Source organism: Jatropha curcas, chromosome 5, assembly GCF_041381405.1.
Source record: "Jatropha curcas cultivar XTBG-Jc1 chromosome 5, XTBG_Jcur_1.0, whole genome shotgun sequence".
In the NCBI taxonomy this organism is placed as follows: domain Eukaryota; kingdom Viridiplantae; phylum Streptophyta; class Magnoliopsida; order Malpighiales; family Euphorbiaceae; genus Jatropha; species Jatropha curcas.
Window position 1 is genome coordinate 7,692,961 of NC_143155.1, and position 72,089 is coordinate 7,765,049.

A 72,089-nucleotide genomic window follows, 5' to 3' on the forward strand; every position below is an offset into this window, starting at 1 on the left:
GGAATCGCAACCCCCTTATATCTCCCTTTTCTTTCGGGTATAAATTCGCTACAAGTGATTGCATTATATTATTCAAAACGAATTTGAGGTCCAGTCTCAAAATCAAGGTCAAACGTCCATACCGGACATTAGCTCTTATTAATGCATGGCTGAAAAGAAAAATGTTACGTGGTGCATGAATGTCACAACATATGTATAGTTTATAACATACAGGGGAACGGGAGTTGGGAAATGCATGCCTTCCAACCTTATTTCTCCCACACACGAATTCCATTGGTATAAATTCCGACATCTGATTCCTAGGATTTGGTCTAATCTCGACAACCAACAGGGGGTTTTGAGATTGGCGATACAAACTCTCGGAAATGAATGCGGCATAACAACAGCAAACAGAATCGGGTGTTCCTTAGGGGAAGTAACTAAGGTTTTTGACTATATGCATTGGCTTTAGTCTTATTAGGCTTACAAAGTCTGGGTTCCGCAAACAGGATTCGAGCTTTGTTGGGCCTACTCCTTTTGACGCACCTTTAAGGTACTAGGCTTGCAGTTGGTAGTATTGTTAATTCTCGGATAGATGCACCTAAAATGCGAGGTTTAGGCTAGATCCACCATCAAAGTTAACAACAGTACCGAAGGGTAATATGGGTAGAAAGTGGTGAGAAGAGAGAAATGCGGTATGAATGCAAAAAACCCTAGAAAGAAAAGGAAAGCGAATAAACATATACGGACGATTAATGAATTTTCCAACGGCTTTTCTAATCAATTTTATTTAGAAAAGTAGGCTTTTAGAGTCAATTCCTAATTGCAACCACTTAATTATTAGAAATAACCGGGGATTAGTGGATGCAGAATCTCCCCAGTGAAGTTGCCAATCTGTTTTCGCCCCAAGTGAGATCCCAAAACCCCGGAAGGACCTCGGAAAACTTATTGCTTTTAATTTGAATGTGGAAATGTGATTTTTATTTAATAAATGGTGACAAAACCCCCCTTTTTTTGGGAATGCGGTGCCGATAAATCGGTCTTATAAAACTTTTGAGTCGCCACCCATTATTTCGGCAATGACCGTTTTCAATTTTATTTTATAAAAGTGACTTCATTTAACCCAATTTTATTTAAGGCCAATTATTTGAAAAACTGGTCAGGCGCACCGTGTGCAGTTCTAGGTAAGGGAATTGGGTACGTCGGCTCGTTGGAAGCCGACGCACGGAAAATCGGCCTCTTTTAACCTACAATTTCTAATTTATTTTAATTTAGAAAAGCCAATTTATTTAATTAAACCCAACCCGAATAAATCGAACCGAGTTCCTATGTGGAAAATTAATTAATCGTCCCAAATAGATCCATTCATTGCATTCATAACCATTCATGATCACATCCATCATCCACCCATAGCAAGAATAATTAAAAGACCCGCTCTTGCCTTATGGTTAAAGGTGGGCCACAAACCGAATTTGCAAAATATTATATTTAATTAAAACATAATAAACCCTAAAATCCTTTAAACATGCATAATAAAATAATAACCTAATTGATATGATTAAATCATAATCTGCCCATTATTGGTTATTTCTTGAATTAAAAATAAAACTTTTATTTAATTACACGAAATTAGATAAAAAAGTAAAACTATTCTGGAACCCTAGAACAGCTGCGTCACGCAGCTGTTATATGAAGAACAGTTGCATCACGGAACTCCTAGCTGCGTGACACATTTGTTCGTGACTTTATCAATATTCCTAGATTCATTAATCATTTATTTAAAACATAATATTAAATAACAAAACATAAACGAAATAAATTTATTGATTACGAACAGTTCTGTCACGCAGGTGGTCCGGACAAGGTCAACTTCTTTTGGACATGAACAGTTGTGTCACGCAGGTAGTAGCTGCGTGACACAGCTGCTCTGGTCCGTAACTACCTTTCAAACTACCCTTTTTACGTGTTCGTTTTATCAACAGTGGTTTAATATTACTCAGAAACACTCAATAACGGGCAGAATACTACTTAATCAATACCAAACTAACCAAACACTAATAAAACAAAATATTTAAAAGATTAACAACTAAAAATAACAAAGAGGGTTTAGATGATTACCTAACCCTCAGATTTGAGGATTGCACGAGTTTTGGAACGTTGTTTCAGGATCACAGAAAGCCCTTTTTGTAAAGTTTCAATCGAAAAACTCTTTTTCTTTTTCTTTTCTCTCCTCTTTTTTCTCTTTTTGTCCCTTTTGTTTTGTGTTTTCAATCTATTTTATCTCTAATGGCTTGATTTTCTTCAAGACAACTTAGTGGAGTCCTTGCAGAAAACCCTAGCCGCGGCTTCAAATTTTCTCTAAGTCCAAAAGTGCCAAAAGTCCCGTTTAAAGCATAAAAATGTTGTATTTATATGGGTAGGGCAACAGAACAGAGCTGCGTCATGCAGGTAGTAGCTGCGTGACGGACCCGAGAGCTACGTGACGCAGCTCACTTTTCGTACAGTTTCTGCGTATCCACACAAAAAGCAAAAACAGTTACACGGGCTTGTCCAAGTGATGTCATCCTGGTTAGAGTTGCGTGACGCAACTACTAGTGCCGTCACGCAACTTATAGCTGCGTGCGCAACCCTAGCACAGGTCAGACTCCTTGAACCGGTTTGAATCAATTTTTGGTTTAAAGGCTTCTGTTTGACCCTGATTCCTTATTCCATATCCTTATATCCTCATTGAGTTAGGCGGGGGGCATAAAAACACGCGTCAACACATGCGAAAGCTTCCTTTTTGTCCATGAGCAGACTTTGAAATTTTGTATTTAACTCTAGCATTAGGTTTGGCCCAATTAATAAAATTCGTGGATTATCTTTTGTGCCAATATTAAATTCAAGTATGCATGATGAATTAATGTCAAATATGCACATGTGCTTATCTACTCGATGAATGGAACCGTCAGGAAAAACATCAAACAAGTAAGCAAAATTAAAGTTCATTTCATTAAATAGAATAGACAGTTCATCACAATTAGATTCGTCCTTAACAGAAATTGACACATCAGTAGAGGCTTCAGCTTCCTCGAAGCTTTCCTCGATATAGGCCCTTATTTCTTTCAACACTTGCTCAGCAAGTCCTCTTCTTCTTTGTTGGTGCTTGCTTTCTCTTTATTATCTTCCTCTTTCTTAACTTGGGCAGCTTGTCCCCCCTTTTGTTCTGCCTTTTTCTTCTCTTCCTCCTAGGCCACTCGTGGCCCTTCAACCCCCTCTTGCTCGAGTTCTTTTTCTTCTTCTTTCTACTCTCTCTCTAACTCAGACTTTAGTTCCTTGGGCTCAACCGCCAAGATGTCAATAACATCCACAAAGATCTCAAGACTGGGGTATGTCTTTCCCTTATTCTCAAAAGGCTCAATCGGCAGACATGGAGAGGAATGCTCACTCGAACAGACAAATTGTTCATCCACGTCTAACCAGCCGTATGTGTTCGATGTTATGCTCCCAATTTTGTACCCCAGTCCCATGCGATTTCTCTGAGTGTGGATCTCAGGTAGCTCTATTATGCCTTGCTGATTCTTTCCAAGCCCTTTTCCCTCTTCATATTTCATTATTTTCATGATGGAGAAGTAGACTTCATCTCTATGCTCAAAACGGCAATCTGATAACCGATTCAAGGGAGGATTACTTGCTTGTCCACATTGAGCATAGCTACACTCCTTTCACTACTAGTAGGAATGGAGATAACTTCACCGTTGAAAGGAAGTTTAATCTTCTAGTGTAGTGTAGATGGTACTCCTCCCAAGAAATGGTAACATGGGCGTCCTAAGAGTAGGGCAAATGTTGGGGGAATATCAATTACAATGAACTCGGTCTCCTTTTCTATCGGCCCCACCTTGACCACAGTCTTGAAAATTCCCTCAACTTGTCTCTTTGAGTCATTGTAGGCTCTAATCACAACATCAAAAGGCTCCAAATCAGATAGTTCCATTTTGAACTTAAAAAGCAACTTCAAAGGACACACATTCAGGACTCGTCATCTATCATCACATTTCCAGTAACTCTCCCTCTTACCTAAGCTTTAATGAACAATGCCTTGGTGTGATTCCTTCCTTCAGGAGGGAGTTCATCATCAGAAAAAGTGATAGTGAGGGGATTATATTGGATATCCCCATAAAATCATCCGGGGAAATGGATGATAAAATCAGAATCTCCACCACTACTTTTAGCAAAGCTTCTCAGTGTTGCTTTGACGATACTAGTAGGTACCACATGCTTACATTTGCATCGATTCTCTTCATTTGTTTAATCAGAGCATCATCTTCTATCTCAGTTTTTGGTACACCTAATGAGCTTGCCTTTTCTTTTTCTCCCCGAGGCTTGATCATATCTGGCTGATAGATTTAACCACTTCAGGTCATATGGCTTACAGTTCTTGCTTCTTCTTTATCCTCGCTACTCCGTACGTCCAGAATAACGGGATTTACCACTACCTCATCATCACTTCTAACCTAGACTTGCTCACTTTGCTTTGACCATTTCCCATCACTGTCCCAAACATTTAGCACCATAACATAAATATGTTCTAACAACATCTTCCTCTCGCTTTCCTCCTGTTCTTCTTCAAATTCAGCCAACACCTCCTCGAGAGTCTTGAGAGGTGGATTAGTCTTTATGCTCAGCCTTGATTTTTTAGGATCCGTAACTTTGCCATTGTAAATTAGGTCTTGGATCTCATGCCTTGATCGCAAGCAATTGTCATTAGTGTGACCCTTGCTTTGGTGGAAGTGGCAATATGCACTCTGATCAAAATTCTTTAGCAAAATTGTTGGAGAGGGTCTCAGTGCAAGTGGTTGTGATAGATCCGCTGCTTTTACTTTCTCAAACACTCTGGAGAGGGGAGTGCCAAAGTTGGAGAATATACTTTATGGCACATCAATAGCTCTCAGATCTAGAGTGGCAGCTGTTGTGTTCTTGTTATTGCTTAGGGTCTTGGCTGACTGACTGGACGCTTGGAACTCGAACTTGCTGAAATTTTCGGCACTATTCCCATACTTCTTGTCCTCTCTAATATTGTCCTCAATGGTGGTCCCTACCTCATATACTTGAGAAAACTAAGTCGGTGGCATATAATACGACTTCTCACAGAAAATCGCTAGAGTTCCCTTTATAAAGATCTTGATTTGCTCCTTGGTATCCGGACGGCTCCTCATTTGCGTGACCTTAGCTCTCCATCTAGCCATGTAGTCAGTGAATGTCTCGTCTTGTTTTTGCACAGTTGCTTCCAAGTCTCTAAAATTAACACTCATTTGAAGGTTATAGGCATATTCCTTCCAATCCCTCCTTACCCTCTTCTCGAGATTGTAATACCAAGTTTGAGCAGACCCAGTTAAGGACATCGAGAACATTTTTAGGATTTCTAAGGACGGCAAACCTGCCAACTCCATAATTGACTTGTATTGCATGAGATGCACCTTTGATCACCATTACCATTATACTTTGCCATTTTTTGCATCTTGTAGGTCATAGGGATAACTTGTTTCAATTCTAACTCATCATCATCGTTGTTGAAGTCGACATATTAGTCCATCCCTTTGGACTTCATGAACACGTGCAGCTTCTCAAGCTTCTTATCTAACTTTTTAAATTTTTCTGAAACGACCGGCTCAGACTCAACCTTCTTGGAAGAAATCTTCTTAAAGAATTCGTCGTCTTGCCAAGTGTCATCTACATGTTCCTTCCTTTCTGACTCGCCCTTGGCTTCATCGTCTTCAATCACCACTTGCTCTTTGCCCTTATCAATCCGTAAGAGCTTCTTGAAGCTAATGCCACTATTTTCTCAATCATCTTTCAATTTCAGAAACGGGAATGCTTGGCTCAGTCATCTTATCGGCAAAAGTAGAGGCTAGAATTGACAAATCTATTTGAACTGGAGAATACCCAAACTCGAAGCAAGAGCCCGAAGAACTAATCAATGTGAAATTAGGCAAATTAGAGGGGGTTAAAGGTTTTTCAATTCTAATCAACCGGTTGTCTGCTCTTAACCAACTGACTGCTTTGCGTGCTTTTTCTCTATGCGGTGCTATCTTGACTACAGAAAATGAATGTTAGAAAACACAATATGAGGCATGTATGCATGGATGCTTGAAATGAAATGACATACAACAATGCGACCATACAATCACAACATCATGATGTGCAACTAATGTTATATTCCATCGTGGCTTTATTACAACGGCTCAAATCCAAAGTTAGAAGAAAAGGTCCTTGAGAATTGTTAGGAGCAAAACGTGCCCTATTTTGTAGCCAAATACTTATAATGACTTTTATTTTGTATCCCTTTCTTCTTACCTTAAGCATGGCAATACTTAAGCAGGGTTCTTTATATACAATTGAGATTTTTTTTTCTTTTGGCATTAATAAGATTTGGCTCTAAATATTTTCATTTCATTACTTTTCCAAAAGTGAACTTTTTACGTTCTTTATTCTTTTGAGGCCCTGACTAAATATTTACAATATTTGAACCTCAAAGCTGTGAACCCTCCCCCAGATATCAAAGCATACAGATGCATGTGATGCAGGAAGAAATGCACGTGATGTGTAAGTCGCCACCTTGTTTAATTATTTTAGGGTAAACTAGAAAAAAACCCTAAGTGACTCCAATTTTAATTAACCTAATTACTAGATTAATTATCCCAATGTTTAAGTCATGGTCTTCGAACCCGAGGTGGATCCCGAGACTATGTCATGCTGATGAACTAACCAAAATGAATGCTTTGCAGAGTGATTAATGTAATTGGACCAATGAAATGTTTAAGTGATTTTGACTTGCCACCCGGGGTTAAATCCCGAACGTGCCTACGTACTTCCGTTTGAATGGAAGATCAAAGTCAACGTAGTTCGATAGGCCTTCTTTGAAGGGCTTTGAATGGGGATGCTTTATGCATGAGTGTGTGTATGCTTTGTGCATTTTGTTTAGGCATTTTGCCAAAGAGTTGATTTTTAGGCATTTGATGCCAAAAGTGTTGATCTTAATGGCTTTTAGCCAAAAAGATTGATTTAGGCAATTGTTGCCAAAAATTGATGTGATTTAGGCGATTATCGCCAAAATTGAATGATTTAAGGCTTTTAGCCAAAAAAAGAGTTGATTTAGGCAATTTATTGCCTGAAAATTGATTGATTGGGCGTTTGTCGCCAAAATTGATTGACTTAAGGCAATTTATTTGCCAAAAGCAATTGTTTGAAGGCTTTTAGCCAAAACTTGTGATCTAAGCGATTGGTCGCTAAAAAGTGGTTAATCTAATTTATAGGCAATTTGTTTGCCAAAAATTGATTGAACCGTGAGCAATTTGTTGCTAAGAAAACGTGTTTAATTGAAGCTTTTTAGTCACAATTATTAATTAATTGGACCTAAGCTAGGACTGTTCGAAATAAAGGCGATTATACCATAGCTATTAATTAACTAGGTATTTTAAGCCAATATTATCGGATCTAGGCTTAATACCACGATTATTAATTAACCGGGCATTTAGTCTAAATTTATTTAATTGAGGCAGTTTATTTGCCTAATGATGAAGTGAATGCATTTATGCAGTTATAGAATTATTAGGAGTAGAAGAAGAAGCATGCATGAAGTGCTAAAATTAAATAGGCAGAGTTTTGATTTACATACCTGATTTAATCGACGGCCACTTCTTAACTCCAGGTTAAGCTCCTCGTTAAGGGAATATTAATTAATTAATTTTAGTGACCAATTAACAAGGCAAGAAAGCGATAAAATCTAAAATTAAAAATGCAGAAAAGCAGTAAAGAATCGCAAGGAGCGTAGGGGAGAAGGAGCGTCCGTCAACACAGACTAAGTGAGTCAAAACGGAGGCCCGAGGCCCAAATTTATAGGAAACGGAGACCCAAGGGCGGGCGTGCCCGCCTCAGCTGGGCGGGCATGCTCGCCTGGCATGGGCGGGCGTGCCCGCCCAGCCTGGGCGGTCCTGCCCGCCTTGGAAGGCGGGCGTGCCCGCCTCACTGGGCGGGCATGCTCGCCTGGCTTGGGCGGGCGTGCCCGCCTGGCTGGGCGGGCGCGCCTGCCCCGGCTGGGCGGTCAGGCCCGCCCCTCGAGGGCGGGTGTGCCCGTGTGCTTTTTTTTCACTCCAGAGGCTTTTTCGGGAGTTCCGGACCTCCAAAAAATATTCCGGGACCAGTTTCGCTATCCTCATAATTTTCCGGACATTTCAAGTACCATATTGGCATACTTTCGGTGAACTTCCAAAATGGCCTTTGGTCCGGCCGGGCTGTTTGCAGTCCGGGAAAATAGGCTTTTCGAGCCTAAAAATTTGAGTATTCACAGTCGACCGCAGCCGCTGTCGCCGGCGGCTGCCACCGCCACGGCCGACAGACTTTCTAGTTTTTCTTCGTTCCGGAGGCTTCTCCGACCGGACTGTTTGCAGTCCGGGAAAACTGGCCTTTTGAGCCTCAAAATTTGAGTATTCACAAAAGCCTAAGAGGTTTCATATGGCTTTGCATCCTCTAAAGTGAAGTGGCCAATTTCAACAAGACGGTTGGCGATATTGCACGTAAGAGTGAATCGTGCATCCACACCTTGGAAGAGGGTCATAGCTTCAAGTTATGCTTGCTTTATTTCAAGCAAGAGTTGATGAGCCTTTTCTAATTGGTCTTCTTTTGTCGGAGTCGAGATCGGAGGAGCTTCCCTCTTTGGCACTTGGGCTTCGGCCTTGTAGTCACCATGGGAAAGAGCTCTTTTAGCTCATTTTGCTTCCAATATCTCTATTAAGTCTTTCGCCCTTTGACATTTTGATCCTCGAGATCGAGCCATGATAGAATATACCCTATATGGATACCATAAACATGTTAATGATGCATGAATGAAGCAAAACCTAACCATAGCAATTATATACAAACAAAGGGGATGAGAGTTGGAAAGTGCATGATCTCCACTCTTATACCTCCCACACATGATTCAATGCAAGGTCTTTTAGACATTTAGGTTGGGCCCATAAAACCATCATGGGGTTTTGGATCGACGTCTCTCGGATTTATTGCATGAACGCTAAAATCAAATATTATTAAGGTGGACCTAGAGGAAGGAACTAGGTTCGACTACATGAGCTTAGGTCGGGCTTATTAAGTCTTGGGTTCCATAAGCGAGAATTGGTTGTTTCCTCCCTTTTGCTTTTGGTCTAAACAAAAGGTGATAATGGATTGTGCCAATCCTTTTGATATACCAAAGGGTGTTTGACTTATGGGTGGTGTATATTAGTGACAGGTCCAAACAGTCGAGTAGAGTGAAAGGACCATAACTCCCAATATCACCTTTAGGGTTTAGGATAGAAAGGAGATAAAGAAGAGATAAATGCATGAATGACATTTATAAGTACAAAAAGTAAACTCAATTTTAAAATTAATAACATTATTCAAGATTGTGAATAATTGGACAACTTTCAGAGTTAACTCGCTATTCAAACCCAAAACTGAAAACTAGGGATTCTGGATTCAATCCTTAGCGGAGTCGCCAGGCTGAGGATGTGTGGTTTTTCCCAAAGCTTAGAAAGAACCGAATGAACAGGCTTGATTTTCATTTTATTTTTGGAGTCGCCACCCTTATTAGAGAAAATTCTCGAATTAGTCGATTCTTTAGAATCGAGTAATCCGATTTTAAACTAGAGATAGGGTCCAGGAGTTGGGTACAAAATGGGAAGGTATTAGACACCCATTTCGCCTGGTTAAATCGGCCTACTCATTGTCTATCAATTCACAATGATTAATAATAAGATTAACTCTTAATTGACATGTAAAACGGTTTTAATGCAATTTTTAAAAAACATGTCATTCAAGCAAATAATATTACATATAGAACATAAAGTAAATCATCCAAAGAATGGGGAGAGGAGAAAAGAGTTATAACCCATCTCATAAAATACAATTTACCCTCATCCCTCCAAATTTTCCAAAATCCAAATTAATTATTACATTTAAGCACTTATTGAATCCATTAAGATCTCTTTACACTTTGCAATGATAAAACACTAAAGCACTATATGGAAGATAAATCATAGAAACACAAAGCAAACATTATTCACAGAATAATAAAACATACATTCCCAACAACCATCATTCATTCATTCCCAAAATGAAGATATGATGCATGTTCTTAATACAAGATTAATGAATAAAAGAGTTAGCACAATAATAAACATTAGGCATTAAATTAAAAAGCATAAATTAAAAGGGCAGAATAATAAAGCACTTATAAATTATAGAACAATAATTAAAATGCGGAAATTTAAAGGGTTAGGAAAGATTTAATCTCATGGTATTGATGTTCATTGTAAATGATAAACAAATGCAACAATTATTGCTCTCAATCTCATTTTTATTGTTTATTCAATCTATATGTGACTTAATACACATTATGAACCATTTAAGGTCAGAGTTTGGCCACAGGATCTCCGAATCGGGACATTTATCAGGTTTTTATGCAATCAGAGCATCCAAATTTGAAGGACCTTACGCCACAAGGAACTATGGCGTGTGCCTTATGCTTATAGCACACGCCACACGTAGTGGCGCAGGGCCTTTTCCAGATCAAGGAGGCTTCTGGGTTTAACAGAGCAAAATAGAGGAATCTAGACATTTGTGGCATGAGCCACAGGCATACACCGCACGCCACACGTAGTGGCATATGCCACTAGCTTTGGTTGTGTGCCACAATGGCACAGAAACTCCTTAGTGGTCGATCCTAGGCTTCCCTCATAACCAGACCAAAACAGGTGTTTAACACACCGAAAAAGAAAAGAAAAAGACGAAAAAAAAGGTTTAAGGTTCTCAGAAACTATCTTTTGAACATTAGATGAAAATGGATGAAGAAACCCAACTCCTAGGTCCTTGATTCAATAATCCGAGATCGAAGATTAAAAATGTATTTTTTTAAGATTCTTTGATTGATTTTGGGGGTGTTTGTGATTAAATAAACAAAAATCTCAACTTAAGATCCAAGGGTAACACTTGTTGCCTTTGATCTTTTGCTTGAGTTTTGAAAACGCAACAGTTTTCCCTCTAATCTAAAAAATCTTCGTCCTTTAGCACACCCCCCAATGCCTATTTATAGGCAAATGAGTGTGGGTGGCCCCATTTAGGGCTGATGTGGCAAAAATGCCAATGTCGGTCCCGCAACAGGACCAAAGCCACTTTTACAAAATCAGATCGGGTGGCACGTAAAATGAGGCAGAGCACGGAAAGTGCGCAAAGTGGATCCAATATGCTTCTCGGGCCCAGTTTGGTTGCAAAATATCCGATAATCTAAAAAAGTAAAAATGGTTAAACACGTAGATAATCTCAGCCACGACCCATTAGTCTGAAAACCAAGGCGATCTAGAATCCGAATTTAATTTTATGCGAAAAACAGTATATCATCACCGAACTTTTTAGGAACAAAATTTAAGCTTGTACAATTTGATCACTTATGAACATGGTGATGCTTTGATAAAATGCACGGCACCGTTTTACAAAAAAGAATACACGTTTCAGTATGGAGTAGCATTTGTGTCGCTCTCCCCCTTGCCAAGTCTGGGTCTATGAATTTTCAAAATAAGAGATGCTCATGATGGACGGAAGTGTCTCTCTCTAGGATTTTAGAACACTGTTCATTCATTGTTCTAATCCGATTTCCATCTCCAATCTTTTCTGATTTGAGTTACTGGATTGAGTTTGGTGTGTGTTCTTGTTGTGCGACTTGAGTTACCTTCTTTGTATCCATGATTGGATATCATTCTATTTGTGTTCGTTTGGAGGAATTTGAAATTTTTGGTTTGAAGATTTTACTGTTCATGTGCGATTGCAGCACCCCTTCGATTCATCCACTTTTTGGTGACTTGGGTTTCGATCTGGAAATTTAACGCCGGGGTGTTTTAGCTTACTGACATGGCGAAGAAAGGTAAGTCTAATTCTCCCACCTCCAGAAAAAAAAAGAAGAAATCGAAGCATCGTACTGTAGATGTAGGTGCGTCAAATGCAAAGCTAATTGAAGAAGGAGATACGAATGAAAACAGTGGCTCTCAGGAGGTAGAGTCTTCTGTGGGTAAGTCTTGTATGCTTGGTGATAGGGATACGCAAGAAAACCCGGAGGATATAACCAATGAAACTCAGGATGAAGAGGAGGCTCATTCAGACCACCAGGTGCTCGCTAAAATGCCTGTGAGAGAAGGTGACACAGAAAAGGCTCCAATGGACAAACCGTTGTTTGCTCGACTGTTCAAGGACAATCGCGACCTAAACCAAGGGTTCAAATTACAGAAAGTTGATGTGGGCGATGAGGTTGTTCTTGATGAAGGGGACTTGGTGAATGTTGAGAAGACATGGGGTTGGTGTGCTGTGCGTAGCTTCACGGGGAGGTTCCCAGGGATGTGGGCTGTCCAAAGTCTTGTGGATTCATGGGGTGTTCCGTGTAAGATTTTACCCCACCACCGGGGTTGGATTGTGTTTTGCTTCGAAACTGAAGAAGAGCGTACATTGGTTTTTGATTCGAGACCTTATACTTTGTATGGAAAATCCCTCTTTCTTTGTGAGCTACCATATGGTTTCACTTTCAAACATGATGAATTTATGATGGTTCCAATTTGGGTACAACTTCTTAACTTGCCTATAAATTATTGGGGACCGGAGGCAATAAGCAAAATTGCGTCTCGAATTGGTGTGCCTTGTGTTACGGATAAAATAACGAAGTCGCTTGACAAAATAGCATTTGCAAGGGTCCTTATGAATGTGGATGCCTCCCAACCACCGACTACTTCATTTAATGTTCGTTTGCCAAGGGGAGTCAACTATGTCCAAGAAGTGCACTTTGAGACTTATCCTAATTACTATTGGTTTTGTAAGAAATATGGCCATCATTGTTTTAACTGTAAGAGCTTGGAGAACCATTGTAAGAAGAAAGAAAAGGAAGACCTAGTTGCTGCAAAACCAAAGGAATTAGCGGGAAATGAACCCCCCTATGTTCCTGCCCATGATGCTGAATCTGCACCTATGGGTGTTGGTGTTATTGAGGATGGATGTACCATAGCACTTAATGGCCAGTTTCCCAACAGTGTACAACCCTTCTCAGGCCAAGTCCCTGATAGTACTCAACAGCAGCCCCCCCCAGGATCCTTGCAGAAAACAGCCCCTAGAAGCAACAGCTAGCAGTGGAGGTTTGAAGCAGCCTTTGGTTGGTTCTGGCAGGCCTAACCGCAAGCAACAGCCACAAGCAGTTTTAGGCGGCATGCAGTCCACGCCAATAGAAATTTCCCATTTACCTTGGCGTACAAAGGTAAATGGGAAAGTTGTAGTTACTAATGATGATGTTATACAATATGGCAAGAATATTACTGTTCCTTCTAGAGTTGCAAAGGGCGAAAATAACGGAGATGGAGGCACCAAGGCCTCACGTTCTAAATGAAGATGCTTAGTTGGAATGTCCGGGGGCTGAACTCCTCCCCTAGACAAAGAGGTGTTCAGCGCCTCATTCGAAGTCATGGAATTTCTTTTTGTGCTTTACTTGAAACCAAGCTAAATCATGAAAATCTTGATTTCTTTTTACTTAATAAACTCCCTGGGTGGAATCATACACATAACTTTGATGTCCATCGGGGGGGTCGTATTGTTGTTGCCTGGGACCCGGGTGCTGTTACCTGTCAGGTGGTGTTCATTGGTGAGCAATATATCCAGTGTTGGGTGACTTGTTGTGTTACTAATATCTCCTTTCAGGTTATTGTGGTGTATGCATTGTATAGTGTGGTGAAGAGGCGTGAGCTGTGGGACCACCTTATTGCCATGCAGGATGGGTTTGATATTCCGTGGATTGTGTTAGGGGACTTCAATTGTGTTGCGTCTGTAGATGAAAGAATGGGATCCAACAACCCCACACCATATGCTCTTAATGATTTTGTTAATTTCAGGGTGGGACTTGGGCTGGAGGATGTTGCTTCTACGGGACTGTTCTTTACATGGCACAAGGCACAAATGTGGGCGAAACTTGATAGGGTCATGGTAAATGCAGCATGGAGATCTATGGCCTACCCTTATTTTGCTCAGTTTCTTCCGATGGAGCCGGGATCAGACCACACCCCGATTATCACCTCTCTGGTTTCGACAGTTGGTACAGGGTATAAACCATTTAGGTTTTTCAATATGTGGATTAAGCACACGGATTTTCGTAACATTGTTGCAGATTGTTGGAGTCAACATGTTCATGGCACGGCACAGTACATCATTTGCTCCAAACTCAAATTTCTTAAGTCCCCTTTCAAAAGGCTTAATAAAAATGAGTTTGGAAATATTTCCGAAAGAACAAGGCGTGCAGTGGATGATTTCAAAAGTACGTATGAGTCTCTTCAGCTGGATCCCACGAATGTTGCTCTGTTGGAGTTGGTGAAAGAGAAGAGAAGGAAGGCGAGCTTTCTTGAAAATGCAGAGTGCCTATTTTATAAGCAGAAAGCTAAGTGTGACCATATTATGAAGGCAGACAAATCCACCAGGTATTTTCATTCCATTTTTAAGAAGAGGGGTGCTAAGAATTTTATTGCAAATCTTATGAGAGCAGATGGGTCTCCTACTACTTCGTTGGACGAGATGGCGCAACTCTTTATGGATTACTATAAGGGGCTTCTGGGCACTAATCCTTCTGTTAAACCCGTTGACTCCAAAGTCTGGTCATCTGGGCCATGTGTGCCTAGCGAGGAACACTCATACCTCGTTAGGCCGGTTACAGTTGATGAGATTCGGCAAGCACTTTTTAATATTGGGAGTGATAAAGCACCGGGACCGAATGACTATTCCTCGGGATTCTTTAAGAGTCAGTGGTCTTTGATTGGTGGCGACATTGTGGCAGCTGTTCAGGAATTCTTCATCTCTGGTTCACTCCTAAAACAGATAAACCATACAAGTATTTCTCTTATCCCAAAGAAGACCCATAACCAGGGGGTTTCGGACTTCAAACCCATCTCATGTACCAATGTCCTATATAAGATTATTACCAAAATCCCGAATGATAGGATGTTGCCCCTCCTGGATGGGATTATCGATCAAGCACAGGTGGCTTTCATCCCTGGCAGGGGTATGGTGGAGAATATTTTCTTGGCGCAGGAGTTGGCCCGTGGATATGCTAGGAAGCGTATTTCTCCCAGGTGTATGATCAAGTTGGATATCTCCAAGGCATATGACACAGTGTCCTGGTCCTTTCTTAATGCGGCTTTACTGGGGGATTGGTTTCCCGACCCCTTTTGTGGCTTGGATCATGGAGTGTGTCACCACGTCATCATTCTCAGTGATGGTAAATGGTTCCTTACATGGTCACTTTAAGGGTGCAAGGGGCCTTCGTCAGGGTGATCCTATGTCCCCTTCTCTTTTCATTATTTGTATGGAGTATTTATCACGGATGCTTAGCTTGAGAACAAGGAATGAAGCTTTCAACTTCCATCCGAAGTGTGCAAAGCTTTGCATTTCTCATTTCGCATTTGCAGATGATCTGATGCTTTTCTCTAGAGGTGATCAGTGGTTGGTAAGTACTCTTGCGCAGACTCTAAGGGACTTCGAGAAGGCCTCTGGACTTGTGGTGAGTCCAACGAAGTCTAACATCTTTTTGGGAGGGCTGGTTGGAGCTGAGAAGGATTTGATTCTCCACATTGTTTCTTATCCGGAAGGGACTTTCCCGGTTCGCTATCTGGGGGTTCCTCTTTCCCCTCAGACAGTGAAGATAATGGAATTTGACCCCCTCGTTCGTACTATTGAGGACTTTATTACGGCTTGGAATGCCAAATCCCTTTCTTATGCAGGTCGGCTGGAGTTGGTTAAGGCGGTCATTCAAGGGGTTCAGTCTTTTGACTACAGGTGTTCCCAGTTCATACCACGCTTCTTGCCCGGATAACCTCTATGTGCCGAGTTTTCCTTTGGGAGGTAAGTTCTCGAAAGTTGCATGGGATGACTTATGCCTTCCAAAGGATGAGGGAGGACTTGGGGTGAGAGACTGTCGTGTGTGGAATAAGGCACTACTTGCAAAGGTCCTCTGGAATGTGCATATGCAGAAGGAGACTTTATGGGTAAAATGGGTTCATGGTGTTTACCTTGATGGGAGAAGTATTTGGGACTATTAGCCTCACAAAAGAGATTCTCAACTTCTGAAGAAGCTGGCCCAAATTCGTGACAGTTTGATTGACAAGTGTGGAAGTGTGGTTCGTGTTATTGAAGTCTTCCAAGGGTTTGTGGTGAATGGAAAGCTTTGCTCTGGGAAAGTCTACGATCTACTCCGAGTCAAGGGGGGAAGCTCCCATGGATGCAGCTGATTTGGAAGTATTACATCCCGCCGAAGTTTACTTTCATCGCATGGCTTGCTTTTCATAATGGACTACCAACCATGGACAGACTTGATTTCCTGGAGATTGATCGACGCTGCAGACTATGCCAGGGTACCACGGAATCTGTTAATCACCTCTTTTTCTCATGCACGGTATCTACAGGGGTCTGGATGAGAGTGAGGCAGTGGCTTGGCATTACGAGAGAGATGTCTACTCTGCCACATTCAGCGAGGATTTTGCACCATGAGCAGCGGGGGACTAGAGTGAAGGCAACTGCCTTCAAACTTGCTTTTGTCACCACAGTATACATGCTTTGGAAGTGTCGGAATGAGATGTACTTTGAAGGTAAAAAAATTCTCCATGAGAGACATTTTTGTTAAGATCCAGATTGTGGTTTATCGGATTTTATATAGAATTTTCCCAAGCATTGCTATCGAGTTTTGAGGCCTACCTATTTTGGTCTTCTCTTTTGTACCGCTGAGTTTCTTGTTCTTGTGGTGTTTTTTATTTGATGGGGAATGCCCCTCTCACTGATGTACATTCTTACTTTGGGTTCTAATATATTTTTACATTTAATCAAAAAAAAAAAAGTCTGGGTCTGTGAAGTAGGTAGGGAAGGGAGATTCCATATCGATCTGGAACGACGCATTGCTGCTTAATGCTGAGAACCCCATATTAATATCTCCTATGCCGCTGAACTGTTCTTTTCACTATGTAATCTCTCTTATCTCAGAATTTGGCTCTTTTTGGCGTATGGAGATCCTGAATGAATTATTCTTGCCATGGGACATACAGTGCATTTTATCGATTCCCTTGAGCTTGAATCGCAGGGAGGATGATTAGATTTGGAAAGGCGAAAGGAGTGGGTCTTATTCTGTTAGAAGTGGATATAAGATGCTCACATCTCTGTTGGTTGCTCCCATACCCGATAATATAAACCATTTTAGGCTAGTCTATGGAGGTTAAAGCTGCCACCAAACGTTAGGAACTTAATTTGGCGAATAGCGACTAACAGTGTTCTTGTTTGCTCTCGATTGCGAGGCTGTGGTATAGAGGTGAACGATGTCTGTGTTGAGTGACAGACCTGTGGAAACACTGCAACACGTGTTTATAAACTGCGACTTTGCGACGGAATGTTGGTCCAGCTCACTGGCAGATGTTCTGGGAATTTATGACAGGCATCCTTTGAGCACCATGAATGAATGGCTCGTCAATGTGTTTCAGGCACTGACTTTGGCAGACTTGAGTTTGTTTTGCATTATCTTATGGTTCATCTAGCAGAACAGGAACCCAGTTCTTTGGAGAGCTTCTCGATCCTCTGCTGCTCACCAAGTCCATTCTGCAGTAACTTGGTTTGATGCATAGAAAGTAGCTCAGCTGCCTCCCTTTTCTTTTAAGGTGGGTGCAGGTTGGGTTTTGCACAATGAGTATGAAGGGTGGCTAAATGGATGTCAGGTTGTTTTGCTTGGTGCAACCTCCCCTCTAGAGGCAGAGGCTCTATCATCTGGAGAGGCCCTTGGTTAAGGGAAAGGGTTTGAGCAAGGTACTCTTTGAGGTAGATTTCTAGATTCTTGCCCAATTTATGGGTCACTCTAGTCTAGATAGCTCTTATTTTAGTTCTATTGTTAGTGATTGTCAACTTCGTTTCCAAGAACTTCGATCAAGTTTTATTTCTTTAATTTTTTTTTTTGAAAAGAAAGTTTTATTTCTTTAATTAAAAGTCTTGTCCCTCCTGATTTCCTTACTGATGTTTTGCTTGCTGATTTAATTTAATGCACAAGTATTTCTCTTTAAAAAAAAAAAAAAAAAATTGGACATTTTTTTCAATAATCATACAATTTTCTTTTTCAATAACATCTTTTTCCTACGCTAATAAAAAAATAAAACAAACCTAATTCAATCAGTCAAATCCAATTCGACGTCCCATCCGATTTGAAAGACACTGCCCATTAGGTCCTTATCTTTCTCCTATACCCTAAACCCACCCATAAAAGTGCCAAGCATTCTCTAGGACTGTTGCCCAAAAGAAATTTACTCAACCATGAAATTATTTTACATATCGCAATTTCCATATACAAAATTTTTTCCCTGGTATTGACGATTTTACAATTCAAATTAATATTGAAAAGATAAACGAAAATTATTTGCTGCCAAATATATGCAAACTAGCATATAACATCGACATGCGTGTCTCAAGCATTGAAGAGTTTTCGAAAAGGCCCATCCTTTCGGTCCTTTGCAGCTTCTGTTAGAGCAAGGAACCTCTTGAAACCTGTCGTTGCAGCTCCTCGTCCAAGTGCAGCTGCTCTAGTAAGCACGTCTTCGCGAGAAGCAATAAACCCAGCTGATGAATTTGTAACTGCAGGAGTTGGAGCAGTCGGGGCAGCAGGTACAGCTGATGGTGCAATAGAAGGTTGTGTAATTGCTGGCCCATGTTTGTTGAAGTCGTCCAATATGCTCTGCTGATCTGCTTTTTTAAGACCCTGAACATACCCTCACAATTAGAAAATCAGAAAATAGTGTGCGCGAGCCTATATAACTTCAAGTTGAATATTCATAAACATGGAGTTTAAACCTGTTTGATTATTTTTTGGGTCACCTGGAAATAAAAATTTAGAACAAGCTGCCATTTTAATTGTTGAACAGATAAACATAATAAAATCGTTTTCTTGATCAATCTAATGAAATGCCATTTTCATTAAAAATTATGTATGCACACAGGATTTTTTCAAAAGTTTCAGTTTATTAATATTGATAGGTCACTGGTCCACATGGGTTAAGAAAATAATCGGTCAGTTCAACTGAGTTTTAGTGGGTCAATTGCCTGTCAGGTTAAATTAAAAGACAGACCCAGTACCTTGTCTTGGTCACCAGTTCACTGGTCTGACTGTCCAGGTCAGGCAGGGTTCAATAATACTGGTGATAATTCATTGCTCTTAAAAATGGAGCAATTTCCAAAAAGGATTTCTTTTTTGAGATAGAATTGATGCTTGAATAGCTATATAGAGCAATGCAGCCAATACAAAGCCCTAGAAAAGCGCAAAGTTCAAGTGCTCAAGGTCTAGAATCATCACCTAGATCAATGCAAGAATTACTTATTAATACCATTATAGAGCACCCTATGGTTTTTTTTATAAGCTTATATATATGTCCATTCAACAAAATCAATTGTGCTGATCTACTATTTCATCACTTTATGATTTGATAATGTTTTGGCAATTTAAAGCTTTTCTTGAATGGGGTACCTGTGATGTATTACATTTTATTTAAGACTCCTAGTTTATCTTATTTAGATTGCCCAACAGTAGTTTAGTATTACCCTTCTTACGTTTGTTGCAATTAGAACAAGCAATTAACAGCATCCAGAGTTTTTCTTTTTTTTTTTTTTTTTTTTTGGTCATTTGCTAATTCTAAATGCTTAACTAACAGAAAATGACTTGTTAGGAAAAGTCTCTAGATAACAGAGAAAGAAAAAGAGAAGAAGCAAAACCTTAAGCTCCAGAATGCGCTGAAACTCCATTGGTGTTCCCTCAGGTAGCAATGCTCTATAAGTATCTGCCACAGAGTCAACTGGGGAGAGTATAACCTATACAAAGAAAATTACTTTACCTCAGAATAAAAAACCTCTGTAAATAAGGAAAGACAATATAATGCCTAAAAATATAACGTGATCAAAACCTTCAGAAGTGCTTCTGCTTTACTCATTTCACGGCTCACAAACTTTGAATAGCTAGCAGCAGTTGATGTCTGCCTCAGCAAAAGACAGTTAACTGGTTAAGATAACTCTTTCAGGAAGTGACAAGAAATCAAAAAGACATCACATTCCATTAAGTACAGAAATAATAATCAGATTAACTGAAACTTGTTCTCGAAACTTTTGCTTCAGTATAGGCTTGGCTTGGCTTTCCTTGCCTCTCCAAAAAATACTAATCTATAACGAAGCAATATAAATCCAAAATCAAATTCTTTTAAGACGATTAGTATTTTTTGGGTTTAGGGTTTAGGGTTTAGCATCGCAACATTCACTCTCATATAACATCCTTATAAAGCTCTAAAATTGAGTGGTGTATGCATGTATGCACATGTGTTAGGGAATTTTCATTACTTTTAACCCTATAGAAAATATAAAATCTCTTAATTGCACCCATTTGGCTTAGCAGCTATCTAAAAATATGTCACACATGAATTATAGGCCCACCACATAAAAGAATAACTGCATCTGCAGTCCAGCCTTTGCAGGTACTTAAAAAACCCAGGTGTGACACCAAAATAAATGTGTTGCCCAACCAGGCAACACGTTTAAAAAAAAAAAAATCAGCTTTGTAATGAACCATATGCAATTAACAATAAGTCAATTGTTGATTAACAAATGAAATTAGTAAATTCCATTCCATAGCATTTGATCATACTTATATTTATTTGTATTTGTAAGCATTAACTCACCTGTCGACCAAGAGAAGGAATCTCCAGAAGAATAGTCTTTACAGCTTGAGTATCTAAAAGCATCTGCAAAAGTGTCATACCATTTGTTACTGCCGGGTTACATGAAACAATCACAAACAATGGTTCCCAAGGAACATATAAACAGAGCTGGTATTTTTCAATGTATATTGATTATTGGCTTGGTTTCATCAAAACGAATAGTTGTGTTCTTTTCAAATTTAACAAAGAAATTTTCTACACCATGAAAGAGTTCGCAATCTACATGTAAAGATTGCAGTTTTGATACTTGGGATACATCAACAAAGATGCAACCATCTAATGAAATTATAATATATGTAGGCATCACCATCTCATGAAATGAAAGAGTTGTTAAACTTAAACAGTTAAATGCTTCAACATTTTTAATCCAAGATAGGAAGGGAAAATATGTAGCCAAACAAACAAATTACAGGCTAGCAGCTTTGAAATAATAAATAGCATGAAATTTTCCATGAGTTAGATGGTTAAAATTGATTCCAAATTCAGGTGCAAAAACAACTTGATGCATGACCTAGGATGTAAGATTTAATGGATTACTGTATGGCTTTATTTCTTAGTAAGTGTTATCCAAACCAAACTCAGCCGCCATTTATTTTATTGACCAGTCAATCTTAATTTAAGCTAACAATTATTCAGGAAAGAACAAAAATAAAAATTGGAAATGTCCCTACTTGTTGGGCTCCAGTTTCTGATATCTGTTTGCATTTGAAAATGTTGGCATAAAACCGTGGACCAAGAGATGATGCCAGCTGCACAAGGTAAGAAACAAGCACAATAAGGTATATGCTATTTAAGCATAAAAGCCAGTTTGGCTGAAAATCCAGATTGGTAAATGCAAGCAAATAAAATATACAAAGGATGCTGATCTTCAAATAAATGATGATTGATTACATATTTATGTATACTATAGAAAAAATAGATGTAAAAAAACAGAGAAAGAAAGGAAATAAATAACAAGTTAGACAACCTGTTTTCCCCCCACCATAGGCTAAGATTGTCTTTGTAATTACCTTGTCCAAAAAGTATTGGAAGTGAATTGGAGATAGAAGGCTTCCAAGTACAGGAATGCTACTTGTAAGGATCATATTTATGCCATTGACATACCTGTGGGAAGGTAGTTATAGTTACATTATGCAATTAGCATCAGGCCCTAGCATACATGACTATGAATTCAAAGAGCATGCATCTCACTCTGATTGGTCACCAACACTTTCAAGTGTACCCCATGGAACACGTGTCATTGCAGCCATTTCTGAATCAAATTTAGTTTCGAGGCCATGCACTAGAGTCATTAATGCTTCAGTAATAAGCCCTGAAAACTCCTCCTGCACAATTTACATGACTCCTGAAGTTATAAACATAAGTTTGCTGTGGCATTAATCTATGATAAAATGTAGTACCTCAACTGCTGACATATCCACCCCTGCTGCTAATTGAGGATCAATTATTTTGGATACACTTTCAGCAAGTTCACCTGACTGTCAAAAATTGAACCAATTTTATAAACATTTCATTCATGCAAGTGATTTAATATTTGCAAGGAAGTTAGCTGAAGATTACAGGACTAACTGACTGTCAAAAAATTGAACCGAGTTTACAAATATTTCATTCAAGCAAGTGCATTAACATTTGCAAGGATGTTTGTCCAAAAGTGCATGACTGATTTGTTGATAATGCCCTGTTATTTAGATATTAAAATAAATGCAACAAACAGAATATTTCAGAGTTATCCATCTTTCTGGTCATTTTACTTAAGAATGGTGATCAATTGAGATGTGAAAATATGCAAAAAGTGTTGAAATTCTTCATTACTAAGCCTTTCCTCAAATTCCTGAGAATAAGGGCATAAACACCTTAGACAAGGAAAATTATCAAGACTAGAAATCTAATATCTTTAAAATTACTGCAAGCAACTTAAAAAAGGCTATTGCCTAATATATAAAGATATAAGCAAGAATTACTTAAGCCTAGAGAAAATGTCATAAAAAAATAAATACTGACCGTTTTCCTACAATATTCAGCTGAATTGACAATATAGCAAATCACCCTCTCATCTCTATCGGACATCTGATCAAATTGCCACGTGATTAAATTAGTCATCAGAATAAAGCGTAGTTCATTTTTGAAGTCAATATATATATATATATATATATATATATATATATATATATATGACAAATATCTAATACCTTTATTTGTCCATCCATGCCAGTGGCAGCTGCAACAATACCCACACCACCTTTTGGTAGTCTTGCCTTAAGCTTGGCAACATATGCTTTGAGAATTCTTTCAAATACCTAATAACAAAATGTCAGAGTAAGAATCTGAATACAGTTTATACACTTGTAGCACTGAGGTAAGCTAATCAGCTTCAAGGTCAAATAATCCTATCACATTATATTGTCATCTAGGTTGCACGGACTCGTACACGGGACACAGGACTCGACAATTTTCAAAAAAAAAAAAAAATAGGACACAACACGCTTAGGACACGTTACACTAAAAAATATAATTTATTAAGAAATTAAAATATGTAAATAACAATCCATAATATATCATAAACAAAAAATAAAAAATACGTAGTTTTCTACTTCAACATCATTAGTTAAATCCTCAATAATAACAACATCATCAAAGATCATCACCTCCATCTCTGGCTTATCTTAGATAAAGTGACAATTTCAAGAATTCCAACATGTTCAAAAGAATCAAGTCAATCCCTTGCAACATTCCACATTTTTTTGTTTGTTCAATATAATATTGTGGGCTTCTTCTTAATAAAAGTCGAAGAACTATGAATAAAAACCAAATCTTCAGCATGTTTGGAGTTAATTTATTCCTTTTCACAAAATTGATAAATGAATATGCACTCCAATTCCTTTTACAGAATGATGAAAAAGATGGTTGACCAAGCAATTTGAAGGCTATTTTTTGGAATAGAGGCGCACTTACACCATGAATTGCCCACCAACACTTTGCTTCCAGGATAAATTTGTCCTAAAGTGTCCAAGAAGTATCCTTGAAGTGTACAAAATTATTAAAATTAAAAATATTAATTGGACGCATTTTTTAAAGTGTCTGACACGTGTCCAAGAGTCTTCGACACGGGTATAACACCGGTACGCTAGACCTTTTAAGGTGTCCGCACAACCTAGATTGTCATTTATGTGAAATCAACCTCTCCATATCACCTAAATCCAAAATAAATAATAGCAATTTTACTACTGCTGCTGCTGCTGCTTCTCTTCTTACTACTGCTGTCACAGCCAGTAATATTATGTGCGCTCTGCGAAGCCAATTGCCAGATAATTTCCTTTTTCTATTTAGTTATAAAAGCTACTTCTAAGCATCCAGAGTCTAAAAATTAAAACTGAACTATCATTAACTTATATACCTGGTGTTTCAATCCCTAGAAACATGATAATCACTATAGCAGTGCACTAGTAAGCATTATATTGAAAAGGCATTCAGGATTTCAGGGTAAGTTTGGTACAGTATCAAGGTAATTAAAGAACGTTACAGTAAGGAAATCCAAACAAAAACAAATATTTAAGTATATTCTTTGAAATGGTACCTTAAACAAATTAAACAGTGTCTGGTTCTTTGTCAGAGCACTGCACCGCTTTAAGCTCCTCTTGATTATAAGAAACAACTGAAACCGGAAAAAGAAAAGGACATTTTCATTTCAGTGGACATATTACAACAATCCTGATTTTCCAAATGTGATATAAAAAAGGATGAAGGTTTGTTTCAATTGCATAATTCTCAAGCAAACATATGGAAGAGAGCAAGTTTTGGTGTTGAGATCACTGCCCAACACCAAAAAAGGGAAAAACACAATACAATAAAATAAACAGATACACAAAAGGGTAGGAAGGTAATCCAGAATACCCTTTCAAGACTGTGATCCCTTCTTAGCCACGACCTAAGGAGGAAAATTACTGAACACTCCCTCTGTCCCAAAAAGGTTGTTTACTATTCTTTTTTGGCAGTCCCAAAATACATGCCCATTTCCACAAAGTGAAAAGATTTTTAGAATTAACTTTCCCATTTTATCCCTCATTAATTCTTCAATATGACATAAAGAATACATAAGGCGTATATAGGGATAAATATTTTATAGAATATGACACTGCATAGCATGTACAGTATTTTAAATTTCCTGAAAAAAAAAAAAAAAAAAAAGGTGATAACCTTTGTCAGATTGAGGGAGCACAACACATGGATCGTCTACCACAAAAGGAAAGACAGGAATGTTGACAGTTTATACAAAAAAGGAGACCCAATGCACTGAGCATCCCACTTTCGTGGGCTCTGGGCTTTGGGAAGGATTGACATACGTAGCCTTCCCCCTGCTTTTGCAAAGAAGCTGTCCATGACCTTCAGATCTCAAGTGGAGTCACTTAATTGTTACACCAAAGCTATCCTCAAGTGTGGACAGTTTATATATATATATAGATAGATAGATAGATAGATAGATAGATAGATAGATAGATAGATATTGAATGCAATGAATAGAAACAAACAAAAAAAATTATATGCATCACTTTGATGTTCAATGACATTCCTATAACTTATTTTTTATCTCTAAAACTATTTATTACCATAAAAACTAACAATTTCACTACCCAAGTTAACTAAATATTGCATCTGCAATTTGAAAACTCCATTTAGAGAATATGAGGATATTAGTAGCACAGAAATTTTGAAACCATATACTACAAAGAAATGAGATTTTACATCAGTAAAATGACATCCAAAAGATGAAAAGGAGAACAACTACAAAGAGCAGCATATTACTTGGCCCAATATCTTTCCTCAACAGTTGTGCATATTACCAACACCATTATAACTAAATAATGGAGAAGAGATGTACAGGGAGCATCTCAAAATAATTCAGTTAGTTTCAGATTATAATATTATTAATAAATGAGCAGATCCCATAAATAAAATAATTACTATTTCTACACAAAAAGCAGAAAAATGTAAGTTCAGGTCCTTCATGAACAAAAATTATCTATAAGTACATAAAGAATGCCCAGCACATTCCACATTTGCAGCAATGCTGCAGAGCAGCCAATTGGGGTTTGCTTGATTGGCACACTTGCAGGCAATTCCGGGAGGGGAACATGGAGACCCTTCCTCAACAAACCTAAAAAGTATAATGGAGATGATGCAGAAGAAGATGCACATTCATTTCTTACCTGCATGCTACTGGATAGAACATTATTCTGACTGCCCTCCTCTATATCCCATGTTTCCTCCTAAAACAGAAATTGCAATTTACTGAACAAGTAGCACAACATAAAGGCACATGTTAAGGATTTATAGACACATACTACCTGAACAAGTTTTTCCAGATTCTCCATCAGAGTCTTCTGTTCTAGTTCTACATAAATTGTCAAATGTGGCTCAAAGCAAGATGAAATAATTCCACGGAAGTTGAACTGCAATATCATTTAGCTCAAATAGTTATTAATCAATGTTAGTCTATGAACGAATCGGAAACAAAATAAACGAATATCAAAATGAAGACAAACTATATTCTAATGCCCTCCCCCACCCAACACCAAAAACAATATATATATATACACAACGTAGTCTATCCATGCATAATGAATCATTGTCATTCATTTGGAGTCGAATAAAAGTCCATCTACCAAGTCTTTAAGCTATGCAACAAGGACTTGGAAATTGTTAATCAGCTCCAATTTTCAGTTTATGCAAATGAAAGACTATCAAATCAATTAATGCCCAAAAGCAAGCACAAGGTAGCACTCATCTTTAGACATGAGACATCTAAGCAACTATGTGATCTATTAAGTGCTGTAAGTAAACGATATGTGATAAGACTATAGAAATAGGAAACATCTACCCCAGCTCCTGGAACTGATAAATCTTTACTTCCATCCTTCTCCTGTACACACAAAACCAAAAGTGAAAATGTTGACTAAATCATATAGCAACTAAGAATTTGAGACGATTCTAAGAGGAGGAGCACAATACATACTTCAGCCTCACTTCTTTGATTAGCAACAAGCTTTCTTTCATACTTCTTTCTAATATCAGACACACTTTGACTATTGCTGTCCCTACCAATTTCTTCAATCTCATTTCCAATCTCTCGACTGCTAGCGCCGCCTCCAAATTTTTCTGCCAATTCATCCTCAAATTCTAAAGTTCGTTGTAGTGCCTGCACAGAATTGTCACAACATAAGCATCAGTAGAAATAAAAATGACACCCAGAAATCTTGAGAGGGGGAACACTAATCATAATGAACAATCAGATATAATCAATATCGCCAGAGACATAATAGAGAACATTATAAACCAAAATTTCTCATTTGGCCAACACAATTATACTGGGTTAAAGGCACAATTGATATAATTAACTTTCATATAATAGATAGCAGTTACTCAAAACAAATCCAAAAACACAAAAGATGCACTGGGCAAGCAACTTTGAACAAATATCCGAAAGTAGAAATATGCAGAACAAAGTGATCTGTGGCAGGAGATTTAGTGCCATTGACAACTGAGATACAAAGTTTCAGGGGGCTTACACACTACACTACAATGTAATTCTTATTAAGGATCAATGATGTAGCATTTGCAACTCCTTGTGCATTGTGCATGACCAAAAAGGTTGTACAAATGTGCCAAACTTTCAGCCTTGCAGGCTTTAGCAGAGTAGATCTGCAAAGCCTCCCTTTATTTGACCAAAACCAGAAGGAGAAAAAAGAAATACTAGCAAGCAAAAACAGTCCTAGACAATGTGATTCGCAATTCTTCATGACAATGTTTTCGAACATGTGAATATGGAAATTTTACAAGACAGTTTCACATGTCATACATTAGGAAAAGATTGGCATCATACACCACGTAGCTCATTCTGCTTTCTAGAACAGGCAATGTTTGCTAGATTGGAATTTCAAAAAACAGAACAATATGGGATTTCAATGCAGAGCAGGTTCAAAAAAAACCAAATACCGAACTTCTAACCCAGTTCTATTCACAGTGTTCAGTGAGGTTAGGAATTTTACAAATTTGGTTCTATTTTGGTTTTGTTAAGGACTGGTTGTAAATAAAGTTCAGTTAGGAGTTAGATTCCTAATAGATTTATGGTATCCTGTATATGTATATATATGTGTCCCTATTGATGAAAATTATATGAGAATATTTTTTCCACATTAAAATTGCATAGTATCAGAGCCTTTGGCTCGTTAGTGGTTTTTTTTTTTTTTTCTGCGTTGACGCTTCCGGCAAGAAGCTCAATGTTTCGTGACTGTCAGTCTAGGTCTCCCACCTAGGCTTGTGCATTTGTCTCACCGCCACCCAAGGGAGGGAGAGTGACCTCCGATCAGCCTCTCCACCAAATCCGGTGGCTTGAAGACCGGCCAATGGGCCTCACGCGCCGTCAGAATAATCTGACGTCTCACACGCCGGCGAGTGGAGGCGCGTCCAGCAGTTTCCGACTATTGGGTTTCATCCTACAGGATCGACTCAGCGTCAAGAGTCTTTTCCAGTGGGTAGTTTTCTGCTCCAGCAACATCTAATAGGCGCTTTCTTTGTTTTTTGCTACTGCTGTTTGCGGCTTTCGGTTCCTTTTGGTGTTGCTACTGTTCTGTTGGGTTCGTGCTATTATTTGGTGCCTCTGTTTCTTAGTTGCTGTTGAGGTGTTTAGTTTTAATTAATGGGTATAGAATCTACATATTCTAAAGCTACTATTACCGAATTGATGCCAGCAACAAATAAAATCACAGAACATAAATTGAAAGAAACTAATTATTTAGATTGTAGTAAGAAAATTAGAATTTATTTGAGGAGTGTTGAAAAAGATGATCATCTAATTGATGATCTACCAACTGGTGACACTAGACAAAGTTGGCTAAGGGAAAATGCTAAATTATTTATACTGATTCGAAATTTTATTGAGAGTGAAGTGGTTGGATTAATTAATCATTGTGAGTTTGCTAAAAAATTACTGGAATATCTAAAATTCTTGTATTCAGGAAAAGATAATCTGTCTCGTATGTATGAGGTCTGCAAAGGATTTTATCAGGCTGACCAGCAAGATAAGCCCCTCACAGTTTATTTCATGAAATTTAAGAAGATTTACGAGGAACTTAATGTTTTATTGCCTTTTAGCCCCGATGTTAAGGTTCAACAGACTCAGCGAGAACAAATGGCTGTAATGAGTTTTCTTGCAGGTCTTGCTCCGGTTTTTGAAATTGTCAAATCACAGGTTCTTTCAGGCACTGACGTTACCTCTCTTCAGGAGACTTTCACTAGATTACTATATACTGAAGGTTCTCATACCCCTTCCCCTTATGATAATAGTGCCCTTATGATCGTAATCAGATAGTTAGGCAACCAGGAAACAGAGGAAGAGGAGGAAATAACCGTAGTATTGGAGCAATTAATTGGGAGGCGAGCATTCTTATCTACCATTATTGCTATGAACCTAGTCACACTATACGGTATTGCAAGAAACTGATAAATAAGCCGTCAAGGACAAATATGGCCACTCAAGATTCTGTAGTTACTTCTACTGACAACACTGCAACAATTTCTGCTGCGGAGTACATTGAGCTCTCTAGATACCGTTCTTCTAAGTCTATTGATTCCTCAATTGCTGCTGCTGCCAATTTAGGTACTCCTACTACATGTCTTATGTCTACCTCATCAGAGTAGGTCATTGATTCTGGTTGCACAGATCACATGACAGGTAACCCTAGTCGCTTATCCTCATTAAAAGAACCTGAACAATTTAATCGTCATGTCACTTTAGCTGATGGGTCTACATCTTTTGTCAAGTGTATTGGCACCGCCAATCCCATCCCATCTCTTCCGTTGTCTTCTGTTTTTTGTTTGCCTCGTTTTTCATTCAATCTATTGTCTGTTAGCAAAATTACTCGTCTACTGAATTGTTGTATTAAATTTTATCCTACCTATTGTGTGTTTCAGGATCTTTTGACGAAGCGGAATATTGGTAGAGGACGTGAGTCTAGTGGCCTTTATCTTCTGGATGAACAAGTTTTGTTATCTCTAGCTTGTGCTGGTGCTCTATCTCCCCTAGAGATTCATTGTCGTTTGGGTCATCCTCCATTGTCTACTTTAAAGTTGTGTCCGCAGTTTCAATCTTTATCAATTTTAGAATGTGAATCTTGTAAATTTGCGAAACATCATTGTTTACCTTTAGTTCCTCGAATCAATAAAACGTGTTTCATCCCTTTTTGAGTTAGTTCATTCTGATGTTTACGGTCCATGTCCTGTTATTTCTAAAATTGGCTTTTGGTATTTTGTAACCTTTGTAAATGATTATTCTCGTGTTATTTGATTATTTTTAATGAAAACTCGTTTTGAGATATTCTCTATTTTCTGTTCCTTTTGTGCTAAGATTAAAACTCAATTTAATACCTCTGTCACATATTGCAAAGTGATAATGCCAAAGAATATCTATCTAGTTCCTTCCAATTTTATATGTCACAGAATGGTATTCTTCATCAAACATCTTATGTTGATACTCCTCAAAATGGGGTTGCAAAAAGAAAAATCGACATCTTCTTGAAGTTGCTAGGGCACTTCTATTCCAAATGAAGGTCTCTAAATTTTGGGCGGATGCTGTCTCTACTGCATGTTTTCTGATTAATCGCATGCCTTCTTCTGTGCTTAATGGTGCAATTCTTTATAGTGTCTTGTTTCCTTCCAAGCTTCTATTCCCCATTGAACCTCATATTTTTAGTTGTACTTGTTTTATTCGGGATGTTCGTCCACAGGTTTCCAAATTAAATCCAAAGTCCCTTCATTGTGTTTTGCTTGGGTATTCTCGCCATCAAAACAGGAATCGTTGTTTCTCTCCTGATCTTGACTGTTATCTTGTTTCTGTAGATGTCACATTTTTTGAGAATACTCCACTTTTTCCTTCTTCTATATATAAGAGTGAGGAGGAGGATGATAAGCTTTTAATCTACGCAATCCAACAATTTCCTAACTCTCCTGCTCCTATTCCTGAACTTGCACCTGCGCTACAACTGCTCCTGCTCCTATTCCCCCTCCTGCACCAGCATCTGCCCTCCTTCGTTTTGAACAGGTTTATTCCAGGAGACCAGGAACTCTTGACTCACTTCCCCCACCTGCCGCTCAAACAGAAGATCCGGTTCCCTCCACTCAACCTGAGCCTATGCCATCCACTCCTCAGTCAGACCTTGACCTTCCCATTGCTCTTCGAAAAGGTAGATGCAAGTGTACCTATCCTATTTCTTCTTTTGTAAGTTATGATCATCTTTCTTCTTCATCTTGTTGTTTTGTAAGTAACCTAGACTCTGTCTCTACCCCTAAAACTGTTGTCCAAGCTTTGTCCCATCCTGGTTAGTGTGCAGCAATGAAAGAGGAGATGGCTACCTTAGATACTAATGGTACTTGAGATCTTGAGCCTCTCCCAGCAGGTAAAAAAGCTATTGGTTGTAAGTGGGTTTTCAACGTTAAAATGAATCTTGATGGATCTATTGCTCGTCTCAAGGCTCGATTAGTTGCTAAGGGCTATTCTCAGATTTATGGCCTTGATTACTCTAATACTTTTTCTCCTGTAGCCAATTGTCTTCTGTTCGTTTGTTTATTTCTTTAGCAGCTACTTTTCACTGGCCTTTTGCATCAGCTGGATGTTAAGAATGCCTTTCTTCATGGAGATCTTCAAGAAGAAGTTTACATGGGGCAACCACTAGGCTTTGTTGCTCATGGGGAGTCAGGTAAAGTGTGTAAACTTCGAAAATCTCTTTATGGCCTTAAATAGAGTTCTCAAGCTTGGTTTGGTAGATTTTGCAATGTGGTATACCAATTTAGCATGCAGAAGAGTACTTTTAATCATTCTGTATTTTTCAGAAGTACTAAGACTGGTTTGATTCTACTTGTGATTTATGTTGAAGACACTGTTATTACAGGGAGTGATTCAGCGGGTATCACTGAAGGAAAATGAAAAGTTGGGTGCCAAGCCATGCAGTGCTCCAATGACTCCTGATTTGCAACTTTCAATTGGTGGTGAGCTATTTGATGATCCTGAGATGTATAGAAGATTGGTGGGCAAACTGAATTATCTTACGGTAACACGTCCAGATATTTGCTCACTCTGTGAGCGTCTTAAGCCAGTTTATGTCTTCTCCTACTGTTATCCATTGGGAAGCTTTAGGACAGATTTTGTGCTACTTGAAAGGTAATCCAGGCTGTGGCCTCCTTTACATTAATCATGGGCATTTGGATATTGAGGTTTTCATATGCAGATTGGGCAAGTTCAAAGGTTGATAGAAGATCAACTTCAGGATATTATGTCTTTGTGGGTGGAAACTTGATATCATGGAGGAGCAGGAAACAAAATGTAGCCTCACAATCGAGTGCTAAATCAGAATATCGAGCTTGGCACAATCTGCTCGTGAATTAATTTGGATTCAGAAGTTGTTAGAAGAAATTGGCTTCAAGTCGTCCTTGCTTGCAAGTTATGGTGTGATAATCAAGTTGCTCTTCACATTGCATCAAATCCAGTATTCCATGAACAAACAAAACATATCGAGATTGATTGTCATTTCATTCGTGAAAAGATACAACAAAGTATTATCTCTACAGGGTACGTTAAAACAAGTGAAAAGTTAGGAGATATCTTTACAAAAGCTCTAAATGGACCTCGAATTAACTATCTTTGTAACAAGTTGGGCATGATTAACATCTATGCTCCAAACTGAGGGGGAGTGTTAAGGACTAATTGTAAATAGAGTTTTGTTAGGAGTTAGACTCCTAATAAGTTTATAGTATCCTGTATGTATGTATGTGTATATATATATATATATATATATATATATATATCCCTATTGATGAACATTATATGAGAATATTTTTTCCACATTAAAATTACAAATTTTAACAGAGAAAATTTTCCAGTTCAATTGAGTTTTCATTAAACATAAGTAAAAGCCCAAATCAAACAAAAATAATTACAATCGAACTGGTTCAGTTTGATTTTATACACTATTCCATTTTGGTTTGGTTTACGTTTAAAAAAACTTTCAGTTGGTTCAATTTGCGTTGGTGACCAAAAGCTCCCCCCTAGATTTCAATATGGGGTTTATATGAACTTGGACTCTCCAACCTCAATGGCTAGCTTTTAACATATTATTCTCCTCTTAAGGTCATAACAATTGGTATCAGAGCCAAACACCGGCCCTCTAAGTTGCAATTGATGAAAGTGGGTGGTGACACTGGCATTGCTATGTTTGTCCAGCCCTAGAGAAAAACCTACACAAAAACAACCCATCATAGGTGCCAAGACTGTTCAGTAAGGTGGGATATCTAGATTCTAGTTGCAAGGTAACGAACTTGGATCCCAAATTACGTATGGGATTTCAAAATGAGGTTTATATGAATTTTGAGTCCCCAATTTCAACAACTGGTTTTTCAGGTATGATTCACCCAAGGTCATACCAACAATCTTATGTCTGATAGTGTACCAACAACCATAGAAATTCATGACGATAAGAAAGTCAAGACAAAATTGTTCAAAACTTAGCAATTAGTAAGATTCTCCACCATCTCACCATCACTTCTTGCAATATGTATATGTGTGCATCTACTCACCTACAGCATACATTTTATAAAGGATTCCTTGCTCCCTTGATTAGCATGCAATCTCTCCATCTTTCAGACTGAACAAAAACATACTAATATATATGATATCAATTCAAGACATGAAAGTACCTAATTGATGGTTCGACCAATAGATCCAATAATTTAGGTAGCAATTAAAAACAAATTACAGGCGAAACCAAAAGGGCATAATGTTAAGGCAGTTCAACAATATGATTCAGTCAACTTGACCTAAAATTCCAAGATCAGCAAAATGGTCAAACAGATGCTCCCAGCCCCAAGTTAGACATGCAAAATAGGTTTAAACAAATTCAAGGTTTACAATTGCATACCAAGCTTCACTAGCTTTAGAGAAATAACTGAATAATTAAATGACATGTAAAAATCAAAGTTTTTACCAACAAGAGTGTTCCAACATCTGGCTTCTCTTTGATATTATCAAGTATTCCCTCTAATTGTTTCCTGAAAACACAAACCATGTGAAAAATTTACAGTGTACTATGTACCACAATGTTAGGTTGTTCATGGTCCTTCAAAATTTATTGTCTTAAATGCTAACCAGATGCCGTATATTTTACTCTCTATTTTCTTTTCAAATTTTTCCAATAAAGAATAGGTATGAATACATTGAAATTAATATTATAGTACAAAATTATATTTTATTGGATCTGTTTAAGTTGGTTTACAACCTGGATATGATGAACATGCAGAACAAATCCAAGCGTCTCAAACTGTATGCTGATGCATCAGTTAAGTTTATTTAGGAAGCATATGCCAAAAACATTTTGTAGCATCATAGAGACTGAATTGAATTTGATTAACTTCCCTAAGCATACTAGGGGGTTGAAGACACGGTGGCATGAACTCAAGAATCCCTTAAAAACTTAAAAGCCAGGATAATGCAAAAACATTGCATATACATCAGATGGTATACTTGATCTCAACAATGAACCTCATCAAATTATTCAATCATCCAAGTTTTCATATATTCAATCGACAGCTGTTTAAGATTGTATACCAAAAGAAATATACGACCAACCTTGTCTTCTTACAGAACTGGATACAAAGCCGATAAGGAACATGCCATGAAGGAGGAAAGATCTTCCATATCTCCTCATTTGTTCTTATTCGACGCTTGATCCATGCATATCTCCGTTCAGTTTTGTCCAGCTTAGCTAGCTCTATTATATTTAGAAAACAGAATTACAAAATAAAGCATATGCACATAAACAATACAGGACAAAAGGGATTAAGAATAAGCAAATTAACAAACCGGCTCCTTCGAAGATTTGTTCATATGAAGTAAGCTCCCTGCTGCAAAAATTATTTACCAACTCTTCCCTCACAGATGGCTCCAAAGCATCAACAACCAAGCATGCATCAGATAAGTGCTGCAGTAAGTTAGTTTCTTCCGTTTCTTTCCCAGTACCTAAGCTGAGATCAAAATTGCAAAGAAAAAAAAAATTAAAAAAGAAGAGCTTAGCCATATCATTTTCTTTAAACTGGAACTTCCAAGAAAGTCAGTAGCTTCAACTAATTAAATATCTAATAAGTCATTACTTCTCCATTCCAGTGATGACACTTAAACTCTGATAACTCAAATGCTTATACAAGTTGTCTGCCCAATAAATGAGACATTGTTCAACATTTTGATTGCACTAACTAAATTTTACTCAATGGACAAATGGTGGAGAAAAGGTTTTCACAAAAAACATCTTCATTCAGTTTCCAACAATGAATTTGTCAGCAATTAGTTTATCTATCATCTTTAAGAAATTCGAAAGCCAATCTTACCTATGGCAATGCAGAAAGGTCCAAAAACTACATGATTTGCCATCTCTTGGATTAGGAGAAAAGCACTCTAAAATTCAAATCTCAATCACCCAATCAATCAATTTGTCAGAAAACCCAACAATTCATACAATTTAAACAACTAGGAAGACAAAAGCAATTACATTCTAGATGCCAATCATCCCATCAGCGTGTCAAAGTCAAGGAGAATTCTCTAAACTACCAAATAAAGGGCAATAGTTACATTTGACAAACAAATAATTTCTTACTCTGGCCAAACAAAATGCTATTTCATCACAAATGATAGACTCTCAAGAAGTCCTGCATATACACATATTCTACCAGAATGAAATTGAGAGAATGGAGCGGACATGTGTCATACTCATAAGAACGTGTGTCATAATCATAAGAAATAAAATAGTCTTATGTGAGAATAAACACTAAGACTATGCATAGGTTGTAGTGAATTGAGAGGGAAGGAAAGGTAATCAAGGGAAATCATCCTCTTATCTTGTTTGGGATTTCACCTTTTTAAGTGGGGGAAAAGAAGGTTAATAATTCCTCTCAACTCCCTTGTTAGGAGTTGGAACTGCTTTTACACAATTCAAGCTGTACACGGTTTCAATTTAATGAAGGGAAACTGGCTCTTTTCAAATTTTCTATTTTATCCTTAAAATCAATAGACAATTTAAATCTAAATTAAAAGATATGGATATATTTGTCCTTTCAATATTAAATTCCTTCCCCTGCCATCTATCCAAACAAAATAAAAATATTTCTCTTCCCTCACCTTTTACATCTAATTTTTAATTTCCCAAACATGACTACATACCTTGCAAAATCCGAAAACACATGAGACTTGAGTATTTGTTTGATATTTTTAAACTTCTCTCTGAGCTCTGTAATCTTTGGTATATCCCTGTAGGCTTCAAAATGACTACATAATTGGTTTACTGCCTGGAACATAGCATGAAACGATAATATTAAACACGATGACAAGCATAATCAATAAGTAGTTCTCCAAACAAGTCAAAAATAATGTACTGGGGAAACAAAGATAAAGTGGAATCCAATAAGTAAGAACCATTATTGTAGGAAGGAATTAAAGACTTGTGTCTTTGTTATACCAAATAGGAACAAGGATTTCATATCATTGCAAAAGAAGGTATTCAGAAGGAAGTAGAAAATGAAAAATAGATAAATACACTGATCAAATAACTAGAACATGCAATTCTTCAATAGGTAGTCCTATAGTATGATTTAAGGAAACCCTAGTCCATAAAAAGCAATCCGCCCTAACACTATCAATTACAAAACTACATAATGAGGCAATCAAACCTTTACTCTCCATAAAATCAGATGCAAAAACGAGATTCGTAGTTGAGAACATGTTTAGCAACATATCTAGAGAATAAACAATACTCTAATACCTTTTCCCTTTTTTTTTTTTTTTTTTTTTTTTTTTTTTGCATATACCTTCTTCAATAGCACCTTTATGTTACACATATGGCTCTCTATTGTTATTCACAAATCTAAATCCAATAATACTTTAGTTTAGAGAACATAAACTCTTCTTTCTAATGTTATACTCTCAGTAAGCATAATCTATATAATATATAAAAGCAGAAAAGTCTACCTAGAAGACAGTCAAGTGTAAGTATCTGAAATTGCCACGTGTAATGAGAGTTAGCACAATTGTAAGAAGATAAGACACAATTGTAAGAAGATAAGTTATTCTATGTTTTTAGATAATGTGTTTATCAAAATAATATATATAAAAAAGATTATCTCTAACATTAACATATTAATATAAATTTATTTTTTATTACGAAACAATTAATAAGTAATCTACACACTTAAAAAGTGTGAATAAATAATATATTACCATTAAATAAACAATATATAAATAATTTAAAAAATATAAATTAGAACATAATTTTTTAAAAAGTAGGATATTCACACGCTTAGAACACATTACCCTAAATAAGTAATACATTAATATTTCAAATAAATAGACAATCCTTTGTAATAAATTATAAACATAAAATAAAAAAATTAATTTCTTATTTCAATGACATAAAAATAAATATAAAAAAAAAAAAAAAACACTTCATTTTTTATTGGTAATTAAAAAAAAAAATTTTGGTTGATTAGCTTGATGTATGGAGTAGTCTCATATACCAGAAGCTAGGTTGCATGACACAGGACATGAAATACGGGAATGTAAATGATACGATAATTTTTAAACAAGTAGAACATCCACATGCTTAGAACACACTATACTAAATAAGTAAAACATTAATATTTCAAATAAAAAAAAATTATTTATAATAAATCATAAACATAAAAATAAAAAATACTTAATTTCTTATTTCAATATAATTAGTTAAATTTCAAAATTATTATCACTATTGAAAAATACATTAATAGTATGTGTGAATTTTTTGATATAGGTCATCACACATATGACTTTTGCTATTATTAATGAAAGACTTCGCAGGATATTTAAGAAAGCATATCTTAATTAGGGATCACAATTTTATCCGACTCGACGGGTATCCGATCAGATCCAATCTGATTTTGGCAGATTTCGGTAGGGAATAAACAGGTTTGGGACGGGTTCAGATAGTATTTTTACTACCCGTATTGGGTTCGGGTCGGATTCAAGAACTCAGGTACCTGCTACCCGTTACCCGTTTCATTAATATTCCAAAAATATTTAAACTAATTATTTTTCTAAAGCAAATTATACACACACACACACACACACACCTTTTTAATTATAATTAATGCTGTAATTATATTCAATATTTATATTATATTTTTTTATTAAATCGAAATAATAATTTTATAATTTTTACTTATTTTTTATTTCTAAAAAATAAAAATATATATATATATTTTTAATGTAAACGGTATTTAAACAGGTAATTATAATCTGTTAGGGACAGGTTCAGTTATTAAAGGTGAATTTCTAAACAGGTTCTGGTACCTAATTTCTAATCCGGTATTTAAACAGGTTCGGGTATTTATAATGCATTTCACGATCATTTTATTATTTTTAAATGATGTTATAAAAGATTATTTTACCTTTTAATATTGCTCCGCGCATCGCGCGGGTCCTAACACTAGTAAAATATCAACAAAGGCAATTTATTGTTCAAAAAGCCCCAATATAGTCTTGCATTCATAGCCAACAAAAAAATATAAAATAGATGGGACAAACCAATCACATTGTAGCGCTACAAAAGCAAGGCATACAAGGCCACAAATCTCAAAATTAACATTAAAAAGGCCGTAAATGTAATTCATCACTTAATTATCAAAAAATTAATGATGCAATAATGAATAATTCACCTCTAACTGAGCAGCTGCCTCCTTATATTGCCGTTTAGAAGCCATTAACTGAAGCTGTTCAACAGCCGACACTGCCACCACAGAAAGACGTGTTAGAAATTTACATATAAAAGAATATCAAATCCAAAAGGAAAAATTCAGGCGTTTCAAATTCTGAGTCTATACTATTGTTATAGCAACTAAAGAAAGAGTGGAAAAGGATGTAATTCAAAAAAAAAATATGCAATAATGATTTCATGAATAAATCACAGGAAGAATGTTTAAATGCCAAAATAAGCACAGTAGAAGCACTAACACACTAGAATCACAAAGAATAAAGAAAAACAGCTAACCCGAATGATATGGAAAATAGATCAATGACGGGTACCTCAAAAAGTTAAAACTATTTTAAGAAACCCAGCTAGAGGAATTCAAACATTGAATATGGTAATCAGCTACAATTTCAAAGGTGAATCATCTTCATTCTGAGGCTGTCTCAGGTTTTCAAACATAAATAAAAGACCATTCCAGTGAGTGAATATGAAAGTGAGAAAACAGATAGCCTTGCAGTTATATTAGGGTGTAAGGAGGGTTCTTTGCATATCTGTTACTTACAGTGAACTTTATCAGATTCACCGTTCAACACCATTGTTGTTTCGACTCCCATTGTTTTCAGTATGTGAAAAAATGCCTAGGAGGGAACATAGTTGTTAAAGGCACAAAGCACACCAAGGCGCAGAGGGGTCTTGGAGCCTAGGCGTAATGCTCAAGGCGAAGGCACGCGCCTGAGCGAGGTGAGGTGCAACAATAAAAAAAAAAAAAGTTGGAAAAATGTAAATAGTTCTGAAAATTGAACAAAAAATTCATATTAATAATATAAAACATATAAAATCTTAAATCACACTATTTAATACTTGGAATATCTAAATATAATTGAAAGTAATGGATAATAAGATGTTAAGAATTATAACCATAGATTTGAATAAATAATAATTTCAGAAGCCCTAAACTAAAAGTAATAACCATTAGCCTAAATTTCAGCAATACAAATCAGCAAAAGATTCAGCAGCATAACAGCTCATACTTGAAGCTATTGGACTTGAAAGAGAAGGGAGTAGAAGCTGATTGTTGAATCAAATTGAGAGAGAGTGGAAAATTGAGAAAAAAATTAAAAGAATAGTTGAGAGACATCTTTCTTTTATGCTAATCAATTGCTGAATTGGAGAAGACTTCTCTACATTTTTCCTTCTGCAAATCTACCAATATCTTCTATTTCTTTCAGTTTTTTTTTTTTTTATTTAATAGAAGTCTATATAAACACAATCATATTGCATATATTAAAAAGAAAAACCCTAAAAACTGTTGCTCAGCATAAAAAAAAGGCGCGCTTTTTTGTGCCTTGCACTTGCGCCTAGGCAAGGGCTTTTTTCCCAAGGCGCACACCTCAGTGAGGTTGCCCGCCTTTCTGCTCTTGAGGCTCCAGGACCTGCGCCTTGAGTCAGGCAAGCATAGGCACACTTTTCACGACTATGGTAGGGAAGAAATAATATTTTTCTGAAAACACAGGAAATTGACTTTTATTAGATGCAGATTAGACTTTCTCTATGTTTCCTATTCATGGCAAAACTTCTCGGACAGAAATTCAATATCAGGTCATCTTCACAGAGAGAACATTTCTAGCCAGGCTCTTTTATAGAAATACTCATGGGGATTTGCCAATGAGATGAGAGATTAGTGGAGATGTGTAACAGAAAGCCAATTCGATGCAAGATGATGATTATTCAGCAAGATCAAATAGGCTGCATGGATTGGGTCTATAGCATAAGGCAACAATAAAGTTGGATGGAAAGGATTATGCAACAAATTATTTCCCCAGTGGAAAGTGGGAAATAGGAGATGGTTGAAGTTTTGGTAAGACATTAGCTGCAGTTCCATATTCCTGTATGATCTTCCCAATTTATTCTACATTACCACATCTAAAGATGCTGCAGTGCTACTCACTTGTCATGGCGATATACCAAGTTTCTCAAAGCTTTTCAATATTGGGAATTAGACTAATTCCGGAGGAAAGAAAATTGCATCTTCCAATATTGGGGGTGCAACGCAAAATTTATCTGTAGAATATGGATGATCCAAATCAAAGGTTTGGAATGGGATCTCCAACCCAAAATCATCATGGGTTCAGTATGATATGATGTCAGTTAACAAGTAAACCACTCACCATGTCAGTCACAATTCAGAACCAATTATACTAAAAAAAAGTTTGGCAAAAGCTGGATAAACACATGAAAAACTTAAGGTTTGATAGAGTAGCATCACATTTGCAAATATTGACACAGAATTCGCACAAAAAAAACCAAAAAAAAAAAAAAACAAGTCTTTTACTCTTTAACGTGGATAACCAATGACAGTTTCATGTGAAGCTTTTTATCAGAAGACGTTTTCATTTGTCCTTTACATTTTATCAAATATTATATCGCTCAATATGAATTCCAATAAGAATACCTCCATTAATTCAATATAGAATATTGATTCCAATCTTGCTATGTGAAATACAAAAAAGAATACCTTTTATTATTGATCTATTTACAAGTCTATTATGAAAATAAAAATAGAAAATAAAAAAAGGAGTGGAAGATTATAGGCCTAACCTTCAATTTCACCCCGAATTTTTTGATCAGTTGCAATTTCACTTCAAATTGACCTTTGTATCCTAGGCACCTTGACTTATTAACCTAGTTGCAATTACACCCTAATTTGCTTTAAGGGTACAATTGCACCCTAAAAGTGAATTACAACACCCTAAACTTGTCGATTGTTGCAATTACACCCTAAAAATAAACTAAGGCTGGAATTTTGATTAAAACAATGTAAAAAATGGACTCCATAACCAATCCAAGTATTTAAACAATAAATAATAAAATCAAACACGAGCACTCATATAATAAATAAATAAATAAATCAAAATTGCGTCCTTGATTTTAAAGTTAAACCAATTTGAAGATGCAAAAATAATGAGTTGCATAATAATTCAAGGTTACACTTCCTAGGATGACAAAACAAACATGGTGATTCCTTGGTAACTGTCGTTACAGCCATTATTTAATTTCCTACAAGGGGAGAAAGATAATAAGCTGAAGGATAAAATACGCAAACTGATAAATTCTTTCTTTTAATTGAAATATTATGTATTGCATTTAATTAAGTTTGGATTGGTTATGGAGTCCATTTTTATATTATTTTAATTATCATTTCAACTTTAGTTTGTTTTTTAGGGTGAAATTGCAACAAGTGATAAGTTCAGAGTGCTCTAATTCACTTTTAGGGTGCAATTGCACCCTAAAAGCAAGTTAGTGTATAATTGCAACTAGGTTGATAAGTTTAGAGTGATCAAGGTACAAAAGCCGATATAGGGTAAAATTGCAACTACTCAAAAAGTTCAAGGTGAAATTGATAGTTAGCCAAGATTATAAGACACCAGGGGATGCAACCAAGTGATAAAAGAAGAAAACTGACTAACCCAACATGGTAAGACGATGAAGAGCAGTAATAGTAGTTGTTATATGCTTCTTTGCAAAGTCTAATTTCTTAATGTCTCGGCATATTTCCTTAACCATTGTCTCACTTTGCTCAGCTTTCGTTTTTATCTCTCGTATCTTATACATAAGTTCCTGCTTTCCCAAAAGAAAAAAAATCAAAATAAATTCGTAGAAGAATAAATTTTGCTGGGCAAAAGCAGTATGGTCGCACATTGAGAATCACACCAATAAAAATCAAAGGTTAGGAATACACAGTGTCCTTGAGACCAATTTGGTTAAGATTAAAAAGGAATTTGTATCTGACTTGCTCACCTCTACAGCACGTGTAGCAGCAGCAAGATCTTCCTTGGCCTTGGTTCTAGAGTTGCTCTGAAGCACAACCACAGAGACATCAAAAACTCATAAAAAGTAGGGGGTGGGGGAATGTATACTCATATGCGTGCAAGAATCATGATTGGAAAATACACAACCACATTTTTTCAGCCTTAATTTAAAACGCTTTCCAAGTTGATTGGAAACACTTGTCGGTGCTTTTATAGGATTTGGACTAATTCAACCTGTACGCTTGAGAGACCCTTTGATGAAAGATCAATGGTTAAAGTTCCAAATGAAAGTAAGTGTAGCTACAATGAGAATGCACGTGCAGTCTTCTAACTTTTCTACATTGTAAGGTAACTCGAGCAATGTAGGATAGCCTTTGTACTGTCTTTTGAGGGGCATGTGGGCATTCTTAAAGTCTAGAGACTTTCAATGGCTCTAAATGCAAAGAATTTGAAGGCAGAAAACGTTACCAAAATTCTTTGTAATTGTGCTTTTTTTATGATAAGAATATTTTAACAGGAGTGCACATATTTACAAAAAAAAAGAGTTTGTCCACTAATTTATTGTGCGACGAGGTGATTTTCTAAGGTCCTATGAAGGGGGTCCAAGTTAAGTTGACCAGAGAACATTACTTTTTAGTCTTTCTTTGCTGCCTTTGCCTTCAATCATGCATTGCATTTTATATGAGGATATGTTATCCACACAACATTGTCATCTCCTATTTCTTTTTTTTCTTTTTCTTTTATAGATAGAGAGAGAAGGGACAGAACAAAATATAAATAAATTAATCTATCATATGGGCTAAAATTATAAAAATTTTAATTGTAAAGTTGTCTAGAACAAAAATCACATGGAAGTAGTTCCTGATTCTCTTTTCCCTAGGCTGCATCCAGAAGTGATAACAAAGAACAGGCATTTAACTCATGCAAATAGAGGTGCCAGAAAGAAAACTTAGAAGCCTGAAAAGGTAGACATCATTGCCAGCATTGTCAAATATTACTCCATAGAAGACTATTGATTTAACTTTTAAGTATTAATGTTGGCAATGCTAACTATTCTCAACAAGATAATACTTAGTCCTTAAAACTCAAAGGATTCTCGACATGATAGTAGTCAAACTCAAAATATTGACTACCAAGCAAATAGAGAACCGTAGATATCGACATATTGAGAGAACAATTCAAATCATTCCAACTTTAGAGAGAAAGCACATATCTGTATAAGGTATCATATGCAAAGACAATGCATACTTTCAAAACTCTTACATAGCTTCCTAACACCATATAGAGTAACAACACCATTATAAGGGACAATAATTTTGATAGATGGCACAAATTATAACCAGAAAGAAGAAACAGCTCCATTTTTCTAACATATTCCAATTTTCCTTTTTCGAAGAAAAGTACAATGATAGTAAAACAACAATGATATCATAGACAACAAAAGCAAAGACTAAAACCTGTTGGCGCACAGCAGCTAGTATTCCAGCATCAACACGGCGTATCTCATTGTGGATCTTTTGCATAAGAGGCTCAACACCAGATAAAGATGCCTCTGGACATCAACCATACTTCATAGTGTCAATATGATCATAAGCATCAAAACAGACATATAAATTGCTATGAAGAGATATCATGTATAAATAAATTAGTTAGTTATAGTAACGAAACTAGTTAAACTCACAGAGAATCCCAAATATTGTCCTCAAGAATACATTTGATATTTACACCAAATTATTAACTATGTTCATCGTACAAAACTGTATTCTATGCTTCCTTTTGCATATCCCTTTAGATTCTACAATTTTTGCCTTTTTCTATCCCATCTCCAATAATGACTCTCATGTAAGAGAATTCAATCCCAAACCAATTTATTTGTCAACAAGTTCAATAACAATGTTGTCAAAGGGCAGAAGATAAAACCTAAAAAATAGAAAAATGTAACCAATATGAGCATACTAAATCTCAACCCATAGCAGTCCAAGAAACTCAAGGCAAAATGAGCTGGTTCCCAAAGATTCCAAGCACAACTCAATAGAAAGTGGTATGGTAATTAACACCTATTGAAATTACTAAAGTAATCACATCAAATGTAATTATGTGGTTCCAAATATTATTCCCTAATCTGAGCAAATGCAGATTATCTGCACTTAATAATTGCCATAGGACAACTATAATAACAAATTACCAATATTATTATTAAAAAATGTAAGTAAGATTAAATTGGGTACTGATACCCTTTTTCCACTGAGATCTTAAACTGAAACTAAGAATACAATATAACAATAGATGTCATCAACAACCCAAACATCAAAGGCTCAAATTTTTCACTATTGTCTAACAGAGAAATTTCTTCGAATTTAATGGGGAAAACTCATTCCAAGCTCGAAACAACTCTGCAACAACAATATAATAAACGAAGAAGGAAAGAAAAAGCAACAAGATCACGTAAACATATATAGAAGCTGCGAGTGAGTGAGAGAGAAACTGACCCGTAGGGAACATCTGATTGATGTACTCCAATGCGCTGGACTTATCCATTGCAGATAAAAATGCCGATTGATCGTCGCTATAGTTGAAAGATCTTATCAATTTCTTCTACAGGACTACTCAAAAGCTTGATCTTCTACTTCTCATCCATGCAAACCGGTGTTGTTTCCAAAAAAAGAATTCATGAATCTCTATAAAACTTAATATGTAAATCAGATCGGGGAAATTAACTTCTGTTACAATGAAAATGGCTTCCGGTGGCAAACGGTGGCCAAGACAGTGATAACTGATAAAGTTACCGTAAACGAGAAAATGGAAGAACCGATAAGAAGATTTGAGCGTCTTCGTACAGTGCGAAGGCGTACCTATACCCGCTATTCTTTCACCGCTGGGTAACTCTCTGATTGCCTGCCATTTTTTTATTTTTATTTATATATACACATACACCGGTTGATATATAAAAGTGTTTTATTAATTAATAATAATCATATAATTTTATTTTGTACATAGAATTAGGAAGTATATGAGCGGATTAATTATCATAATTATATATTTGTAAATGTAATTTTAAAGTTATATATATAATGAAATTTGACATTTTATAATAAATTAATTCTTTTATGACATGCATTTGCATGTTGACTTTATTCATTATACACTCGTTTAATTAATGTAACATCTAAAAGAAACCATAAAATTGTAAAGTATTGTATGAAGAAGAAAAAAGAAATTTCAGATGAGTTTCTAACTTCTTATATCCAATACTAACGATATTATATCTAGCTGTACACTTTCCTGCATTAACCCCCATACTAACCCACGTGAACTTATGTCACATCAGTATAAATAGTTACATTTTCCAACTGAACAAAGACTACAGCTAAATAATAATAGAATAAATAAATATACTCAACACCCCCCTCCCCTCAAGCTGGTGGAGAGAGAATTCAACTAATCCCAGCTTGGACATAAGGAAATTGAAAGAAGCAGAAGACAAGGATTTAGTAAATATATCTACAAGCTGATGTTGAGTATTGATGTGAGAGGTATGAATAAAACCAGTTGAAAGGTGCTCTCTCACAACATGGCAGTCGATATTGAGGTGTTTCGTCCGCTCATGATAGACTGGATTTGCAGTCATATATAATGTTGCCTTGTTGTCAAAATGCAATGGAATTGGAAGTGAAATGGGAAGCTGTAAATCTCTCAAAATAAAAGTTATCCATTTGAATTCACAAACCACAGCTACCATGCTCCTATATTCAGCCTCATCACTAGATCTACTAACAGTGGACTGTTTTTTTTTATTTCTAAGAGATAAGAGCAGCACAAAGGAAGATGCAAAAACATATTATTGATTGTCTGCTTTCTGTACATGATGCCAATCTGCATCACTGTAGGCATGCAATTGAAAATCACCAAATGTAGGAAAGAAAAGTCCTTTATTGGGGTTGCCTTTTAAATACTTGAGAACATGCATTGTTGTATTCATGTGTCCAGAGGAGCGGATTGGGATTGTTTGAGCAACTCGCGTAATCATTGACCTTTTGCCAATTGATTCTGATTAAAAGGATGTTGCATAAATTAGCTCAACTTGTGCACGGCAAAGGTGATATCTAGTCTGGTCATGCTCAAATAGAGTAACCGGCCAACTAATCTCCTACAAGTCTCAAGATCAAGCATAGGAATGTCCATCTCAGCAGTGAGTTTTTGACCTTGAATGAGAGGAGTACTCACTAGTTGAGCATCAATTAGATTTGCATCTGTGACTAAATCAAGAATGAACTTTTTTTTTAGATAAGCACGTGCCATGAGAAGACCTTGCAATCTCTATTCCTAAGTACTTGGCATAACCCAAATCCTTGATTGTGAACTTGTTATGCAAGAAGGTTTTCACTTGTTGAATTAATTCCTCATTAGCACCAGTGATCAAGTAATCATCGACATATACTAGTAAAGCCAAGACTGTATTGTTAGAACCTTTGAAAAACAAGCAATGGTCATGGGCTGATTGGATAAACCCAAATTCAGTTAATGTTTGAGTGAATTCTTTATTCCATTGGTGTCCAACCTGTTTCAAACCATATAGAGACCGATTCAGTTTGCAAACCTGTCCTGGAAGAGCTTGAGAATAACCTTCAGGTGGTTTCATATAAATTTCCTCTTCTATAAACCCATGGAGCTAAGCATTGTTTATCTCAAGCTGACATAAAGGCCAACCCTTGACAGTAGCCATAACCAAAAAAAATCTTATTGTGACTAATTTTGCCACAAGGGAAAAAAGTCTCTGTATAATCTAACCCAAATAATTGGTTATAGCCCTTGGCTACTAATTGTGCCTTATACCTATTTATTTTACCATTGGGTTTGTATTTAACCTTAAAAATCCATTTACTAGGCTTTCTTGCCCTTTGGTAACTGAGTTAAGGACCAATTTGATTGGATTCCAAAGCCTTGAGTTCTTATTGCATAGCTTGGACCCAATTGTCATTACTTTTAGCTTGGTGATAAGAAGAGGGTTCATAAATTTTTGATACATTGTGCATAAAGGCCATATGATCAGGTGTAAAAGTGATTGTGTGAGGTACAAAGGAATTATGATTAGTGAAAGAAGGAATTTGGAGATTACCTGAAATTCTGTAGAAGTAATGTCACCATTGCTACATGTACTAACAGAGGCTATAAAATCCTTGAGCCAAATTGGTTTTTGAATAATTCTTGAACTTCTTTTGAGGTTAGGTAGGGTAAGATGGTTAGGTTCTATTGGAATGATAGGTGAATGTGAAGTATGATCAATGTTACCTAGTGAAGGTTGAATAGGAACAATGGTGGTATTTATGGGTTGTGTAATATCAGGGGCTGTATGCATATCAGGTTATGAAGTAAGAGTAATGGTCTCTGATTCATGTAAAGATTCCTCAATGCATGTAGGTAACACAAAGTTGAGAACATCTCGAGGGTTTGAATGATGAAAAGGGTATGTGGATTCATGGAAAGAAAAATCTCTAGAATTAAAGATTATTTTATTTTGAAGATCATCAAGTCTATATGCCTTTTGTTGTGGGGAATAGCCTAACAAAACACTAGGTATGTCTCTTGAACTAAATTTGTTCTTGAAAGGTTTCACATTAGTGGCATATGCTAGACAACCAATGACTTTAAGATGAGCATAATCTGGTTTTCTATGATGTAACAGCTCATATGGAGATTTTCATTTTTGGGGAGTTTTGATAGGTGTTATTTTTATAGTATTTTTAATATAGTTTTTATTAGGAATTTTAGTAGTTTTAATTACTTTAATTAGTTTTTATTTAGCTTTATTTATGTTTTTGTTCAAAGCTTCCTTGAATCATAACTTACTTGATGTTAAGGAAATTTGTAGGATTTTGACATAGAAAAGAGCAAAGTAAGCAAAACTCTCAGAGGCTGGCACGCCCTAGCCGTGCCTCACAGCACACCCGTGTCGAATTTCAGGTTTTGCCTTGGGCCTAAAACGTCAGCCCATCCTGCACCACTTGCATGGACCCACATGAGATGATTTTCTGACTTGAAAATCAAGTTTTAATCCTATTTAAACGTTGAGAGAGTCCTAATTGGGAAGAAATATAAAGTCTGAACAGTTTCCTATCTCTAAAAGATTTCTTACTTAATAAAGATTCACTTTCTTAAACGAACACGAAGATACTCCAGAAAGTCTATATAAATAGAGAGAAGAGTCATAGGGAGGGAGGCATTGTATATTCCATCTTTTGTTCTATTGTTTTCTCTCTCTCTCTAAGACTTCAAGTATTAAAGATTTGGGTTAAATTCAAGGAAGCCACCCAAGCCAATCATTAACTAGTTTTTATTTCTAAACTCTTTTCTTGTTTCATTTTCAATATTCATGTTGATTATGAGAATATTTACAAGTTTAATTGAGTTTTATTTAATTACTATGTTGAACTAAAACTCTCATATTAGGGATTTGATGTAGCTTAATTTTGATTCTAATTTATAATATTAGATTTGCTTTTCCTTGTTCATGATATAATTTATTATTGAACTTAATACTTCCAGGCAGAGTTTCTCCCCTGGATTGATTTATTTCATTAATCACTATCGGGAGAAGGGTTTTTGATATGAATAGGGTAATAAATTACATGAGAATAATAACTTGATGCGGAAGCTATATAGTTTGACTCATGGGGGGGGTTTTCATAAGTTAATGACCTTAGGTTATGAATTCATAAACAAACCATAAAACTTAATGATTTAATTCATGTTTGATTGCGCTATTGGAAGATAGGTAATTAGACCGGGTTAAAATAGCTAACAATACATTGGGAGAGCTTGTTAGTGATTTTAGGGTTGTTTCCTCTACTTAAACAATTAAAATTAATTATCAAACTAATAAAATAAATTGGATAGAGTTAAGTGAAGTCAAAATCCCTAGTATCTTTAAATCCTTAGTTTCTTTTAATCAAAAATTGCCTTGCTTGATTTCTTTTTATTATCTTTTATTTGTTGAATTTAATTTCTTAAAATAATTTTCCTAAATTTTCGTTTAAATAATAGTAGGTTAACATAATTTTGGTACTTGGTACACAGTACTCGTGGGAACGATACTCTACTCACGCTTTATTACTTGTTGCATTTTCGTACACTTGCAAAAATCACTATCAGGTTTTCATAAGGCAATTTGTTAATCAAATGGGTAGCAATAAGTAACAAGTCAGACCAGAAGTGTTTGGGTAATCTAGATTGAAGAAGTAATGCTCTAGCAACTTGAAGCAAAGTCCTATGTTTTCTCTCAACAACCTCATTCTACTAGGGGGTATAGGCACAAGATTTTTTACGTAAAATTCCCGTTTCTTTGAATAGATTATAACAACTCTCATTAATAAACTCTATACAATTATTGATTCTAATGGCTTTAATGGTGCGGTGAAATTGGGTAAAGATTAGTTGGAGAAAATGGTTTAAGACTGATTAGACCTGGGTTTTCATGGAAACCATATATATCCATGTGTATCTACTGTGGTCATCAACTATAGTAATCATGTGAGTGGCTCCAGTAATAGATTTAATAGAATAAGGCCCCCACAAAGCAACATCTATAAGATAAAAAATACTAGAACATTTATTAGAGCTAATAGGATATGGTAACCTTGTTTGTTTAGACATAGGGCATACAGGACAAAAGCATTCTTTCATATCAATCATTTCTTTATTGTCTATATGTTTGATCCTCAAATCAGAAATGTGCCCTAGTCTGCTATGCCATAACAGTGCTAAATGAGGTTTATGATCATTATAAGCAAAGAAAGATGTATGAGATGCTTTATTTAGGAAAGATTTGCTATTCAAGTGGTATAGTCCTCCTTGTACAGGTCCCATAGCAATGATTTCATTATTCTACAAATCATGTATAAGACAGTAATCAGGTAATGAGTTAACATATACTTGGTATGTTTTGGATAGTGTATTTACAGAAAGTAAGTTGCATCTGAAACTAGGAACGTACAGAACATTTACCAAAGTGATTCTAGGGTTTAAAGATATAATTCCAATGTGCGTTTTTGATTTAATGGTTCCATCAGGTAATCTAACATTTCTAGGGGTTTTAAGTTTGGAAATAGAATCAAAAAAAGTCAATTCAGAAGTCATATGGTCTGATGCACCTGTATCAATTATTCACTCACCCTTTTCTACATCAGTTTTACTAAAAGAATGGGAAGAAAGGGAAATACCTACAAAACAAGTTTGAAAGCCACAGGTGAATTGTCATTCACTTCAACTGCTTTCCCTCTCATGGCCCTCATAATTTCTTTGTTGCACCAGCTTTGATATGTTTTCAGTCCATTCCAAACCACCCTCCATTGCCATAGTATTATGTCCTTCAAAAGGTGTATCAGAAATAGCAATCTGTTGTTGTACAACATTTGCTCTAACCTGCTTTCTTTTCTGCTTCAATTCCTTATACCAATCGAGGTAACCATGCAATTTGAAGCATGTTTCCCTTATGTGCCCCTCATTTCTGCAATGGTCACAGAATATGTCTTCTTTCTTCCTGTAGTGGTTGTAAGAATTTCTCTGATCATAAGAAATTCTTTGATCCCTGAAATTGTTTGTCTTGTAACCAATATTTCTTTATATTGCCATTACATTAGAGTTCTCACTAGATTCAATATAAGATTTGTGGATTTCTCTTTGCCTTTCAACTCTTTGTATCATAGAATAGGCTTTACTTATGCTTGGAAATGGATCCATCAAAAGAATCTGGTTTTTGACATGTTCGTAGCCATCATTCAGTCCCATAAGAAATTCCATTAGCTTATCTTCATTATCAATCTTAGCTAATTGCCTTGTTGCTCCACATTACATACAAGATATTTCTTTAAACAAGCTTTCTCATCCCACAATTTCTTTAATTTTGTGAAATACACAACAATAGTGAGATTTTCTTATGTGCAGTTGCTTATTTCTCTTTTAATCTAGTATATCAGTGGTCCATTACTCTCTCCAAATCTGTGAGAGAGTTCCTCCTATAAATCTTGAGCACTGCTGGTGTATAAAATGCCTTTACGATTTCTTTGGAAATTGAATTAATGATCCAAGAAGTCACCATAATGTCATTCCTAATCTACTTCTCATAATTCAGGGAACCAACAGGAGGCTTAGGATTTTGACCATTCACAAACCCTAACTTGTTCTTAGCTCTCAATGTTATTGTCATTGATTTACTCTAGGACAAATAGTTGTTTCCAGTAAGAGGAGTGCTTACTGGATGAAGACTCAAATGATTTGAGTTACTGAGAGTTAGGTAATCGCTTTCATCTTCAGTTCTTGTACCAGCTGCTCTTTGATTCTCAATTTCTGTCATCATTGTTGCAGATTGTAAAAGCTACTCCAATTCAAAGATCAATTCCTATGATTATAGATCAATAATCAAGGAACCTTAAAAAAAAAATCAATTAATCACACTTCAATTATCGAATAACTCGTATTTGGCGCTAACACCATGAAGAGAAACCATAAAATTATAAAACAGATCTTTATTAATTTAAATTGTATGAAGAAGAAAAAAAATTTTCAGATGAGTTTCTAACTTCTTTTATCTAATACTAACTATACTATATCTAGCTGTACACTTGTGAACCCCTCCCCAAAATATCAAATGCAATATGAATGCATGTGACTAAGGGAGAAATGCACGTGATGTGTGAGTCGCCACCTTGTTTAATTGTTTCAGGGTAAACTAGGAAAAAACCCTAAGTGACTCCATTTTTAATTAACCTAGTTACTAGATTAATTACCCAATGTCTAAAGCATGGTGTGCAAACCCGAGATGGATCCCGAGACTATGTCATGCTGATAAACTAACCATGAATGAATGCTTGAATGCTTTGCAAGGTAAATGATGTGATTGGACCAAATAAAAGGTTTATGTGATTTTGACTTGCCGCTCGGGGTTAAATCCCAAACGTGCCTACGTACTTCCGTTTGAATGGAAGATCAAAGTCGACGTAGTTCGATACGCCTCTTTTTAGAGGGCTTTGAATGGGATGCTTTATGCATGAGTGTGTGTATGCTCCGTGCATTTTGTTTAGGCTTTTTGCCAAAAGACTGATTGATTTAGGCACTTGGTGCCAAAATGTTGATTTTGAGGCTTTTAGCCAAAAGAGTTTAATTTGGGCTTATTCTTGCCAAAAGATTGATTTTTTAAGGCATTTGTGCCAAAACGAATTGTTTTAAGGCTTTTAAAGCCAAAATATTGGTTTAGGCACTTAATTTGCCAAATGATATTAATTGGGCGATTATCGCCTAAATGGATTGATTTAAGGCAGTTTATTTGCCAAAAAAAATTGTTCGAAGGCTTTTAGCCAAAGAAATTTAATTTAAGCGATTTGTCGCTACAAAAAAGTTAATCTTCACTTATAGGCGATTTGTTTGCCTAAAGTGATTAATTAAAGGCTTTTAGCCAAATTTTGATTTAAGCGGTTTGTCGCTATGAGAACGAAATCAATTCTCACTTATAGGCAATTTGTTTGCCTAAAGTGATTAATTAAAGGCTTTTAGCCAAAATATTGCTTGAAGCGATTTGTCGCTATGGAAAAGAATCAATTCTCACTTATAGGCAATTTGTTTGCCTAAAGTGATTAATTAAATTGAAATATAGGCAATTTATTGCCATAAAAAGAAAAAGTGTTTAATCAGGGCCTTTTAGTCACAATTATTGATTAATTAGACTTAGGCAAAAAACTGTTCGAAATAAGGCACTTTCACCATAGTTATTGATTAACTAGGCTTTTAGCCAATATTGTCGAATTTAAGCTTTAATACCACGATTATTAATTAACCGGGCACTTAAGCTTAATTTTATTTATTTAAGACCATTTTATTTGCCTGGTGGATGATATGAATGCATTTATGCCGTTATAGAATTTAGGCGGAGTAGAAGAGAAGCATGCATGAAGTGCTAAAATTAAATAGGCAGAGTTTTGTTTACATACCTGATTTAATCGTCGACCGCTTCTTAACTCCAGGTTAAGCTCCTCGTTAAGGGAATTAATTTTAATTTAATTTTAAGTGACCAGGTATCACAACAATAAAATAAAATTAAAACTAAAAAAATGCAAGAAAGCAGTAAAGAATCGCAAAGAGCGTAGGGAGAAGGAGCGTCCGTCAACACAGACTGAGTGTCTCAATGGAGCCCCCGGGGCCTCTTTTTATAGGAAAAAACGTGCCCCTGGGCGCGTCTGCCCGCCCTCGAGGGCGGGCATGTCCGCCCTACCTGGGCGGGCATGCCCGCCCACTTTGGGCGGGCATGTCCGCCCTACCTGGGCGGTCATGTCCGCCCACTCTGGGCGGGCATGTCCGCCCGGCCTGGGCGGGCATGTCCGCCCACTCTGGGCGGGCATGTCCGCCCGTCCTGGGCGGGCATGTTCGCCCACTCTGGGCGGGCATGTCCGCCCGGCCTGGGCGGGCATGTCCGCCCACTCTGGGCGGGCATGTCCGCCCGGCCTGGGCGGGCATGTCCGCCCAGGTTGGGCGGGCGTGCCTTCTTTTTTCCACTCCGGAGGCTTTTCCGGGAGTTCCGGACCTCCAAAAAATATTCCGAGACCAGTTCCGTGATCCTCGTAATTTTCCGGACGTTTCAAGTACCATATTGACATATTTTCGGTGAATTTTCCGAAAGGCCTCCGGTCCGGCCGGACTGTTCGCAGTCCGAAAAAAATAGGCTTTTGAGCCTCAAAAAATTTGAGTATTCACAGGCGACTGCAGCCGCTGTCGCCGGCGGCACGGCCGCCGGCGATAGCGGCTACCGCCGCCTTTAAGGGCGGCCGCCACCGCCGCGGCCGGGAAAACCGGCTTTTTCGAGTCTCAAAATTTGAGTATTCACAGTTGCCCCCCACCGGCAACCATAAAAATGATTTATGGGCGTCGGTGGTTGTCTGAAGACCAAATTTTGAGGATAGGCAGAGGAGGAAACCCCGCCGTTGGGTTCTTCCTTGAAATGAAATGATCGAATGCAAGGATTTATGTTTGCAATTTAAAGATGTTTTTGCCTCTTTGAGGACTTAAAAAGAAATTTTGCCTCTTAGAGGACTTGAAAAGATGTTTTGCCTCTTAATGAGGGCTTAAAAAGAGATTTTGCCTCTTAATGAGGGCTTGAAAAGATGTTTTGCCTCTTAATGAGGGATTGAAAAGATGTTTTGCCTCTTCATGAGGGCTAGAAAAAATGTTTGGCCTCTTAGAGGACTTGAAAAGATGTTTTGCCTCTTAATGAGGGCTTGAAAAGAGATTTGCTTTATTTTTACTTTTCTCATTGAGAACCAAAGGGTCCACCTAAAGTCGAAATGATCAAATGGCTTGGTTTTGGATGAAAAAGGGTTGGTTATTGGTTAGGGTTTCACCCTAGGTTTTATGTAAGAAAGTTAACCATTAACCGGGTTCTACCCTGGGTTTGGGTAAAAGAGATTGACGATGGTTGGGTTCCACCCTGGGTTGTGTATGTTTTTTTTTTTTTATAACACTTGCCCCTGAATCCAACTTGGAGGATTTTGCCCCCGGCTTGAGAGAATTGATGCCCTTATTAGCTGAAATGGAATTTCTTCTTAATGAAAGACAAAATTTCGTGATTACTTCTGTGATGGGAGAATGGTGAAGGTTCTTATCACTTCTTGCCCCCAGAATGGTGCTGACCATGGAATACTTCAAAACATTGGGTTTGTACTTGTCCAATCGATTGAGGAATCAAAGAGAACAAAGCCACTTATATGACTCGAGGAAAACGGACAATGTGGATGACATCGCTCGTCTGAAAGGATCAAAGAAACGATGGTCCGAGTGGCGACAAGGTATTAAAGAATTACCTCTCAACGATTATGTTTGACATTTTTTTAGGGCTGTTTTGGAAACCCCGGGGAGTGAATTGACATTTTCCTCGCTCTCTTTTTTTTCGAGGAATGACTCAAAGAATGACGCTTTCAAAACGAACTTTTTTGAGAATGACTCGATCTTTGTGACCCATTGTGGAATGACCACTGGTGATGGAGACTTGATTTTAGAGACTCATTGGAGACTCGATTTAGAGACTCAAATTTTTCTTGTAATGCATTTTGACTCGAAGGAACTCAGTGATTCTTGGAAAAAATGATTTATATACTCCCAAGGAGACCTTTGAAGGCACTTTTGTTTTTCTTTTCGCCTTAACTTTTGCCTAGTAGCCGCCCTTTCGGGTTTTCGACTCTAGCAGGCTCTTTGCCCTAACTTTTGCCTAGACCGCCCTTTCGGGTTTTCAGTCTAGCGGGCTCAATTCTTGCCTGAAGCCGCCCTTTCGGGTTTTCAACTCCAGCTTTTATTTTTCTTTTCTTCTCTCTTTTTTTTTTATTTTTTTGTATTGGCAAAGAGAAAATGCTATTTATGATGCAAACTTATGTTTGTGACCGCGCCTTTGTGGCTGCCTACGTATCTCCAAGAACTCTTCGGGGGATGGGGAGAATCAGGTCTTTCGTAGTTCCTTCGTGGATGCGAACTTCGTGCTCAGCTGGTGCGGAATCCATCTCCGACTTGATGTTAGCGCGGAATTCCTTTCCGTCTTGGTGCGAAATTTATTTCCGACTTGCTGTTGGGGCAAAATTCAATTTTGCCTTAATGCTGATTGTGGAATTCATTTCCGATTTGATTTCTTTGGGACTCCTTCCCGGCTTGATATTAATACAGAATTCATTTCTGACTTGATTTCTTCGCGGGATTTCTTCCCGGCTTGATGTCTTTGCGAGATTCCTTCCCGACTGGATGTCTTTACGGGATTCCTTCCCGACTGGATGTCTTTACGGGATTCCTTCCCGACTTGATGTTGATGCAGAATTTATTTCTGACTTGATTTCTTCGCGGGATTCCTTCCCGGCTTGATGTCTTTGCGGGATTCCTTCCCGACTCGATGTTAATGCAGAATTCATTTCTGACTTAAGTTCTTCGCAGGATTCCTTCCCAGCTTGATGTCTTTACGGGATTCATTCCTAACTTAGATGATGTTGAATCAACTTATTGACTCGAGCTCGTATGATAGTGATGACCCTAGGCGAATCTGACTTTGTTGTTGTAGTGGTTTTACCACTGGTTGACTGAAATGTGACTTGTATTCGCCACAAAGAGTTTTGAATACCCACATTGTGGCGGTAACTTGAGGGGCTTGAGTGTTGAAGAAGCTTTTTATGCTTTGAGTTTATGGCTTTGCCATGTTTGAATTCTTGAGGTTAATTTGATTCCTTTTCTTGAACTTTATCTTCCTCTGAACTTGAAACTTATTTCCTCAATGGTTCTCCTCTCCATAAGGAATTTTGAGGAGACTCTTCCTTTTCCTCGTTTTGAGAAATGATCCTTGTTTATAAGGACACTTGTACTTGTGCCATGCTTGGCGCTTGATTTTCAAGGTGTTTGTTGTCATCCAATTCGTGAAAATGACTGCTTCTTTTAACTTGTTTTTTTAAAGTGTGAGTAGCCGCTTGGTCTTTGTCCTTATGGCTGAAATGATTTGTCATCTACCCTTGATGGGCTTGAATTTAACGGAGAGCTTGCAATTGACCCATTTTTGACAATCGATTTCCTGTAGCTTTGTCCTTGATTTCTTTCTTTTACGCAGAAGTTCCTTTGACCCATTTTTTTCTTTTGCTTGTTTAGAAGCAGCCTCTCCATAAAGAATTTTGAGGCAACTTGATTCTGAGATGACTTGAGTAGTGTATGGATTGCATTGCGACTTCGTGCAGACCCAATCCAATAACTTCTTTATTCTATCGCTTTTAAGCTCAAAATTCAGACACTCTCTATCGGAGCATCTTCCATTCCTGGGTTTTCGGGGAAACCATTCTGGCCTTAACCCCTTCAATCGGCTTTGCCTCGGTACTATTTGAAGTCTTGCGCACCCTTTGCTGGATCCTTTCCATGATTCCCCTTTGATGGTGCTTCTTAGGATGCCCCCAGCTTTGATTGATGCAGAGCAAATGAAAGGATGAATGCATTTTTCTTTGCCAATTTTTATTATTTTTTATTTTTTCATCATTTTTTTTTGATGTTTTTTTGCTTTCACAGGAAAGGATAGGGAAAGAGTATAAACATGATTGGAACGTAAACTGATCCCTTTTTATTGATAAGACAAAATTTGTGTACAAAAAAAAAACACTTAGATTTACAAATTTGAATTGAATGAAGACTTGAAAAGAAACTAGACCCTAAAAGATAGACTCTAGGTGGACTGTGATGGACTAGGATTGGATTGACTGTAGTGACTTTGTTCTTCTCGATGCTTAAATCGATCAGACAGGTTGTTGTTGGTCTTGAACAATTCCTTTGTTCTTTTGGAGGTTTGATCTCAAACTTCTCAGACACAAACTTCATTCATTTCTAAGAAAAGTTCGAAAGGATCGAACGATTCTTGTTCAGCAATTTTTTTTTTGCATTAACCCCATGGTTAGGCAAGGGATTGGTTGATGTTTAGCTTGCTCTTGGGGATGATGGTCCTATTGTCAACCAGGTCTTGTAGACGGTTTTTCAAAGTCCAGCATGATTCGGTCTTATGCCCATGTCCTTGATGGTACTCACAGTATTCATTGGCTTTGAAATTCCGGGGCAGGGGGTTTGGTAATGGCCTTGCTTCTAAGGGCTTCAGTAAATTTGATTTCACTGCTTCTCGGAACACCAAAAGGATTGGCATGCCGAGTATATTGCCTCCTTGGCTGATTGTTTCCCAAATTCCCAACACGTAAAGGATTCGTGGAGATTATACTGGCTATTTCATTTGTCTCACTGGATCCAGCATGATTCTGCTTCTTGTATGAGTCTTCTTTGAGTTGACCCAACTGGATTAAGTCTTCCACCTTAGTTGCAGTCGCAATAAGCGATTGGAACGTAGGCAAGTACTGTGTTTGAAGATGTGACTGGTAGACAGGCAGTAAATTATTGATTATTATGTCAACTTGTTCCTGTTCAGAGGGTCGGTTGATCATTTGAGCAGCTTTGGCCCTCCACCTCGAAAGGAACAAGGAGAAGGGCTCATTGTTCTTTTGTCTAGTGGTTTCCAGCTCTCTCCGAGTGACATCCACTTCGATATTATAATGGTACTGCGTGTTGAAAACATTGCATATGTCCTCCCAATTCTTCATTTTGGAACGATCCAAGCTTACAAACCATCTTAATGCAGCACCAGTCAAAGATTGCTGAAACAACTGAGCAAGGAGCTCGCTGTTCAGGCCAAACGGGTTGAGGGCACCTACATACATTTTCAGGTGCGTTTTAGGACAAGTGGTTCCATCAAACTTGTCCATGTTGGGCATCTTGAACTTTGTCGGCAGTCTTGCTTCGGGGAACAAGGACAAGGAGTCCATGTCCACGACTTCTTTGTGTGTTTTGAGGGCAGTGATAGACCTTTCCAGGAGTTCTAGTTTCTCTCTCATTTTCTGAGCTTCCAGCTCAGAAGCAGTTCCAGAGGGCATGCCATCCAGGTTAAGGGTAGGGTTTATTGGTTCTGCAGCAGGTCCCAGATTGGAGGTAGAAGGTCCACTTCCCCCGGCGGAAACCCCATTTCCATTACCACCACCAAGTTCGGCTATTAGGGCAGTCCTCTGGGCAGCCAATGCCTCATTCATTCTAGCCTCCATTCTGGCTTCCAATTGTTCAATGAGGTTTTGGATGTCAGACAGTGATGCCATTGGTGCAGTTGGGGTTGTTGGACTTGTGGGTGAGAGCTCAATTGGTGTTTCGGGTACAGGTGGTCTTTGGAGGGGTACCTGTAAAAGGACATAGCCAAAATGATTAGACTATAAGGTATTTTCATAGGGCATGTGAGATAGTGTGAGATGGGGTAGTGTATGGGCGAGGTATTTGGTCATGACCCTTGTGATGTGGGGTGATATTGGTATGCTAGGACACCTAGGATAGAACTCCATGGGATGTGATATGTAAGGTAGAGTGTTTAGGGCTGGACACCTCGACTTTTCGAAAGACCCTAAGTTCTCAAAAAAAATTTTTTGGGCCTTAGGGGCCAAAATGTGAACTTTTGGGCCTTTGGGGCCAAAGTGTGAATTTTTGGGCCTCTGTGGCCAAATTGGGAATTTTTGGGCCTCTGTGGCCAAATTGGGAATTTTTGGGCCTTCGGGGCCAAATTGAGAATCTTTGGGCCTCTATGGCCAAATTGGGAATTTTTGGGCCTTCGGGGTCAAATTGAGAATTTTTGGGCCTTAGGGGCCAAATTGAGAATTTTTGGGCCTTTAAGGCCAAATTGGGCATTTTTGGGCCTCTGTAGCCAAATCTAGAATTTTTTGGGCCTTAGGGGCCAAAATTGGAAATTTTTGGGCCTCTGTGGCGAAATTGGGAATTTTTGGGCCTCAGTGGCCAAATTAGGAATTTTTGGGCCTTAAGGGCCAAAATGTAATTTTCCAGGTCTTAGGGACCAAAATGTGATTTTCCAGCTTTGAAAAGGAATGTTTTTTTTTGTGAAGTATGGGATGAATGCGTGAATGCGCACGACATCACAACATAATTCATTTTAATGGAATGATCCAGCATCATTGGGTGCATACTGTCCTAAAGGATAGGTTCTATAGGCTATGACACAAATAGAGAATTGGCTTATTAAGGGACCCTTGAGCCTTGAGCATGGATATACCTAACCACATGTGAAACAAAGAGTTTCGCGTGGGTCCAACAGTACGCATGCCCATGGGCCACCCCCAAAAGGATTAGGGATGGTTTGCGGCAACAGGGAGGACGCTTTGGCTGTCCGTCGACATAATCAAAGAGACCTGCCGATCAGCGCTACTTGCTATCCAGACTCAGAAGTTTGAAACAGAGAGAGAAGAAATTCATTTGAAATTCGTTTTTTATGCAATGGAGAAAAAGATTCTCAATCGTGCAAATAAATAAACAAATTTACATGTTTTATAATAAAGAAACGATTAAGTCCAAAAATTCTCCTCATTAAGCATTCTTAAAGAAAGAACACTTAATCTTTGCTAAGGTACCCTGCAAAATCAAGCATTGTAAAATAATGCCCTAAAGAAGGACAGGTTAGTTTACACAGCAATTGTAGTCCACTTTATGCAAAATGATTACATAAATCCCCAGCAGAGTCGCCAAACTGTGAACCCCTCCCCAAAATATCAAATGCAATATGAATGCATGTGACTAAGGGAGAAATGCACGTGATGTGTGAGTCGCCACCTTGTTTAATTGTTTCAGGGTAAACTAGGAAAAAACCCTAAGTGACTCCATTTTTAATTAACCTAGTTACTAGATTAATTACCCAATGTCTAAAGCATGGTGTGCAAACCCGAGATGGATCCCGAGACTATGTCATGCTGATAAACTAACCATGAATGAATGCTTGAATGCTTTGCAAGGTAAATGATGTGATTGGACCAAATAAAAGGTTTATGTGATTTTGACTTGCCGCTCGGGGTTAAATCCCAAACGTGCCTACGTACTTCCGTTTGAATGGAAGATCAAAGTCGACGTAGTTCGATACGCCTCTTTTTAGAGGGCTTTGAATGGGATGCTTTATGCATGAGTGTGTGTATGCTCCGTGCATTTTGTTTAGGCTTTTTGCCAAAAGACTGATTGATTTAGGCACTTGGTGCCAAAATGTTGATTTTGAGGCTTTTAGCCAAAAGAGTTTAATTTGGGCTTATTCTTGCCAAAAGATTGATTTTTTAAGGCATTTGTGCCAAAACGAATTGTTTTAAGGCTTTTAAAGCCAAAATATTGGTTTAGGCACTTAATTTGCCAAATGATATTAATTGGGCGATTATCGCCTAAATGGATTGATTTAAGGCAGTTTATTTGCCAAAAAAAATTGTTCGAAGGCTTTTAGCCAAAGAAATTTAATTTAAGCGATTTGTCGCTACAAAAAAGTTAATCTTCACTTATAGGCGATTTGTTTGCCTAAAGTGATTAATTAAAGGCTTTTAGCCAAATTTTGATTTAAGCGGTTTGTCGCTATGAGAACGAAATCAATTCTCACTTATAGGCAATTTGTTTGCCTAAAGTGATTAATTAAAGGCTTTTAGCCAAAATATTGCTTGAAGCGATTTGTCGCTATGGAAAAGAATCAATTCTCACTTATAGGCAATTTGTTTGCCTAAAGTGATTAATTAAATTGAAATATAGGCAATTTATTGCCATAAAAAGAAAAAGTGTTTAATCAGGGCCTTTTAGTCACAATTATTGATTAATTAGACTTAGGCAAAAAACTGTTCGAAATAAGGCACTTTCACCATAGTTATTGATTAACTAGGCTTTTAGCCAATATTGTCGAATTTAAGCTTTAATACCACGATTATTAATTAACCGGGCACTTAAGCTTAATTTTATTTATTTAAGACCATTTTATTTGCCTGGTGGATGATATGAATGCATTTATGCCGTTATAGAATTTAGGCGGAGTAGAAGAGAAGCATGCATGAAGTGCTAAAATTAAATAGGCAGAGTTTTGTTTACATACCTGATTTAATCGTCGACCGCTTCTTAACTCCAGGTTAAGCTCCTCGTTAAGGGAATTAATTTTAATTTAATTTTAAGTGACCAGGTATCACAACAATAAAATAAAATTAAAACTAAAAAAATGCAAGAAAGCAGTAAAGAATCGCAAAGAGCGTAGGGAGAAGGAGCGTCCGTCAACACAGACTGAGTGTCTCAATGGAGCCCCCGGGGCCTCTTTTTATAGGAAAAAACGTGCCCCTGGGCGCGTCTGCCCGCCCTCGAGGGCGGGCATGTCCGCCCTACCTGGGCGGGCATGCCCGCCCACTTTGGGCGGGCATGTCCGCCCTACCTGGGCGGTCATGTCCGCCCACTCTGGGCGGGCATGTCCGCCCGTCCTGGGCGGGCATGTTCGCCCACTCTGGGCGGGCATGTCCGCCCGGCCTGGGCGGGCATGTCCGCCCAGGTTGGGCGGGCGTGCCTTCTTTTTTCCACTCCGGAGGCTTTTCCGGGAGTTCCGGACCTCCAAAAAATATTCCGAGACCAGTTCCGTGATCCTCGTAATTTTCCGGACGTTTCAAGTACCATATTGGCATATTTTCGGTGAATTTTCTGAAAGGCCTCCGGTCCGGCCGGACTGTTCGCAGTCCGAAAAAAATAGGCTTTTGAGCCTCAAAAAATTTGATTATTCACAGGCGACTGCAGCCGCTGTCGCCGGCGGCCGTGCCGCCGGCGATAGCGGCTACCGCCGCCTTTAAGGGCGGCCGCCACCGCCGCGGCCGGGAAAACCGGCTTTTTCGAGTCTCAAAATTTGAGTATTCACAACACTTACCTGCATTAGCTCCCATACTAACCCACATGAACTTATGCCACATCAGCATAAGTAGTTACATTTTCCAACTCAACAAAGACTACAGCTAACTAATAATAGAATAAATAAATATACTCAACAAAATCTAATTGAAAAGCAAATAATGTTTTTGCTTCTCTCTTTAATAAAAAAATATAATTTCATTATTAATTAATTACATAAAATAACTAAAAAATTGCATTTAGGCTATGCTATGACATTAATCTAATAAATCAAGACTTGCTCTATGTAGCCACAATAAAAAATATAAATAAATTTGATATTCACATTAATTATTTTTGTTAGATGAAGTTAAACTGAAATTTTGTCAATAATATGTAATATTTTGGACACCATGTCTTTTATACAAAATCTAAAAACAAATTGCTTAAAGTTTTCATCTCCATATATGGATTAATGTGTAATGGAAGATTTTTTTTTAAGTTTATAGATAGATATAAACGAGATTAAATTCAAAATTTCAAAATCTTATATATTTATTTAAAAAAAATATTTGAAAAAATTAAAATCTCAAAGGTCTAATTATCTTTATATCTATTTTAAAAACTACATCCAATTAAATGGTAGAAAATTACATGAAATTCGAGAAATTTCAAAAGAAAAAGTAGAATAAAGTATTGAATAAAAAAGAGAGCTCTTTAATTTCTCTTTATTTCATTTTTAATATAATATAGAAAAGCTTAAAACAAAAATGATATCAAACATGGCTAAATGATATCAAATATGGCTAAATAGCCATTTTTCATTACTTCAAACTTTTATGGCTATTTTTTTCAAAAATACCCATTTTTCATTAACGTAAAAAACTTTCGTATTTGATATATTAGTCAAATACTATAATTTCATACTTCTATTGCTTTTATTAAATTAATTATAAGAAATTTTAAAATATAATAATGTGTATATAATCTAATTACGTGTAAATCGAAGAAAACGAATATGTTTAAAAAAATTTTATTTTTAAAAAATACATCCAATTAAATCATAGTAAATTAAATGAAATTCGATAAATTTCAAAAAAGAGTAGAATAAAATATTGAATAAAAAGAGAGCTCTTGAATCTTCTCTTTATTTCATCTTTAATACAGAAAAACTAAAAATAGTAATAAGAGCAAATATGCTTGAATAGCCATTTCTTTTCATTAATTCAAATTTTTATAGACCATTTTTTTCAAAAAGATTTTATTAGACTATAAAAAAGAAAAACTTTTATACTTGATATATTAGTCAAATACTAGCTATAATTGCATACTTCTATTCTTTTTGTCAAATTAGAATTATAAAATTTTTTAAAATATAATAATGTGTAAATAATGCAAACACGTGTAAATCAAAGAGAAATAATATTTTAAAAATGTTAGTTTAATTTATTATATTTAACTAATAGACTCTAATAATAAATTATTTAACCATATGTTAAAAAATTCAAAACATAATAAATTAAAAGAATTTAAATTTTATTTTCAATACTTAAATTAAGGTTTTTGATTTACCTCCTAGAAAGCAATATTATGTGAGAATATATAATTAAAAATATATTAAATCTATTAATTATAAAAATCATTGGATAATAATACTGCAAGATCAAATAAAAAATATAAATATACATATTCCTCGAATTAAAATGCATAAAAAATATAATTAAAATTATATTCAAAAGGATAAATGGAATATATTTTTTCAACTTAAAAGCCATAAAAAATATAATTAAAAGGATTTTTAAAAGGAAAAGTGAACCTATTTTCTCTAATTAGAATGCATTAAAAATCTAACTAAAATGATATGTGAAAAATTTCTAATTAAACTAAGGCTAGTATAGGAAATCCCGTTTGTGACACCCATCACTCGATCTGAAAAGATTAGATGAGGGATGCTACTGTAACACCCGTCGCCCAACCCCAAGAGACCCGATGGCGGATTGCCACATTCGGTGCCGGAGACACCGTCCTAATATAACATATAAATCATAAAATCATATTATGAATTAAAAGTGATTAAGTATTGACAAGTTTAGCGAGTAATTTTTTTCAATTTGTTTTTAAAATATATATATATATATATATATATATATATATATATATATATATAACTTATGAAAACAATTTAGGAAAAATCCTACAACAAAAATGCAAGAGTTTCCCTTTAAAAACTGAGCTCGCCAAACATGTGAATACAAAACACTCCCAATTTTAAACTCTAAACCCCCAGCAAACTCCAGTAATCACCATAGCAACACGACAACACTTCTATACCTTTATAACTATAGAAACCCTCAATAGCATTTTAATGATCATCAATTAAATGCATTCATTCTATATATATATCAAGTCCTTATGTTCTTAATCATACCAACTATCTTAAACATATTTTATATCCAAACATTAAATAAAATCTTATGCTTATCTCCAAATATATATACCAAACTAATTTATCATTACATGCTTAAATTATAATTCAAATAACATAATATCCGAAAATGTAATAATTATGCATGCCATGATTCTTAAGTACATCAAACTAATTCTACCACTACTAAAATAGTCGCTTCTGGTCTGAAGCTTCTCTTCTGATCTTCAAGTAGCAACCACGGACTTCAACCTGCGCGTGATAAAAATCAACGCGCTGAGTATAAAACTCAGTGGTGCTCATAAATGACAAACTTACCAATGTTGCACTGGCAACACACTTAAAATATAAATTTTCATCAAAAGAACATACATTTACATTTATAGCAAAAGAAATATCAAATAAACTTATAATTAATAACATAAATAATTTAATTCTTCCAAATCACAAATTCATTATTTGGACATTTATTATACCAATACACATACTATTTATTTTAAAACCATGTATCGAAATATCATGCCTTGAAAATTAATTTGAGAACATAATCATTTATTTCCAAACTAAGGTTTACTGAAATAATATAATCTTATTCATTTAAGTGCCTTAAAAATATTTTCCAAGGGCTCGCATACACTTAGGAGAAAGAGAAGCAGATAGGTTTTCATAACTTATTCATAATGGCCTTAGGTCGCCAACCTTTTCATAACATATAGAGCGCGTCCGCCCTAACATAAGACATCCACGTGCCTAGCATATGATCATAGCTTCGTATCATAATGGCATCAAATGCCGAGCATGCTCATCATACATAATAAAATCAAATCTCGCATCAAATTCACATTAAGTATATTAGAGCCCAAAATCCTTGTTTTAATTCTTAATTCATAATACTTCTCATAAAACTTGTCTTATTCTTTAGTCTTCTTAAATTCATAATGTAAGCTTACTGTAGAACATAAGTAACTCATGAAAATTAACATAGAAAATTTCTTATCATATGAAATCATACATGTAAGCTTACTTTTGAACTTAAGTGACTCATGAAAACTTCATACTTAAACATAATTACTTAATATAGGAAATTTCTTATAAATTCCTTTTCTTTTAAAACGTTCTTGAAGTCATAATGAAATTTATCATAAGAAACTTCTTATCATATAAAATCATACTTTCCTTATTCAAAATTCAAAGCACATACATCTTAAATACCCATTTTTTTTAAAACTCTAAACATATGAAAGTTATCAAAATAATCATACTTATGTCATAGATATATAGATAGCATACCATACAAAAAATAATAATTAAGTAAGCCTTACCACACTAGAGTGGTTTGGCCTCTTAATGAAAACTAAGGGGAGGAATTTCCTTCTCCAACCAAGCATACTAACATAACTCTTATGCACTAAGGTATCCATTTCTATCCTCATCATGCATTATCTAAACTAATTCCACACTTTATCCCAAAATTTCCAACAATTTTTCCCATTTATGTCCATTTAAACATATCCACAATAACACTTTTCAAACTTATATCTTATTTTTGTCAAACAAATCCTCAAACATACAAATAATCAAGAGAACCTCATCACACATGATTCATACATACATTGATCCAAATAAACCCATGATTCAAGGCATAGGAAATTTCCAGTATTAATATAACCTTGACCTTTGCAGGGTTTTTAAGACATAACTTGAGTTATAGGTCTCCAAATGGAACGAAATCAGATTCATTAGAAAGATAAGACAAAATTCTACAAATGTTATGAAGGGATCACAGCCCAGATCAATCTGCAAGGTAGAAAACAAAAGCTAGGAACACAGACCAATAGTCCAGACCTGATTCAGCAGAACCAAGTCCAATGTTTATTGAATTACTCCTTAACCAAACACTCAAATTAATTCAATCCAAAACCAGAGAAGTCTCAAGACACAGGGAAACAACTCTCATGAAGAACTCAGAACATAATCTTGCCATTATAGTGGTCAAAATGGGCAATCAATTCAGTGATGCATGTGGCCCGTCATAACACAGTCAGTTTGGGTGTTTCAGCCATAAGTTGAGCTATATATCTCCAAATTGGACACAAGAGGATGGGTTGGAAAGCTAAGAGAGAGACCTACAACTTTTATGAAGGACTCAGACACAAATGGAAACTAGAAAGGATCAAAAAATGGTCCTTAATATCACTCAATAACCCGTTTTTCCCAAATTCAGCTTACTTTAACCATGAAAGGAACATGAACAACAAAGATACAAAGTAGAAATGTCTACCACAACATAAATACTCATCACATATCACCCAAGAGCATGTAATTGCAACCAAAATTCAACAAATCAATCATTTCATACAAAATCCCAAAATATCCACATAGGAGCATAAAGGCACAAAATCAAAAATTTGAGTAAGGCAAGTGTGTTTATGAACACTAACCTGAAAAATAAGCTTTAACAAGCTTAAATTAAAACTTGCTAAGCTCTCACTTTGCCTTTACTCCATGGTAGAGGTTTCTCCAACCTTTGGCTCAAGTAGAGAATCTCCAAATTTCTTGAAATAATTCACCAAAAATCACTTCCCAAGCTTTAATCTCTAGGATTAATAACTTAAATCAAGTTGGTTGGGGTGAATTTGATGTATTTAGTAAGGAAGAATTGAAGAAAATGAAGAAGAAGAAGAAGAAGAAGGAGGAGGAGGAGGAGGAGACGTGTAAGGGAAAAGAAGAAAGAAAAATGGTTGCACAATAATGATGGTTGACTTATATAAAGCAACAAGGGTATTTTAGTCTTTTCCCCTAAGTAGATGGCTAGGATTAAGTCAAGTAATCTCATCTAATGGCTACAAATAATCTCCAAGTAAATTCCTTCAAAATATTATTTATCTCCATAAAATTCTCAAATTTAATCCTTAAAAATAATTCCTCAAATTTCCTTACTTAATATAACACCATAATTCACTATTCACTAATTATCTAAATTCTCCAAAAATATTCATTACTTATTTTCTACCCATAAAAATCATGTATGCATACTCCAAAAATATTAAATAAAATATGAAACATAGATAGTAATTTTTTTGGACCAAAATAATACTGACTCCCGGACCGGTGGTACTATTCACAGACCGGTGGTACTATTCACAGACCGGTAAAACTATTATTTTAGACACAGAAAAATTAGGGCGTTACAGCTACATTCAGTGCCGAAGGCACCTTTCTAAGATACATATTCAAATCCTAATAATAGAGATATGAATTTTTTTTTCAAGTCTTACAAGTCTAGCAAATCCATAATTTTACTTACAAAATGATTTGGGAAGTTTTGTAGAAAAACTGTAAAGGTTTTTTTCTGAAAATTGGACTAAGCATCAATTCGAAAATTGAACAAACCATGTCTTCATGCTTATTGTCATTCACCAATTCTTTTAACCCTCATGAAAGTGATGTATACAAGAATGGGCAAGCCTTAGACTAGTAAGAGGCCTTTTGAGCTATTGAGTTGGTTCTAGCCCAAGAACAAAGTCGTGCAGGGCTGAGTGGGTTCGCCCCAAAGCGAACTATATCTTGTTAGGCCTATGATGTCATGACTAAACTTACAAAAATACCCTCAATTTTATGACCTGTTGCAAAATCACTCTAATTTGACCTTTGTACCTAAGGACCATACTTTTCAAACTTAGATATTTTGGCTCCTTATTTTCAAATTAGAGCTAGAGTTTAAAATAAATAATATAAATGTGAGACCCACTATATGACCTGGGGTTAAGTTAACCAAGGCTTGTAAAACGCACCGGTTTGGGCATAAACTTCTTCAAGAGTAAACCAATAATGGTTTACCTTCAACAGCCATGTAGAAAACTCTCTTTAAATGTGAGCGCTACATCAAATGACCCATTAGCTACATTGTCTTGCCTGCCTGTGACTGTAATTGCGTATCCATAAACAATGGTCAACTTGAACCGAGTTTTCCAGTTTAAAGAATTCAAAGCAATATCAAAATGGTAATCAAATCACAAATTTTTATCACTATATTTGCCGAAGAAACTGAGGTCAATAGACAAAAAGGAAAATTTCTTTTCAAACACTTATCCTTCCCTAAATTTTCTAGGCAACCAAACATGACTAATAAACAAAATGAAAGAAAGAAAGATTAAGGAGCAAATAAGAAGAAAGACAATACAAATTAGGGTCTTTATGCCTGAGATTGTCGAACATTTGCTTGTAAGGGATTCCAAAATCATAGACGTTTGACTCTTTGAGTGATGGTCCATAGAGCTTAACATGTCCCACACAAGGCCACATCAAAACCTTGTCTGTTGACCTTCTTAAAGAAGGTTGTGCCTCAACCGATGCATTTTGCACACCTTGGGTTAACTTAATACGGTCATATTGTGGGTCCCACATTTTATATTATTTTATTTCAAATCCTAACTCCAACTTGAAAATAGGATGCTAATATATCTAAATTTGGAAAGTGGGCTGCCCGGGGTACAAAGGTTAAATTAGAGTGATTTTTCAACAAGTTGAGAAGTTGAGGGTACATTTATAGGTTTAGCCATGATGCCACACCATTATTCCCCCTATTCCCATATTATAACGTGTGAAATAATATGTGGGTCTCGTTTATGTATGGCACAACCCAATAGGGGAGGTGAATTGGATTTTCTAAAAATTTAACTTTCAAAACATAAGATCAGAATTCTGTTATAGCGGAATTAGAAAGCATTTGTGAGAGTCAATAATAAAGTTTAGAACTTCCTCACAAAACTTATTACAAGTTTAGAAAGACTCTGTGAAGAATAGTTATTGCGTTTAGAATTGCTTCACAAAACTTAAACAAATTTAGGAAGACTATTTGAAGAATAGTTATTACGTTTAGAACTACTTCACAAAGCTTTAAGCAAAATTAAAAAACTGATTATAACTCTTATTGTGATTTACACTGAATGAAGAAGGACAGATTAGAACTTGGTATGTTCACAATATAGAAATCCAGGGGTTTAGTTCCACATAGATAAAGCTTATTCATGTTTAGAAACAGCAACTCATTACCAACTTTGTATTTCTAAAAAGATTAACAGTTATGTAAATAGAATATAATCAAACAGAACTTCAGAAAATAAAAAAAGATTTAGTGGTTCGACATTAACTCGCCTACATCCACTCCCCAAGACTCATCTTGAGATCCTCCACTATGTTATCTCTTTTCCAGAGTATGTGACAAACCAACTTTACAAGAAAATAGATCAATACTGAGATCTAACATTTGTCCCACTAGATTTCTAAAGGTTCTAGTCAACTTCTACCCTTTCTATTTTGCAGAGAACAGAAAACTCACATCAAAATATTAGAATCTCACGCATGGAGAAGGTCGCTTGATAACCTTTTACTACACAGCTTTTCACCTAAGCTGTTACACAAAAGTTTCTCTTTTAAAAGTCTCTAGCCTACAACAGATTGGAAGAATCTATATAGACAGAGAGAAACGCAATTATAAGGACAGGAATAACAGAAAACAGATTTTGAAAACATAATCAAAGTTCAAAGCTGTTCTTCAGAAATAGTTGTTACCAGTTTTCTTTTCTCTTAAAAAAATCTCTTTTGAAGCAAATAGATGAAAAGAAATAAAAGGGGGGGGGGTTTGAAGACAGAGCTTTGAGAAATCTGAAACTTTTAATCAATGGACTCTTACTCTTACAAATACCTCCACATTTACAAAAGAAGAAAATGTTTTTATAAGAGGAATTAAAAATCCCATTATAAAATACATTTATCTTTAGCTTTAAAGAATATTTTGACTTTCCAAAAATAGAAAGATATATGAATCTTTTGCAAATACTCGATTATTTATTGCCAAAAATATTTAAGCCAAAATCTTTTTCATTTAGATAAGTGGAATTAAAAGAGCAAAGATTTGACTTTTCTTTTTAAGGCAATTTTCAAAAATATCTTAAAATGATATTGAGAGAGAGAAAAATAGATTTCGTGCTTATAAAAGAATATTCTCTCTATCCTACAATATAGCCTAAGATACTAACCACTAAAAAATCTTCAATAATCTTCATGGGCTTCAAAGAATCTTGGATTATAGAAACTTGCCTTTTTTTAGTAATTTCCATATTAAAAATCTACATAAAACAACTTTAGCACCACTAAAAAAAATGCGATTTTGCGACCGACAAAACCGTTGCAAAATAAGAGAAATCGGTCGTTAAATGACATCAGTGACCAATTTGCGACGGATATGTATCAGTCGCAAAAGTGCTCATCGCAAAGAGTTTTGTGACCGTTTTATTTAACAGTCGCAAAATTCTGACTATCGGTTGCTAATTTTCGTCGTGTTTTCATTCTGAAAAGCCTATCGCAAATTCCATCGGTCGCAATTACGTAAAGTGGTCGCAAATTTTGAAAGTGATTGGTTGGTGATCTGTCGCAAATTTAAATTTAACGGTTATAATTTTGGTTGCAATTCGGTTGCAAAATGTAATTACAGAAAAAAAATAATTGAATAATATTAAAAACTAATATTTTTTGCAACTGTCAAAATTCGCATATATACACATCACAATCACAAGCATCATCATCAAGATCACAACACAATAATCATGTAAGAATAGAATTATTAATGTAATATACTATACAAAATATGAAAAAATCACAGAAAGCTAAAAAGGTCCGAAATCAAATCTACGAGGTTAGTCCTCTACACGATCGTATGTCGTAGCATAGGTAGGAGTATCTGCTGGATGTGTCATAGTGTCGGCAGGAGTGACCAACGTATCGTCTGCAGTATCTGGATCAAGAGGAGACGATAATGGCTAATGTAGAGCTATAGAAACATCTCGATCTGTAGTAGGCAGAGGATCAGAGGAGGAAGTACCAGCACCATGCTGACCAGACATTCGTATGACATGCGCTCGAAGCTCTTCAAGCTGTCTCTCCTGCTCATCAACATGAGCCCATAATGCACTAATCTCCTTGGCACTGTGGTCATGAGGAAGCTGCAGAAGTGTCAGATGCTAAGGCT

General features: G+C 36.5%; 1 protein-coding gene across 3 annotated transcripts; it reads right to left on the reverse strand.

Annotated features, from left to right (window-relative positions):
- Window positions 1–18,315: 18,315 nt before the first annotated feature.
- HIT1 (Membrane trafficking VPS53 family protein) lies at window positions 18,316–45,296 on the reverse strand. Of its 3 annotated transcripts, XM_089721208.1 has the most exons (24): window positions 44,892–45,296; window positions 43,860–43,954; window positions 42,392–42,448; window positions 42,061–42,211; window positions 38,562–38,632; window positions 36,037–36,161; window positions 34,687–34,847; window positions 34,453–34,594; window positions 33,812–33,875; window positions 26,794–26,976; window positions 26,659–26,700; window positions 26,126–26,230; window positions 25,988–26,047; window positions 24,358–24,435; window positions 22,973–23,080; window positions 22,785–22,850; window positions 22,184–22,261; window positions 21,975–22,108; window positions 21,794–21,887; window positions 21,455–21,532; window positions 20,745–20,807; window positions 19,980–20,048; window positions 19,792–19,887; window positions 18,316–18,784 (listed from the first exon to the last, which is right to left on the reverse strand). In XM_089721208.1, exons 1-24 carry the CDS (start codon window positions 44,938–44,940, stop codon window positions 18,494–18,496), a joined length of 2,460 nt encoding a protein of 819 aa, XP_089577334.1. In that variant the 5' UTR covers window positions 44,941–45,296; the 3' UTR covers window positions 18,316–18,493. The 3 variants fall into 3 exon arrangements, with proteins under 3 accessions (XP_089577334.1, XP_089577336.1, XP_089577335.1); XM_089721210.1 differs by lacking the exons at window positions 42,061–42,211; window positions 42,392–42,448; window positions 44,892–45,296 and having other exon boundaries at window positions 43,860–43,945; XM_089721209.1 differs by lacking the exons at window positions 42,061–42,211; window positions 42,392–42,448; window positions 43,860–43,954; window positions 44,892–45,296 and adding an exon at window positions 39,156–39,271.
- Between the last annotated feature and the right edge of the window lie 26,793 nt (window positions 45,297–72,089).

Coding starts and splice junctions, on each gene's coding strand:
- HIT1 (XM_089721208.1), bottom strand. CDS start 44,940: ATGGATAAGTCCAGCGCATTGGAGTACATCAATCAGATGTTCCCTACG. Junction 43,955..44,891: donor CAATCAGATGTTCCCTACGG/GTCAGTTTCTCT, acceptor GTTGATGTCCAG/AGGCATCTTTATCTGGTGTT. Junction 23,081..24,357: donor CACTGTTTAATTTGTTTAAG/GTACCATTTCAA, acceptor TTTTGTTATTAG/GTATTTGAAAGAATTCTCAA.